The following is a 72,089-nucleotide window of genomic DNA, read 5'->3' as shown; positions in this document are numbered from 1 at the left end:
CTGCTGTTTGCTGGCTGAGTGACAATGAGCAAGTCTCTTGCCCTTTCCAAGTCACAAATCTCTCATCTATAAAATGGCAATAATAACAGCTCCTGGTAGAGGGCATTGATAGAGAAAGTTCTTTACTTGAAGTTTCCTACACTAATAAAATCAAAGGTAGGTTAAAAAAAATAGAACTATTTTACAGAGTTGTTTTGAAGATTAAAAGTAAATGAAGATTAATGTATGTAAGTTGCTTTGCAAAAATCTTTTCCACCCAATAACACATCACACACTGTCTCCTACTGCTAAATATAGAAAGAACTTCAAATTTAAAGTCAGAAAACCTAAGTTTGGATCTAATTTATTCTTTGCTACCTGTGTGAATGAATGAATGTATAGTGCAACTTTGAGTATGCATGATAGAATGGACTTATCTGCCAGGCAGAGGACTCATTACATTGTCTGCTGAGCAAGAACTCAGTGGATTATTATTATCATCATCATCATTATTATTATTTTAAAATACCCTCAGTTCTCTTTCCTATTGGTCACAAGGTGTAAGGACAACTCTTCAAGTTCAGGAAGGCCAGTGGAATAGGTTGCTCTTTTTCCAAGTAGGCCAATCTCTGAGCGAATGGCTTCCTAATCAAGGCTATATCTGATATGGAGATATATCCTCTTTGTCAGTCAGTCAGCCAACTAACATTTATTAAATGCCTACTATGGCAGGCACTGTGTTTGTGTCTTCTTTCCTTCAGTACAAAGCACTGTTAGATTTCAAAAGGCAGCTAGCATCTTCTGTCTTCCCAGGCACCTAAACAGTGGAATTTAGGCTATCAGAGTAGTTGTGACAGAAACAATGACAGTAGTAAAGGTTGTGGTTCAAGAGATTTAGCCAGAAAGAGAGAAATCAACAGTAAGAAGAGTCCATTTGACATTGTCCGCTCTGTACTCAGTGGAGGAAAAATATAAAATGGCCAGTTAGAATTATTGTGGTTAATATTCCAAGGAAAGTCATATGTTAGCCTCTCAACTCAATATAAATTAATTATTCTATGATTTTATTTCTTCATATTTTCTTTCTGTGTAGAAATAAAATAACCTGCACCTTATGTGATTCGTGTTTATATCCTTTGTACTTTTTATTTCCTCTCATGAGCTGGTTAAAAACTCTTTGCCAAGAGCCAAAAATCGAATGTGAGATATATACATGTATGTGTGTGTTGTGTGTGTATGGGGTCGGTTACTGAAGACCTGGAAGCCTGGTTCTCTTATTGAGGAGACAGGCAAGGACAGAACAATTAAGCTAGATGTTGTGATAGGAAAGAAAGAAAGAGAGAGAGAGAGAGAGAGAGAGAGAGAGAGAGAGAGAGAGAGAGAGAGAGAGAGAGAGGGAGAGAGGGGGGAGAGAGAGAGAGAGAGAGAGAGAGAGAGAGAGAGAGAGAGAGAGAGAGAGGGGAAGGAAGGAAGGAAGGAAGGAAGGAAAAAGGAAGGAAGGAAAAAGGAAGGAAAGGAAAAGGAAGGAAGGAAGGAAGAAAAAAGAAAGAGGAAGGAAGGAAGGAAGGAAGAAGGAAGGAAGGAAGGAAGGAAGGAAGGAAGGAAGGAAGGAAGGAAGGAAAGAAGGAAGGAAGGAGGGAAGGAGGGAAGGAAGGAATGAAGGAAGGAAGAAAGGAAGGAAGGGAGGAAGGTAGGGAGGGAGGGAGGGAGGGAGGAAGAAAGGAAAGGAGGAAGAGAGGAAGAAACATTTATTATTTTCTAGATATGTTGTGAAATGTCCAGGATATAACTACAAAAATTATGATCTTTCTCTTAAAGAACATACGTTGTAAAAGGAGAAAATAAGTGGAGCTGTTTAGGGGAGTTGTGGCTAGGAAAGGGATTGTTGATCTGGGAAATCATAGGGGTGGCGAGTGGAATTTTAGGGCCAAAGATGGTTGCATTCTTACCAGGAATGATGCTACTGATTAGATTACTGTTTGCAGAGCAAGAGGCAGAAGGCAGGGAGAACAGAGGAAGGTGCTGCTCAGCAGTATAAAAGATAGTTGGCCAGAATGCAACATTAATAATATTAACAATGATGATAATAGCTAACATATGTTGTGATTTAAGATTTGCAAAATGCTTTATAAATATCATTTCATTTTATCCTTACAACCACCCTGGGAAATTGGTATTTTTATTATTCACACTTTACAAGTGGGTAAACTGAAGTAGACAGAAGTTAAGTGATTTACAGAGTCACACTAGTAATAACTATCTAAGGCTGGAACTCAGTTCAAATCTCCCTGACTTTAGATCAAGCACTCTATTCACTGCAGCACTTGGTCCTGGTCGGATATAGTGAATTTTCACCAGGCAGATGTGCAGGAGTCTAGGATAAGGCAAAAGATGGAGTCCAGCAGGAAAGTTGTTAGAGAATTCAACCTTGTCCAAAATGATTCTCATTTCTGAGCCTCAGCCTCATTACCTATAAGGTCAGAAATAAGGAGGTCAGAAAAAATGATTTCTAAGATCACTTTTATTTCTAAATGCTTGAAGTCTATCTTGCTGGTATATTTCTTAAAAGATATGTCATACCTATTGCTTCTATATTATAAATAACTTCTAATTTAGTGTGCTGCAGATAGCATAAGGATAGGGACTGACCTGTGCTGTGGTTTCATTGGCACAGGGAATTGAAGACGAGGAGCCTCTCTTTAACAATGCAGGTCTGTAGAGTATAGTTTGAGAGGGGTGTGTGTGTGCCAGTATGTGTCTTTCGACAGGAGAAAAATCTGGGCTCATGTTCTACCTCTGACACATGGTTGGAGAATTGATTGACTCTATAACTTGACCCATTGGGGTAGGGAAGTACTTAGCATGGAGATTCAATCCAATCAAAATATGCAACATTTAAGACACTTTCTTTGTCTGTGATCAATCCTTGGGAGAGAAGCAGAACAAGTCAACATCTCTGATATGATTGAGATTACTCCCAAGGGCCAACTTGAAGTTGACAAAGAAATAAAAGACCCTAAGCCCAAGTTCATAGGTATTTGCCAGGCTATCCAGTTTAAGGGCTAGAACCTTCTTGCAAAGATGTTACGTTATCACTGGAAAGCCAATCTGTGACCTGGGTCTGGAGGTTTGCCCAAGAGCGATTCAGAGGATTCTACTAGCCATGGCACATTTTCTTTTTGTCTCTGTCTCTCTGTCTGTCCCCATCTCTCTGTCTCTTTCTATTTGTCTTTCTCTTTCTTTGTTTCTCTGTTTCTCCTTTACTGTCTCACTTTTGTCTCTGTCTATTTGTTTCTGTCTCTGTCTGTCTCGATCTCTCTGGTATCTCTCTCTGTCTCTGTCTGTGTCTCCCTGTCTCTCTCTCTCATTGTCTCTCCCTCCCTCCCTGTGTCACTGTCTCTGCCTCTGTCTCTCTATCTCCATCTCTACCTCTCTCTATCTCTGTCTTTTTGTCTCTGCCTTTCTATTTCTGTTGTTGTGTCTTTATCTCTATCTCTTTCTCAAATCTGGAGTGAGGGTAAGGGCAGGATTTGTTCCAGGTTCTCTAGGCCTTCTCTAAATGAGTTCTGAAGATAAGATATTATCAGTGGCTAAGACATTTAAAAAAAATAAAAAGCATCTACTTTGCAGCTACAGCCTTAGAACTGTGGGACTCTTTCATTTGAATTTCAACTAAAACCCATCCATATGTGTTATGTCTCCCAATAGAATGTGAGCTCCCTGAGAACAGGGAAAGTCTAACTTTTCTTATTTGTAGCTTCAGGATTCAGTACAGTGATTTGCACATAGTAAGTGCTTAATTCATTCAGAAGAAGTGGAGCTTTCACTGACTACTCACTAGTTTCTCAGTTTCTCGGATGTCCTACACAGAAGCACTGGTGTGGTTTGGGTTTATCCATTTCTGCAGTCTACAAGTATTTGGAATGGGAGCTGTGATGAGAAAGTGAATCTTAATGACTTGGAATCGCTGCCTGATTAGTCTCCATTGTCTCCTTCATTGATGTGTAATCATTTTAGACTCTTCTCTAAAGGGGCGATCAGACTGCTATTGCTTATAATTTAGTTGCTCCATATAAATTACTCTACTTTAATATTCCCTTTTAAGATGAATGCCCCCAAAATGTTAATGTTTTCTAATTATCATCATGTTCCTCTCTGCTCTATTTTGGTAATGAGGCTTGGAGTGGAAAAGAGGGGAGGGGAGGGGAAAGAAATACTAAAACAAATAAATAATGCAAGTAAACATCATTTTTAAAATTAATGGTTTTATAAAAGGAAATAGGTTTTATTAAAGGTAGTTGTTATTACTTGGGGCCTTCTTTCTGTCTGGTAATAGATTAACATAGAAACAATGACATTCTGGTCAACGGAAAATTTACTAGTTTGGCTTTAACATTAAACCAAATTAATACTGATTATTTTGCCTCTGGCTGCTAATTATCACTGTTCTTCTGAAATACTTAAACTTATAGTGTGTGCTGATCTACATCTATGTCAGATTAAACTGTCTTTTTTTTTTCATTCCTTTTGCTTTCTAGTATATATATGCCACTGAAATTCAATGGATAGTAGAAAGAGGAAAGAGATCAAGTTTGGGGGGCGGGTGCTATTCATTAGATGCTAATTTGGGGGGCATCAAGCATTTTAAGACCTTAGGGGTTTGCTGTAAACTCTGGGATGAAGTATCTTAGGATAGTAGCTTTGCAGAATCGTTTCAGATAAAGGGAGCATCTCACAATATCTCTGAATATTGTGTGTTTCTCTACTCTGTTGCTTTCTTTCTCCAGACCTGGAACAGCAACCTCTAAACTATTTCTCACCTCCTTGGAAGAGTTAATCTCTTCAGTTTTGGAACTCCACTCTGGGGCACAACTGTTCTGATTGGTAAGTAGTACAAAACACATCTAACCCACTACAATAATATACTCTGTCCCAGACTAAATTTTTTGTCTAGCTGCCAGATGGAGCCTTCTCTCTTATCTCCACTTTCTTCCTCTTCCTTTGGGAACAATAATTAAATCCAACTACCATCACTTCTGGAAAGGGTGATTGCTTTATATCTCTATTAATTATTCTTGTGGATCCCCAGGATAAAACACCCATTTGCAGCTACCATGTAATTGTGTGGGTTGCTTCCTATCACCAGCACCTAGCACAGTGTCTGGTACAAAATAGGCCCTTGATGCATTTTTTTTTTCATTCATTCATTTATTTAGTTTACATGAGCACTAAACTTGGAGTCAAATGACTCCAGTTCATGCTATAGCTCCTACACCAATTCAGTATGTTGCCTTCAGCATTTTACTTGCTTTTTTTGCGCCTCAGTTGCAAAATTGGAAGCTTCTTATTAGGTATTTCCTCTGCCAAAATACAGATGTCTAAACACTGAGAGATGAGGTGATTTAGCCCAAGGCTTTACAGGTTGTGGTTGTAGTTTGTCATTCCTTCTCGAGGAGGACCATGGCATGAGGAAGATGATGACTTGGCTTGCAATTGAATTGGATCTAAGCAAAGGAGGGCTGTGCAAAGTCATCAGCCTCACTTTTTGTCCTGTAGAGCCATCTGAGTCTAGTGGCCAGATACATTAGGTTTCAGAGGTGGACTTGAATCTGTGGTCTTCCAGTGTTCCATTCTAACCACTACAACAGGATGCCTTCCCCACCTTCCCCAATGGCCTCTTGCAAATCAAGCATTAGAGATTATCTCCATTATTTGAAACTCTGCATCTGAATACATTTCCTTTTTAAATGTAAATATATTTGGGCTCTTGCATAATGTAATCATCAGTCATTAACAGTTCTATTAGAATTCAAAAACTTTCATTATCTTTCTGCTTCAGGTAAATGCTGATAGGATAGAGAACAAGGAAGGAAAGGATTGGACTGTGACACTAATGGAGTAGAGGTTGATAGTGTCATAGAACTAAGAGTTAAATGAGACTTTGGAGAAACTTCTAACTGATAAAACTGTATAGATGGGAAGTGACTGAACCAAGGTCACACAGGACTGAGGAATTCAAACCTAGATATGCTGACTCCAAATGAACAATTTTCATTTTATCCTCTAGGAGGCAATCTTGTTTAGGAGAAGTTTGCACTATGGGGCCTCCCCAGTGTCTTCCATCTCTGATATTTTGTAATTCTGTGACTCCAAATCTAGAATCCTTTCTACCATTAAATGCTACCTCTTCTGTCAGGCATTGAAGCATGTGAAGGTAGAGGGTGATGTGAGAAGCCTGGATTTCTTGTACAGATGATACATAGAAAAGGGTGGTAGTGAGGGAATTAAAAGGATGCTCAAGACAAATTCTATTTCCTTAATGATCTTTCCTATTATTGGCCCTATAACCATCTTTCATGCAGTCAACCACAGGAATCTGTCTATCCACTGTTATCTCCCATTTGAAAATCATGTACATTAGCCCTTGATAGTCTCATATATTCTCTTCTCCTTCCTCTCCTTCACATTCAGAAGAGTTAGACTTCCTCCTTGCAACAATCAATGTGGTATAATGGGAAGAGATTTAGATTTCAAGTTAGAGGATATGAATTTAAATTTTTTTCTGCTACTTATTAATTGTGTGATTATAAGTATATCATTTCACCTCCCTGGGCCTCAGTTTCTTAATTTTTTAAATCAAGAATCCTAATCCTGAAGGCCTGTGAACCCCTAAGAGATTGTGAGTAGAATTCCAGGAGTCAAAGAAACAGGGAAAGGAAAAAAAGTGCATCTATATTTTCACTAACCTCTAAAATGAATTTACCATTCCTTTCACTTATATATTAAAATGAATATACATGCATACACACACAACATTAAGAACTCTAGCTTTAAATTTATGGAGTAGTCTCCTCTCTCCCATACCTACCCCCCACCTTATTATTAACTAGGTCTCCTCATACTTTCTCCTGTTACTGGGCAATTCTGACTTTATAATTACTATTCTGGACTTGACTCCAGCAAAAAGGTTTCTCTGAGATGGGAAGGGAGAGTGGGGATGGGGAGATTGAATGAGGAAAAGTGATTACTTTTTTCCTGACAGCAAAATAGTACTCTGACTTGCTATTAGTTTGTGGCAAAAGTAGCACAAATGATCCAGTTTAGTTCTACCTTTTGGAAAATTTATAAAAACTATTAATAATAAAAAATAATATTACCTCATAAGTTAGCTCAGCTCTAGCCAGTCACTTTTGGCCTATAGCTTGAAGCTTAGCACTTCCTTTGTCTGAGTGTACCAATACCCAATAGTGTTCTGTGTTGTTGCAGCCCTACTCTACCACTTCACAATTAAAGACATGTATGAGTTAAAAGTAGTTAAGATTGATCTTATTTTTATCTGGAAATAGCCAACTCGAAACACTATTTAAATCAGCAAATAAGCAGCATAAAAGAACAAATAAGCTTTGGACTTACCATATGATCTCCCAATGGAAAAACAAATATTGAAGAAGGCTGAAACAAAAAGATATAAAAAGATACCCCTTATCCCCCACCTCCCTTTGCAGAGGTCAGCTTCTGTGGATATGGAACATTGCATGTAACGTAGGTTTTGTTTCGTTTTCTTTTCTTTAATGCTTTGATTACTCTTTCTGATATTTTTCTCATCTTATTTTTCTTTCTTTAAAAATCATCTGTTATAAAGGATGGCTCTCTGGGATTAGGGAAGGGGAGAGATACAGAGTGAAATAAAGATGATTAAAAAAACAAAAAAAATGTAAAAAAAACTACTAAAAATTAAAGTGAACAAGGGGAAAGAAAATTACAACGTCTGTATCAATCTTTCAGGGTAGATTCAATAATGCCCAAAGAGGTCCCAATATCCAAGATGGGAAAAGGTAAAGTGGACTCATTTCAGATTCCCCTAATGCTTTGCTAGCTGGCTTTAGCCTCCAGCTCAGTCATCCATTCCATCTTCTCTTGTTATTTCTCATTTGCACTTACCTCACTTTCTCTTATATGATAATTACTGACATAAGTATTCTGAAAAATGTTTAACAGCCTTTTCTCAAAATACACAAGACATACATTAAAATTTGATCTGAATTATTAAGATTTTCTCCATCACTGTTTTGGGTCAAGTCAATTAACAAAACAAGGCATTTGCCGATTTCTGAGGTATAAAATGCTTACACTGAAAATTTAACAATCAAGTCTGAGGTGTGAGCTGACTTCAGCGCACCCCTGGTAGAATATATTTATTCTTTCCTCCCCACCTCCACAATGCAAGCTTCTAGAGAGTAAGGCTTTTGTCATATCTGTCTTGGTAGTGCACAACATTTAGTGGGTCACTTGACCTAAGTAGATGATTAAATAAATGTAGGTTTAATTTAACTGAATATCTAGTTCTTTAGCTAAGCAGATTAAAGAAGGGTGAGGAATACTTTGGAGACAAAGACTTCAGTACAGTACAATTTCAGAAATGTAATATGCTCTTCACCCACCCCTTCATTGCTCTGTTTTTATTTCTCTCCTTTTATCTTGATTCTGTTTGCAACAGATGCTGATGGAGTTTTTGACATTGAGAGTGCCAGATCTATCATTAATGTGTTGCCAAACTGGTGAAGATTTACTAACAATATGTTTTGCCTGTATCTGTTTGCTGCTTTTAATAGAGAGACTAATTTGAATAACATCTGAATAAGAGAGATAATAGTACCCTAGAAGGGAGAACCAGATTGGAGTAATGAGGGACTGACCTGAATCTTCACCCTGAATGAAAATTGAATGTATTAGAATAATTTGGGAAGCTTAAAAAGTCCTGTCAATCTCCCTGCCTCCCCTGTACCCCCTTAAAATTCCTCCCTTTAGATCTGACTTGCTTCTGTACCTCCTTGTTTTAGCTGGAATCATGGGATATAATCATAAACTGGCATTCAAAAAGTGTCAGAAATTGTGCAAATCAAACCATGTTTATGAGGGGTTTAATGTCCAGTGAACACACTAGGTAGTCTTTGAAAAGGAGGTAGTTGCTAAATTCTCATCTTTGTGTATGTATATTGAATCATCCTGAAGCAGGCAGGATAGATAGATAAAGTATTCATTAATTACTTACCATGAGCCAGGCGCTATGGTCAGTTGGGAGAGTCAGCTGCAAGTAAATGGACAGTCCATGACCTCAGGAAGCTTATATCATGATGAAAGAAGACAACACAGAAGGAGGAAATGGAAAGGGATAGGGTGCCTTCTTGGTGGTATAGCGTTAAGACAGACAGGAAATGAGGTGGAAGGTCTCCTATTAGGGCCCAGGATGGTTTCAGGGGCAGAAACTAAAGATCTGGAGAGGAAGAGATAACAGCTAGGATGGAGATATCATGACGTGGAGATGGAAGGAAAATGGGAAGGGACAAGGAGAACTAACCCCCTCAGTTTCTCCCAAATCTTCTCTCACAACTATTCTATTAAATTAGAGATCCTTTGGGGCTACTAAAAAAAATTCTCCTTGAAAGAATCAAATATCATTTTAAATGAAAGGAAGAACAATAGCAACAATGAAACTAAATGCTACAAAAGTAGGATGCAAATGTTTGGCCCAAAGAAGAGATACAAGAATGCAGCTCCTTCTCTTCCTTGCAGAGGTGAAGTACTAGGGCTGTGGAATGCTGCATATCATGTCAGAATGTCAGACATGTTTGATATGTTGATTAGTTTCACTGAACATTCTCTCTCTTCTCTCTCTCTCTCTCTCTCTCTCTCTCTCTCTCTCTCTCTCTCTCTCTCTCTCCTTCCCTCCCCCCTCTCTCTTTCTCTCTCTCTCCTTTGTTGTATAGGAGAGTTGACTGGGTGAGTGAGAGGTAAGAGCTAGATGATGGGATAGGTAGGTGGTATAATAGCAGAACAGAAGATATCAAAATAAATTTTAAAACAAAACACAAATACAGAAGCTGATTACAAAAAGAAAGAGCATACATTAGGTGGTATCTTCCCTTAGTGTCAGAGATCTAGCTTATCTTGTTCCTACTACCTTGTTAAGAAACAGAAGTCGAGTTTTCTTTTAGCTGGATAAGAGAGAAGGCTAAGCTAACTTTGGAGTATCCATCCAAAGATAACTGCAGGGAGGACAAATCTGTGGGAGGTGCCATAGTTGGAGGTCCTTGGACAATCAGAGGGATGAGTGGTGCAATAATGTGGGAGAAGACAGGTTGAAGGGAGGTTGCCAAAGGCAATCTTTACCTATTTGATGACTTTGCTATAGGCAATTGACCTGGATGAAAGTCACCTCCTGAGTCAAGGCTATTGCTCTCTGGTCTATATCCAAAGAGTTATGAACACATGGACCAATTTGAACATATTTGCCAATGTTTTCACTATTTAGTGTCACCATTAGAGGTAAAGATTGTGTTTCAAGTGGATAAAATTCAATTTATAATATATATCAGAAAAGCCCTCTATTTATTTCCATACATGTTTTTCTTCATAGTCATCTCCATTTTGAGAAGATAATTTTAAAAATGTCTCTGAAACAATTCTCCCTGAGACACAAAAATGCATGCGTGTATGTCTACATCAAGGATATATCAATAAAGCCAGAGGGGCAGCAAGGTGTAATGCAAAGCTGGCATGGGAGTCATAAAGACCTCTATTTAAGCCCTGCCTCCAATCCACTCTAGATGGATGAGCCTGGGCCAGTCACTTAACCTTTAATGCTCCAGACCAGTGACACAAAAGTCAAAAAGAAATAAAGGCCACTGATCCATTCATAAGGGCTACATGTTGAATTAATTTTAAAATGCAATAGTATCTATTTTTAATCATATTTATTTGTTTTGTAAAATATTTCAAATTATATTTTAATCTGCTTTGGAGGTATGTATGTGGAATGTTGGGGACCTCATGGCACTAGCAGGTCACCTGTTTGACACTTTTGCTCTAGGCAACTAACTCTCTAGGCAACTAAGATTATGTTTCTGAATAGTTGCTGAGCTGTATTAGAAGAGGGAGATTCTTCCCTGGGAAGTTCTTTACATTGATGAAATCATAGAGGTGTAGGGGTGATGGAGGATCCAGAGAGAGAGAGAGACAGAGAGATAGAGAAACATAGAGACAGAAAGAGGCACAGAGGGACAGACAAAGAAACAGACACAAAAAGAGACAAAAAGAAAGAAATGGAAAAACGGGCAAAGAGAAGCAGAAGGGAAGGCAATGAAGGGAGAGAAAGGGGGAAGAAGAAAGAGAAAAAGTGTCAGAGAGAGAGAAGAAGGAATTAGAAAGGAGAGAGAAACAGAGGGAAGGAGGTGAGTAGTGAGAGACAGAGAGAGGAAGAAAGGGAAAGAGAAAATTATAGAATCTAATCATAGATTTGGAGCTGGGAAAAACCTAGGAGATCCTTTAGTCCAGTGGTTTCATTTGCAGATGACAAAGCTGTGGACCAAGGAGTCTGAGTGACTTGCCCAAGATTATACAAGTATATATTGGTTGGCACGGCATTATAATATTGACCCAACCAGACAATGGATGGACATCATTAATATGGTAATAACAATTGTTCATAATTATATTCACAGCTTATGGCTTAAAACACACTTTTCCCATGACAACTTTTCAAAGTAGGTAGTATGAGTATTAGTATTGCTATTTTAAAGATGAGTAATTGACCCCAAAGTTTAAGCCAAAGGTCATACAACTGGTAATTTTGGGGTCAGGGGCTTGATTTTTCTGAGACTTAGTCCAGTCAAAAAGTACACAGCTTCTTCTGAATTGATCCCGCCTGTAAATGTCTGTATGATGGCGATCCCAGCTGCCTAATATCAGAGAATTTCTCCATTGTCAGACACTGGAGGCAGGGAATCTGACTCTTTAGAAAATGATTGAAGGCATGGAGGGTTCAAAGGCTGAGGTGGGAGTTAATCCTCAATGTCTCTCTAGACTCCTTCTACCTCTGATTGTACTCCTTACCTTGGCCTGACAATCTGACTTACACAACCCACGTTTTGGACTTTATTTCCCGTTTGACACTTGTGGTTCATTTTTAGATCTGATCTCTATATTTTTTACCCTAATTTAGTAATCTGACCCTATTTCCTCATTGCTCACTCGATTTATTACAATAATCTTGACCCTGAACTTCATTCTAAAAGTAATTAAGCCAGGTATAGAGATCTGTAAGAAGGACCTTGATCTTGGATATCCAAAGTGCTAATATCATTCACTATAATTCCAACTATAATCTTTTTTTGCCCTAATCTTAGGACAAAAGAAAAACAAAAGAGTGTTGGGAAATCTAGACTCTAATTAACTTTGGCAGCTATTGTCAGAAAGGACTATGTAACTTCTGAAGAATAACCAATGTTTAGTAAGTAAGAGAAAAAATACTAAAACACAATGGCAGCAACAATTAAATATCAGAACAAATGGAATGCAAAATTTCAAGCAAAAATATTAGTAAAAAAGAGAGGAAAAGAAGACAATAGTATGATAGTTTTATGTCCTCCAAATGGACCTTTTGGAAAAGATGTGAGATGGTGGTAGTGGTGGTTGTTTTTTACCGACTTGTCAGTTTATCTGCCATTGAAATTTGATGAAGTATTCATTTTATTCCATCATCCCTTGTTCTCTCAAAGATATAGTATAAATAATAGAACCAATATTGGACCTGGGTTTACAATCCTGGCTCTGAAATTTACCAGATTTATTGCCATCAAGTAAAACTGCCTCATTTCTGAGTCTCAGGGTTCATATCTATTAAAATGTGGATAAAGTATTAAAATGTGGATAAAGTAAATGGAGTACCATCTGACAAAGTCATTAGAAGGCAAGTACTTAAATAAACCTTAAAGTCTTATATAGAAATGAATTTTATCTCCATACAGGGAATGCTGGAGAAAAAAAAAGACATAGGATTTTAGAGTCCTATTGTATACATGTTGGAAACTTGAATTTCCTAGTATTAAAGATGGCTACAAGATACTTCAGAGATGATTCTAACTCTCCCATTTTACTAATAAGAAAAGGAATAGACAAGAGATTAAATGACTTACCCAAGGTAATGCTGATATTTGCTCATAGGATTGTAGATCTAAAACTTGAAGGGACCTCAGAGACCACTGAGTCCAATCCCTTAATTTTTTGCTGATGAAAACTGAAGCCCAAGGGAAGTAAACGATTTGCTGAGATCACACAGTGCATATCAGAGGCAGAATCTGAATCCATGTCCTTCGAATCCAGAGCCAGGGTGTTTTAATTATATTACACTGTCTCTGTGGTTTGAACCTAGATCCTCTAACTCCTGATCCAAAACTCCTGCTACTGTACCAAATCCTTAATATACTGTGAATGGAACCAAAGCTTTAATTAGAGGCATTTGGTGTCATAATAGATAGCACACTGAGCCTGGAGTCAGGAAGACTTGAATTCAAATTTGACCACGGACACTAACTAGCTATGTGAATATGGGCAAGTCACTTAAGCTGTTTTGCTCAACTTCCTCATCTGTAAAATGTGGATAATAATAGTCCCTATATTGCATGCTTGTTGTGAAGAGTCAATGGAATAAAACCTGTACTCGTAAGAAGCTTTGCATAGTGCCAGACACCTAGTAGGCAATATCTAAATGCTAATTCTCTTCATCTTCCCTACAGGTGGACTTCAGTACAATCAAAGCACTGATTTCCGTAAAAATAGCTAACCCAACGCATAATTCTGAAGTAATAACCTCCCTTTCTTTTTACATGCTATTCCCACCCCCCATTACCCTTTCCAGTACAACGGGTTGCCCATGGTCTCATAAATACTCAGTATCATGTTTTACCCACTGTAGGTTCTTAACATCACACACAATAAACTTTGGGGCAGTGGGACTTTAAATCATCTAATATAGACAGCTATCAATTTTGCCTAATTAATCAACAAACATTTATTCAGTGACAATAATGTAACAGACACTGTGCTAGGTATTAAGGATAAAGTCAAAACAAAAATCATTATGTTCACGCAGCTTGACTTCTATAGGAGGAAACAACATATATACTTGTAGGCATATATAAAACATCCTTAGTATTCCCTCTGAGGTACTTCCCCAACTTTCACTGGAAAAGTGAGTGATTCCAAAGGGGTGTAGTGTCTCTTACTAGTGAACAGCTCTCCTTCAAAGCACAAATGACTTATGGGAAGGAGAAATTCCCTCTCCTTAATTCAGCCCTCTCTCTCACCTGGATCTCCCCCACTGGCCCCTCATGGCTTACAATTTCTGTAACTCTTGAACTCTCTTGGGCTTAGATTTTTAAAGCCCCAGGAAAGTGGCTAATTTCCTCAATCAATGGTGTCGTCCCCTTTAATTATATAAAAGAAAGGTGTTTAGAGATCATAAAGAGATCAGTACACTAATTTTGTTTAAATATATTCTACTATTATATTAACTGAAATGAGGGGCAAAGCCCTTTTTTACAATCCTCCAGTATAATTAAACATATATTGTTACCAGCAAACCAGTGAAGGTGTTTTTATTATTGTTCTAGCCAAGTTCGTGAGGCATAGTTCACAAGCAATCCAGAAATTAACATTACACAACTTAATAAACACGTACATTACAAAGTTCTCATAGGAAATTGCTTGTCATTGGTCTTTGTAGTCTTTAACCAACTCAAAAACAATAAAGCAAAGGGAAAAGAAAATTGAACTTCCTCCCTGAAAATGAAAAACCGATATTTACAAAGATGTCAGAACTACTAGGACTTTGTTCATAGTAATTAGAGACCTGGGGTCAAAATCAGTCAATCCATCAATCAATAAACATTTATTAAGTGCCTATTAAGTGTGCTAAGTGCAGAGGATACAATAAGAAGCAAAAGATAGTTTCTGCCCTCAAGGAGCTTACAATCAATAAGTAAGTCACACTGTCACCATCCAGTATGAAACTAAACTACTTGTCTTGGTGCTTTTGTAAAAAAACATAGAATAGCCAGTCCATGGGCTAGGCCAGGAGGCTATGGTACTTACCCTCTCCCTGGCTCACTAAGTAGTTCTTCTCTTTTGGACCTCCGCACTCAAACCAGGTTTCATCCTGAATTGGGGTATGGGTGGATTTCTTCAAAGATCCCTTCCACACACCAGGGATCCAACTAGAAGTCTGAACTCACTCCTCAATCAGACAAATGGCTAAGTTTAAAAGGAAAAACAAGCTAAAAAATGCTCCTAAGAAGAATAGAACTGCTAAAAGAGGGTTAAGTAATACGAACTAATTACTAGACCATGTACCAAACTTTACCCTTATTCAACCCCATGAATGCAAGTGCAACTATGGGTAGTTCCTCAGTTTACGTATGCAAAATACATATAAAGTGTTTGGGGAGGGAGATGACATCTTAGAGAATCAGGAAAAGTCTTCTTATATAAAGTAGATTTGAAGGGAATTATGCAAACTAAGAGGAATAAGTGAGGAATAAATGCATTTCAGGTATAGGGACATCCAGTGGAAATCTATGGAGAAGGGACATAGTATATGACATAAGAAAGTCAGTTTGGCTGAATTGTAGAATAAATGAAGGGGAGCAATTTATAATAGGAATAGAAACATAGAATGCAGATAATTTACATTTGATCCTAATGGTAATAGGGAATCAATGGAGTTTATTGAGCAAAAGAGTAATGAGAATTAGGAATTTCACTTTGGCAGCCATGTGGCAAATGAACTGGAGAGAGGAGAGAATCAAAGATGGGAGACCCATAGGAGAAAATTACAACAGTCCAGGCCAGAAGTGTTGAGGGAATAAATTAAGGCATTGAAAATGTGGTGGGGGGGGAAGGTGTACTAACATAAGAGATTGTGTGGAGGTAGAATTGACAAAACTTAGCAACTAATTGGGTATGTGTGATAAGGGAGAGATAAGCATCAATGATGACTTTAGCCTGAATGACTGTAAGAAAGATGGTACCTTAAAAGGAATAGGAAACTTTGGAAGAAGAATGAGTTTGGGGGGAAAGTAATGAATTTTGTTTTGTATATGTTTGCTTTTTTGCAAAACTGATTCCGGTTACAAATCTCCCTTTTTGAGTCTTAACGTGAAATAAAACAAAGAGAAGATAGGCATTAAAGGTCCTTCTATGCAAACCAATCTCCAAATAAGTTGAAATAAGAAAATAAGAAATACTTCCCAAACTTTGGGCTACACCAATATGCGAGAGAACTTTTTTTAAAAAAAGGATCGTCATTATTTTTAGTCAGAACTTTGACTAATGGAGCTACTAAAGCTGAACCTCCATAAAGGGAAGAGCAGCAGAAGAGAGTAAAAGATGCCTAGAGCAATAAACAGATTTCAATTTAAAAAAAAAATAAAACAACAACTATCCTTCTCTCCAGTGTCTATTTGTGATGGATGGTCTGACAGGAGAATCTTCACAAAATTCAAAGTAATAAACAAAGCAGAGAGCTCTTAATATTGCCCGGTGACTTGACTGACTTTGGCTTTCTCCCAATTCGAGAAGTTTTAAGCATTGTGCAAGAACAAGACGATGGAGAAGTCTTTCTGCCACCATTTCTTTGATTTCTTGTATTGATCATTTCTTTCAAAACAATGTTTTAATGACTCCTCAGCTTGTATTGGAATTGTTGATGGTACTGCTTGATTTCCAGAATCTGAGTATTTTTATTACCCTAATAATTATGTGATCAAAGATTTAGATTTAATCTCTACAATTAGCAATCATGACAATGACAGGTTTATATCTGGAAGTTACCCTAGTCCCTTAGGTCATGTGCTACAACCCTTTCAGTACGCTGACAACGAAACTGAGATTCAGAGAGGTAAAATCTTGATCAGGCCCAGGCTGTGGCAGAGCTAAGACTGAAACCAAAGTCCTGTGACTCTAAGACCATGGCTGTTTCTACTACACCACGTAGGCTCCTAACATAAGCACGAGTTCATGTTTGTTCTCATTCTATCCTTCAGGGCAGATTCTATACCCCAAGTGAGTCTTCTCAAAATTTCAGACACATTCCTCCACGGTCAGCTCAGCCTTCCTGTCTTTGTGCCTTTGCTCACGAAACTCTTCTCAGGATGTGTGCTGTCCTTTCTTAACTTCTCATTCATCTGTGCTTCATGAAATTCTACCTGTCCTTTAAGATCCAGTGCACTAACCACGTCATCTTTCAACTAATGCTTAAACCCCCAGACGAAAGTGATCCCTCCTTTCACAGAGGTCCCACAATCTTCTGTTTGTAACTCTCTCATGAAATTATCATGCGCTATTTCATATTCTCTACTATTAAATTAGTTTGTCTTTAAGTGAAAGGGCTATGTCTCATTTTTTTCCCTTTTCATTCTACCTGAAATACCCAGCATAAAGTTTTGAACGCAGCAGGTACTCAATCAATGTTTGCTGAATTTTAATCTCTTTTCAATCAAATTTTCTTTTTTTCATTGTGAGCTTAGCATTCATCAACAAACAACATTTCAAAGTACAAAAAACCCAGTCTTATATAAGAAATTCAATTTATATTGTATAATTTGCTATTGAAGTTTATTTGTATTGTATATGGCAAGGTAATGAAAAAAAAAGTGTTCAATTTGTGTTCCTGCCCATTTTGTTTTTGTCTATGTATTTTTAAATACAATTCTACATGAATTTTATTTTTCTGTGCAATCATTTATTATGTTTACTATATGACTAACCTTGTGGAATAAGCAGGTCATACCTCTCCCAGATAATGATTGCAGAGAAACAAAAGAGTTCAAAGTGTGAGAAGAAATTAGGAATTGCATTGCTAGTTTCAAATTCCCACTAGCAGAAAGTGAAAATTTACCAGGTTTTAGTCGCATCCCTGTGAGGGGCTTACTCAGTTCATTGTCTATTATTTAATATGCTATATTTTTGCTTACTTCTCTCTTCAAATCCCTCACACTCCACCCCCCCCATTAAAACAGACAATGAAATTATCAAATAGTATGTTTCTTTTTGTTCTCACGTGTTCAAAATGTCTAACCATTCCCTTCCCACCTCCTCTATCCTTGGATTCTTCCAATTTGATACCTCATTGAGTAGCAAAACTAACAGAATAAGTCCATTCTATGCACAAAGTTTCTTATTTCAGAAATTGCTTCCTGACCTACTGTGTTCCTTTATGAATTCAGAATCCTGGTAATAATAAGGTTCCTGTTATTCTCTTGGGTTTTTCAGGCAGCTGAATGTCAACCTGGGTATCTGTCACAAGGTATGAAAAGGAGCCATACTCCTGATACAACCAGCACTTAAAATGCTATATAATGCAGATGAGTTCACAGTAAATTTTGGTACCCGAATCAGTCTGTCAACAACATGAATTGAGTGCCCACTTCCTGTGGAATACCAGGCTCTATGGGGGTGCTGCAATGAAAATAGGATTATTACCCCTGATGAATTTATTCTATATAGCCATTGCATTTTATGTGGTTCTTATTATTTGCTTTTTGTACTTTGTTTGACTACTGTTCTCTTAATGCTATTGACTTACAAATCATTTTCTCAGTTCCCTAGTACTCAGGAATTACAATTAATCTATCTCCCAAAAGGAATAAATTATTTCACACTCAACAAAAAGATAAGGCCTCTCTAAGCAATAAATATTTGTGGAAGGGAGGAAAGGAGGAGAGTATGAAGGAAAGAAGGAAGGAGGGAAGGAGAGAGTGAGGGAATGAAGGAGGAAGAGAGGGAGGGAGTGAGGGAAGGAAGAAAAGGGGAGAGTAAAGGGAGGGAGGAAAACTCCATTGATTTCCTAGAGTTGTCAAGATAACTCAAGGAAAGCACAAGGGGAGGAAGGACCCCTTGTAGCAAATTTATGGAAGGACGTGGATAAAGGTGTTACAGGATGGGCAGGATTTCTTTCTACCTTTGCCTTCCTTCCCTTCCTTCCTTCCTTCCTTCCTTCCTTCCTTCCTTCCCCCTTCCTTCCTTCCTTCCTTCCTTCCTTCCCCCTTCCTTCCTTCCTTCCTTCCTTCCTTCCTTCCTTCCTTCCTTCCTTCCTTCCTTCCTTCCTTCCTTCCTTCCTTCCTTCCTTCCCTCCTTCTTTCCTTCATCTTCTTTCTTACTCTTTTATGTAACCACATCAATAAAAACACAGACCTATTGGAGTAGGAGGAATCTCAAAGTCACATGACTAGTTCTATAAATTACATATACCAATCAATCTTACAACTTCTGAATTATATTAGGACATGAAATTATGTGGGTTCCTCTCTAACCCAGAATTATTTAAATAAAAATTGCAATTAAATTGTTTTAAATTTTCTGGTATTAATTCTGATGATCAAATAATTTCATTGTGCTTATAAGTAGAATAGCAGCAACAGCAGCAGCAGCAGCAGTAGTTTTATATTATCTGGATGTTTTTCTTTTGATGTCAAACTTAAATTGCACTGACCTTGGAATCATAACTATTTTCAAGTCCTGATTGTAACACTTACTGATACCCATCTTTAAACTGTTGATACTAATATCTTCCCTACTTATAGGGTGGATTTGATATTATACTGGGAGGTAAAGAGAAAACCCAAATAAGTGATGATTAAATGAATTGTTCATTCTGGTCCTATGTATGCAATATTATATAAAAGCAATATTCATACATGAGATTACAAGCAAAGAAAGAAATGCTTGCATTAAATGGCACACATAGATACTCCCCAATGTATTATGACATGTTTGATTGCTTATTTTACTCCTTAAGTAGGCTTTCTTTCCAGCTAGCCGCAAGCCCAATCTCATTCCACATAGAATTTATATGAAATATAAATAGTAGTCTTAAAGACCATATAAATGTCCACTCACTATGTTTCGTGTATATTATACCATTCAAGATCTGCCCACCAAACATTTGCAGAGATAGCACCTTGTCTTTCACCAACTAATATTCAGGAAAGTCCAAAGTAGGGACTGGGAAGCGGAAGACCAGAGATAACAGCTCAAAGCCAGGAACATTAAGACATGAAGGCACAAAGACTCGGCCACTAAATATAATATCTTTCCCCATAGACGCTTTTTGTTTTATGCCACCATAAAACCAAAAACAATCCATAGAAGTGGTGCCAACTGAGGAAAATAGAAAGATATTTGCTAGGTACAGTAAAAGGAAGATCACCAAAGGAACAAAGATATTTTCTTAATTTCAGACTAGTGAACCACATCACACATACTCTTGATATATTAATAAATTAAAACCACAGCAAGACTAAGTACATGTGCCTTCCATTTCAGTGTTAAAAAAGAACATAGTTTATTTGTTTATATTATATGTTTGCTTTAAATAAGGCATATGCCCTTCAGTGGTGGGACTGACCTTGGCATAGGATAAGCACAGTGTTCCCTGCTCACTGCTACATGATAATACAGAACTCAGAACACAAGTCCAGTTGCACAATATATTTAAAGTTCTCTGCAAACTTTAAAGTGTTGTTTAAATTAATTGGTGATGGCAGCAGCAACAGTAGCTGTAGGAGCAGCATTACCTTAATTTCCATCTTTACTGTTTTTTTTTTTTAATATTCTGATTATTGGTAAACACCATCAAGTTCTGTAACTGCAAAGTTCTCTGTGTTCCTAGGAATCAAGATCCTTAAACATGCCATTGTCATTTCAGGCTACCTATATAACATAGAATGTTACATTATTTGTTTGACAGAATTGGGGGGTTGGAAGAGTCACAGTCCAATCCACAAATAAAAAAAGAATCACCACAATAGCACACCGGAACAGCTGTCATCCAATCTTTGCTTGAAGATCTCCACGGAGTAGGAATCCATAATCTCTCTAGGTATTCCATTCCACTTTGGGGAAATTCTAATTGTTAGGAAGTTTTCCATCTTTGCACTTCCCACTCATTTTTCCCAGTTGAAATTGAAAAGTTGCACAATCTGAATTTGCTGCTGCCCCAAGTGGATGGGGCTAACTTCCTTTGATTGATTACCCGAATCTTTAAAACTGATGACACTGAACTGTTTGTTCCTTTACAAGTCCTGATCTTTTGTTCCTTTTTTTTGTCCTTTGAACTTTTTACTACTGTGAAGACAACATGAATTGAACCAGTAAAAAAGGAAAGATTCTCTTTCCCCAACTCCTTTTTTATCCAAATTCTGAGAAATGGGCCTGCTGGTGTTTTGTGTGAGTGTGTGTGTGTGTGTGTGTGTTATTTATCCACCTTAGTTTCAGGTGCTGGAGGTGATCCCCACTGGCCTGGGGAATTTGAGTCTGGAGACAGGGTTGCAAGTCTGGTGGTATAGCCAGCTAGCTCAACAAAGAAACCCTGAGAAGCCAGGGTGACTTAGACTCTAGCTCAAAAATGAGTTTTGGTCTTGAAACTGGATTGTGCTCTATAGAAACAAAGCTATTAACCTGATCTCCTTTACCTTGGAGGTAGCTGGGTGCTGTAGTGGAGAGAAGTTAGTGCTGGAATCAGGAAGACCCACTTTCAAATTGAGCCTCAGACACTTACTAGTTATGTGACCCTGGGCAAGTCATTTAATCACCATTTGCCTTAGTTTCCTCAACTGTAAAGTGAGGATAATAGCACCTACCTCACAGAGTTGTAAGGATCAAAAGACATAATATTTGTAAAGCACTGTCTAAATATTTGTTCTTTTCTCTTCCCTTCTCCTCTTCTCTTCTCCAGAGATTGAGGTAGGAATGGAGGAGAATCATGCCTCCCATGTGTTGGAGAGGTAAGTTTGTATATTTGTGACTATGCCTTCTGAAGTAAATATTTCTGTGTAAAAAGCCAACAGGACTTTTAGTGGGTAAATTCAACTGGGGGGGCAGGGGAATACCCCCTATGATTAAAAGAACATAAGCCATTTGCAGAAAGCTTAGATAGTGCCCAATTTCCTTAAAAGCACCAAAGAACCCTTGGGTAGAGGTGAAATATAACCTATCTGGCCTATAGGTGGTAGGTCTAGGGTAGACTGTGTTACACATGCACAACACACACACACACATTTACATATATACACATAAATTGGAGATGTGTATATACATCCAAAATTGAAGAAATGTGTTTGTATATATAAATTATATATATATATATATAAATTATATATATATATATATATATATATACAATATATACATATATATGCAAAATTGGGGGTGTGTATCTATCTATCTATAACTAAGAGATACTTAGATATATATTACATATATACACAAATTAGAGACATATCATATGCACACATATATGTGTAAATTAATATAAATTAAAGGTATGCATATATATGCATATATATATATATACATATATGTGAGGAGAGAGAGAAAGAGAGAGAGAGAGAGAGAGAGAGAGAGAGAGAGAGAGAGAGAGAGAGAGAGAGAGAGATTGTACATATTTTTGGGAACCCTTATCTCTTGTTTACTTCCTTATTTCTGTTGAGGGTGAGGGGATTAGAACAGTAAATGGTAGTGGGAATTGAGTGAACCACATTGGCCCCAACCACATTGACTCAATTCTAGAGCTAGCTCAGTTCCCTTTCTATTCAGTTATGGATCTAGTCCAATTTCTGTCTTGTGAGAAAACTTTATCCAGTTGTGCGAATTGTGAAAAAAAAAACCAACTTTATTGCATTCTTTGAACCTAGCCCTGTGTGTCTGGGAAGCTGGACTGCCTCGATCTGCTGCTTAGAGACCCTTAACTAAGGACCTAGGTTATGCTGACCAGAAATTTGGTCAGATACAAGGGTTAGAAATCAGATTGCTCAATTGGGTATAGAAATCTATCTTACCCTACAAGGCAGTAGTTAGGGTAGGGGATAAGAGAACGTGGGTGATAGAAGGAAGGGCAGATTAGGGGAGGAGGTAGTCAGAAGCAAAACACTTTTGAGGAGGAATACAGTGAAAGGAGAGAGAGAATACAATAAATGGGGGCAGAGAAATGGGATGGAGGGAAATACAGTAGCAACAGTAACTGTAAAAGAAATGTACAAAGTTTCTCTGATAAAAATCTCATTACCAAGCATATAGAGAACTGAGTCATTTATAAGAATAAGAGCCATTCCCCAATTGATAAACGATCAAAAGATATGAACAGTTTTCAGAAGAAATAATCAAAGTAATCAAACCTTTCTATAGCCATATGAAAAAATGTTCTAACTCACTGTTGATTGGAGAACTGCAAATTAAAACAATTCTGAGGTACTACCTCACACCTATTAGACCGGCTAATAGGACAGAAAAGGTAAATGATGGATGGTGGAGGGGTTGTGGGAAAAATGAGACACTAATGCATTGTTGATGGAGTTGTGAACTAATTAAACCATTCTGGAGAGGAATTTGGAGCTATGCCCACCATCATACCCTTTGACTTAGCAATACCACTACTAGGTCTATATCCCAAAAGACATCAAAAAAAATAAAGGAAGAGGATCCATATGTACAAAAATATTTATAGTAGCTCTCTTCTGGTAACAAATAATTGAAAATTGAGGTGATGTTGGGAAATGGCTGGACAAATTGTGGCATTTGATTATAATGGAATACTATAATGTGCCATAAGTGCTATAGGAAATGATGAACAGTATGCTCTCAGAAAAACCAGGAAAGACTTACATGAGCTGACACGAAGTGAATTGTACTGTGTACAAAGTAACAGCAATATTGTGCAATGATCAGCTGTGCATGACTTAGCTGTTCTCGGCAATTCAATGATGCAAAAAAGCTCAGAAGAACTTATGATGAAAAATACTATCCATCCTCAAAGAAAGAACTGATGGTATCTGAACATAGATTGAAAAATGCTTTTTTGTTTTACTTTCTTTATTTTTCTTGATTTTTTTGTTTATTTTTTTGTCCATGTTTTCTTTCACAACATGAATATTATGGAAATGTTTCGCATGTCTACATATGTATAACATATCAAACTCCTTGCCTTCTCAATGGAGGGATGGGAAGGGAGGAAGGAAAAGAATTTGGAACTCAAAGTTACAAAAATGAATGTAAATTTTATATATATATATAGCTGGGTAAAAAATAAAACACTAAATAAAACAAAACAGAAACCAGATTACCTAAATTTGCATCCTGGTTAATTGCTTACTTTTAATTTATTGGTCTCATTTGATTAATTGTTTTTAACATATAAAAATCTGTTTCCCCCAGTATTTGAGGTCCAGTACTAAACTGAGGAGGTCTGGTCCTGATTTGTTAGCAATTGGCATGTGTTGCTTAATAAATTTATATGTTCAGAAGCTAGAACCTTTATTTCCTCAGTCACAGGGTAACACCATCTTCTTAGACAATACCACCCAGGAGTTGCCATCTACTTCTCATACTCATTCCCTCTATCCAATCAGTTGTTAAGTTGCATTTCTTTTAACTTCATAAAATCTCATGTATTTTCTCATTCACCCATTTTCATCTGTGCACAGTCACCATCTTGGTGGCAGACCTAATTACCTCACATCTAGAATATTACAGTAGCCTTCTCTTGGTCTTTCTGCCTTAAATGTCTCCCTAATCCAATCCATCTTCCATTCTTCTGTAAAACTGGTCTTCCTAAAACGCAGGCATGACCATGTCACTGCCCTATTCAATAAATTAAAGCGGCTCAGGAATGTCTATGACAACCCCAACTATCAGGGTTCCCATAATCTGCCCTTCCCAAAGTAGGTCTGTAAACCACACCCTAGGACCGTAGTTGGCTATGAGGCTACAGGGAATCCCTAAAGAAGGGAAATCACCCAGAAGAAAAGATGGGCCTCGCGTGTACTCATATATGTATCCATTCCATACCTGCTTGGTCTCCTAGACTTCCTCTCCCCCCACTCCATCCTCCAATCTAAGAAAAAGACCTTCAAAGAAGCTATATTTTGGTCCCATGGAAATGTCTGATGCCTTGAGGTTTATACTAACCATCATATCCTCCTTTTTCCATATACATAAAGGTATACCTAGCCTCACGTGCTTTTTGGTATAGGCTCCATTTTGTCTGTACCTAAATCCTCAGTCCTTTCATAATTTTAGGATGAAATTCATGCAATAAAAAAGAAAGGATTTTTTCTCCCTTCCATTTGCAAAAAAAAAAAGTGAAGTCCTATGACTTATCATGGGTGTGGGGGTGGGGAATGACCTTAACAAGTCAGGTATCTTCTATAGTCCATTCCCATCCCCAAGAAAGCAGTGTCCATCATTTTTCTGGGATCTGCCAAATAATCATCTCCAAAGTCTTTTTTGTCTTATTATAAGAGAATCTAACCTGTGTCCAGGCTTTAACACTGACAAGTGACCTGCCTTTCTGTGAGCAGAGTTTTATTCTTGGAATCATAAGAGATAGGAAGAGAGAGAACTCCAGGGCTAGTAAGCTTTCCAAGTGGAAGCTAGAATTCTGGTTACTGATAGCCTTCAGTCTCCATCCCTGCAGTTCTCATTCTAAATTGATGGAAGAACCACAACAGAACTTTGGGATCTCGCCATAACCATTCTCCCAGTCAGGTCTTCCCAAGAACAAAAGAGAATAGTGTCCTTTAGACTCTGGAAGCTTCACAGGTCATAAGCCCTGCACATGGCAAAGCCTTCTCTTGCCAAATGCTAACCATCTGACTAGGTACCATGCGCTGTGCTAAGAATTCTGGGTATTCAGCAAAACTACAGTATAATCTAAGTTAGTGGCAAATGATTGAAAAATTTCAGATGTTTTTGTTTGTTTCCACAAATACCTCCTTCTTAGTCCTCCAGGGGAAAAAAGGAGTTCCACAAAGCATTTTAGAGACTGGCATTAGGGTTTTTTTTTTTTTGTAATTATTTGTGAGAGTTGTACCTCACACACCTTTTCCACAGCACTTTCAATGAAAGATGGGTTCATATTCATGAATTTGCTGAAAGGGTATGATTTAAAATTTTAAATTGTGTTTGAATCCTTAGACAGAAGCAAGTCTCAAAATATTTCCACCTTGACCTTGGGCAAGTCTCTAGGCTCTAGTTTTCTCATTTATAAAATAAGGGGGTTGAAATAGATGATCTCTAATGTCCCTCCCAGCTCTTACTCTTTGTGAGCCTATGATTTTGTAGGAACAGAAAATGTCATTGAAATTGTCTCCAAAGCATTCCTTTCTGTGATTTGGATTTTGGAATTTCAGGTCTTGGAGCCATAAAGAAACTGAGGAGGAGGATTTGTTGATCTCCATACATTTTTTTGAGTTTTCTCCTTTTGACTCTTCCTAAAGCTGCAGAAGGATGGTGAAGGAAGAATTATGATAAACAATAAAATATTGAATTGGGCTGAATGAGTCATTAGTGATCTCTTGTTATCAGAGCTTTCCAGGATTTGAGCGCAAAGTGACTGATATTCATTTAAATACTGATCACAACTAGGGTCAATTATGCAAGCCATATGGGGAGGGGGTGGGGCTAAATATACCCTTTTTTCCTCCCTGAACACACACACACACACACACACACACACACACACACACACACACACAAGCTGCAGGCATCCTTCACTTGTACATGTGTTTGCTAGCTGTCTCCAATATATATTCAGATGTTATGCTATTTTAGATTTGGTTTAACATGTCAGAGTTTATGTGACGAGACAGGAAGTGTCACTCACATGCAACTTTGGTAATCACTTTCAGCACCCCAAACACACATCTTGTAGCATACCAGGCTATTTGGGAAATGATCAGGTTGCTTCTTGATCTCAGCATCTGACTTTTCTTTGGATCCCTCTTTAAGAAGCCCATGTACTCCTTAATCTCTGAGTTGTGCAGTCCATGTCGAGCTAATCATAACATTCATCTTCCAAAGCCTAGAGTCATTTGCCAATTACCATCTGCTGCACATTTTAAAGTCATTCCTGTAATGGAGTGGCCAGACTGGGATACATTACTCTAAAAGTGTCATGACTATGTGTGGGTGCTAGTTTTAATAAGTTGAATCTGAAGAGATTCATTTAAAGGGATTCTGTACGTAAGCATTTCAACTAGGACAGCTGTATTCCATTCTTTTGTCTACCTTTAGATTTTCTTTAGACTCTTATACTCATTCATGAAATTTCTGGACAGATTAAAACTCAAAATGAACTACAAGACAAGGTTAACAGTACCTTATATCGATCTAGAAGTCCATAAAATTTGGAAATACTTGATAAAATTCATGAATTAGAAATGATCTCAGACATCATCTAGTCCAAAGGATGATGTTATCATCTAACATTACTGACAAGTGGTGATGTAATGCAAGCTTGAACACTTCTGGTGATGGAAAATCACTGCTTCCAAAGGCAACCCACCCCACTATTGGACTACTTTATCAATTAAGAGTAATAAACAATTGCTAATTATTAATTAATATTATTAGCATATTACTAATAAATAAATCACTCTACGTATTTTTTAAAAAACAACTAGGTGGTGTATTAGATAGAGTGTTGGGACTGAAGTCATCTTCCTGAGTTCAGATCTGACCTCAGACACTTACTAGCTGTGTGACCCTGTACAAGTGCCAACTCTGCTTGCCTCAGTTTCCTCATCTGTAAAATGAGCTAAAGCAGGAAATGGCAAACCACTTCAGTACCTTTGCCAAGAAAACCCCAAATGGGGTCACAAACAGTTGGACATTAATGAAGCAACTGAAAGACAACAATAAATTTATTAAGAAGTTCTTCCTAGTATTGAGTCAAAATTGATTTCCCTTTAACTTATACTCATTGGTGTTAGTTCATTTCTTTGGAATCACATGGATTAAATGTAATCCTTCACATAAAAAAGGGATATTTTGACAAATGTTGCATAGTTTCACAAAAATCAAGTTCCAGCAACATTTTTTTTTTACTATAAAATCATATGAAAAAGAAAAACCAGGGGAAAAAAACCTCACATCATTGTTTTAAGACATGCTGAACAGAAAGTCACAGTCTGGGGAAAATTAAGTTCTAATTGGGAGAGAGATGTCACTGACCTTATGAGAAAGGTGTATTTGTGGAGGAAAGTGGGAAAGCTTTCCAGAATTCCCTTTCCCCTTCTGTGAATGTGATCAGAATATTATTTGTCTAGTTACTATAGTTAACATCTTTGCAGAAACAAAATTTATTTTAGTCTATCACAGTCTCACAAGGATCTTATTCCTTTGCCCACCACCATACTCCATGCACACACAGCTTGAATGTATTGTGTTGGCCGGTGATGCCTGATTGTCTTGCCTTCATTCATTCACACAGGCCCCCACGACTAGAAAGCACCCCTTCACCATCTCTGCTATTGAAAATTTTCTCTTCCTCCAAACCCTAGTTTCTCTTATCTTGGGATCTGAATGTAATGGCTCTCGCCCCATGCCAAAATTTTCTTATGGTTCTCTGTCTGCACCAGCCCTTTCCCTCATTGTATTCTCCCTTATATCATGTTTATCTATACACGTCATATCTACCCTGTTCAATTTCAGATCCTTGAAAGCTGGGACCATCTGGTTTTTCATTTTTTATAGTTTTCGGCACTTCAAACAAAGCCCAGTCAGAGGCTTTGAGTACTTAATAAATATGTTGTACAGGGAACATTGGCACAGCTAGGTGACACAGTGGATAGAGTGCTGGGTCTGGAGTCAGGAAAACATCTTTCTGATTTAAAATCCAGCCTCAGACACTTACTAGTTGTATCCTGGGCAAGTCACTTAACCCTGTTTGCCTCAGTTTCCTCATCTGTAAGACCTAGAGGAGGAAATGACAAATCACTCCAGTATCTTTGCTAAGAAAAACTCATATGGGATCATGAGGAGTTGTACATGACTGAAAAAAAAATACATGCAAATACAGTACTTTGTGGACCTTAAACAAAGAATTATAGTTAGAATTGGATAGGATCTTATAGGTTACCTAGTAGAATGCCTTCATTTAGAATTAAGAAACTGAGAGCCTGAGTTTTTGGTCCAGCTCAGGAAAGTTAAATGTTCAATGTGAGTGTATGCTAATAATAATAATGATAATAATAATAATAGCAAACATTTATATAGCACTTACATATCATGCACTATACTAAGCACTTAACAATTATTATCTCATTGGGACTTCTAAACAACCCTGGGAGATAGATGTTATTATAATCTCCATTTTATAGATGAGGAAATTGAGGCAAGCAGGTTAAATGACTTGCCCAGGATCATAGAGCTAGCAAATGTGTGAGGCTAAATTTGAACTCAGGTCTTCCTGACTCCAGGCCAGGTGTTCTATTCACTGTGCCTCAGAAATTGGAAAACTCTACAAATCAGAGCCTTTCAAAAACATTTTCTTGATTTCTAGGCTTAAGAAAGTGTTGGAGACAATTTTAATACTTCATAGTGGAGAACTAACTGGTTGTTAAACATTTGTCAGCACAGCACTGCCAAAGTTATTCAGGTAGTGAGAGGCAACATTTGAACCAAGGTTTTCTGACTCCAAATTCAATACTCTTTCCAGGGTTCTATACCTAAGAACACTCTCTAAGGATCTTTGTTAAATAAATGTAAGTTGTCAGCATCACCACTGTGATTTCCAAGCAGATTTCATGGGCCTCTTTCATTCTCTGGAACAAGCCCCTTCCAAAATTTGTGTCCACATTGATGACTAGGAACCAGCCTCTGGTGGTCAGAATGGTGAGGTAAAGTTGCCTTTAGCTTATCAATTCACTGTGGATCTCATTTTATCATCCCATTAAGAAGTGATGCATACCACCAAAATTATTTTTTCTTTTTTCCATATATAAAATTAACACCCAGCAGGAGCAGCAGCAACATCAACAACAGCAAACAACAAAAATCCAAAATGCTCAAACACATAAAATACAGGTCAAGATCTAGCCCCAGATTTTAACCTTTATCATGGCACAAAGAATTTTAGAAATTAGCCAAGAATCTGCTTTTCACGACAAAAGGAGTGAATCACAAACTTTTTAATTCTATCTTATCACTGCTCTCCCAGTGAGTTCTGACATGGCTGATGAGCTGGGGGTGGGAGAAGGAGAGGAAAGACAGAGGTCTAACTCCCTGGGGAATTTAGGTAAGTCTGGTTGCTGGGAGGAATACTGAGAGGAAAGTTAAGTGATCTTGTCTGTGTATAAGAAGGTTTTGCTTCTTTCTGTGGGGAGGGAAGATGTCTGGAGTGTGAAACATCATTATGTATGTGAATCTATGGGGGGCTGGGGAAGAATTACAAGCATTTGTTTTAGAATAAATGTTTTTGTTTTTATTTTTCCTTCCTGTACTTGTATTAAAAAGTGTGGGACTTATTCATGGTAATATCTACAAGGAACATCTACAGAAATAATAAAACAGGCACTTCCTTCAGAGAAAGTCAGTGATGCTGCCAAGGTGGGTTTTTAAAAATTTTTCCCTTCCTGAACCCCAGTATGATAGGTTCATTTAAAAGAGGCCCTAGTGAATTCAGTTGACTTTAAAAGTGGTTTATGCTTTACATTAATTATAATTACACTTCCTTGGCATTTACACAGCACCTTTTCTCTAAGGAGATTAAGGTATTTTATAAAACTGAACTAATCTCAGAATCACATAATAATTGATGTTCAATTCATCATTCAATCATTCATTCCCCATTTAGCCACTCTATTAGTTCATCTTTCTTCCTTTTCAATCTCCCCCATTCCCTCTCACTCCTAAATGGTGTCAATTATACACAAACCTCATAGGGCCTCTGCCATCTGAATAATAATTCATTAACCTTTACTTTCTAGCTTATTAACTCAGTTCTCCCCTTCCCTTGCTCCCCACTTCCCTACCATGTATTATCAGTACTATTATTTAAAATTCAGTTAAAATAAAACTTTATAATTATGAAAATATTATATTCCATTAAGATAATTAGCACAATGACTAGCCTATAGTTGTGTCTCAGTCCCATTGTGGAATCTATAGACCTTTTCAACTTTAGTTTTGCTTTTTTTCTTCTTTATTCTCTTCTTCTTAGGGAGCAGGTTCTGCCTTCTTTTCAGTTCTGTGCCAAAGTTGAATTAGTTCATAAGGCTGGCTGGCCCTGTCTGATGGGCAGGAGAGACCTGGGGCTCTCACTTTTCAATTCAGGGTCCCTGCTTTTTAGGGTGGAGCTCCTTCTGATCATATTTCTACCAGGATCTTTTTTCCCTTGCAGTCTAATGTTGGTCTACATAATAACAATGTTTTATATTCAGATAGCGTCTCTATTCTAAGGAGTTCATAGTGTTTCATGAATAATGAGTCCAAATCCCTCTTTCCACATAGGGAAGGGTGGCCAAATAAATGTTTCTGATATTGGCAATATATGTTTCCTCTGGGAATAGGTGAATCACACTGCTACCAAAGACACAGTCATCACGGTGAAAATAAAATGACACATTGCTGAGAATATTCAAGCCCCCTGAGATGGAATAGCTTAGCCAAATCTGGGGAAGACCAGTGGAATTGGTCTTCCAGCACTACTTACTGTGTATTCATTTCCACTATTCAAGCAACTCTTTGCTGTATGCACAAGGTGCTATTTTCATGGAAGTGGTGGTGGTGGCAGTAGTCATTGGTCTGAATAAGTATTAGTAGATCTGGAACACCACTGCCTCTGAAGAATTAAATATGAGCATCACAAAGAAGGCCCCGAAAAGGCACCTGAAGGACGTGAACAAGCTACACTACGTAACTGACAAGGAATTCCAAAAAAAGAATAAGAGTAACAAATCATATGACTGAAAGCAATGTGTTGGTCCAGTGATGGGAGCAAAAGATGGCAGATAGATAGCCAGAGTACTCCTTTGGGACCCTTAGAATGCATATGTCCAACAAAATCCTCCAGCACATTGGGTAGAGTTATGGCAGCCTTTTGAAAAAAACATGGAAAGAGTCACACAGATTGGGCAGAAGTAGATTGGTTGCTATCTTCATTGCTTGTGACAATTCCTGAATGGATGAGATCACAGATCCACTAGAGTACTATTTCATAAGATCATAGATTCAGAGCAGGATGGGGTTTAGAAGAAACCTACACCAACCCCCTCACTTTGCAGGTGGAGAAATGAAGACCTAGAAAGACTGTGTGGCTTGTGTAGTGACGGAGGCAGGATTTGAAACTAAATGCTCCAACTTAAATTTCTTCTTTACTCCATTGGATGTGTTATCAATTACTTTCATGCCTAAATACCCCCGGAAAAGTTTTTTGAGGCTATAGAGGTTAAGTGACTTGCCCAGGGTCACACAGCTAGTAAGTGTCTGAGGCTGGCTTTGAACTCAGCTCCTCTTGATTTCAGGGCCAGTGCTCTGTCCACTGCTCCATCTAACTATGGCTGAGAGACTATTGAAAGAAATGGAACAAAGTTGGATTCTCTACTAGTTATCCGTGGATGTATTAGGAAGCATCAAGCTAATTTCCAGAGCTTAGAATACTTCCTGGTTTTAATTTAAGAAAATTAGTAAGTTATCCTCCAACTCTTTTCAAAGCTAAAGAAACAGAAATCGAAGAAACTAAAAAGAGCAGACAGATGTCATTCTTCCTGGGGTTTTATCTTCTTCCCGACATGATTAATTGTTTTCTTTAAAAAAAAAAAACTTATTACTGATGCTTCTTGCTTTGATACCATAGTCATTCCCAGCATCATTCTCCCCTTTCTGTCCACCATGATCTTGAATTTCTTATAACAAACAAAAGCAGTTAAATAACATTCAACTCAGGGACCATATTTTACAATGTATTCAACATTCTGCTCAAGTAGTCCTCATCATCCCTCACTTCAATGTTGAGAGAAGGGAAGTGTTTTTCCTTACCCATAGTCAGCAATCATTTTTTTTTAATCTACTCAGAGTTCATCTTTTCTTAGTGACTTTTTTCACTTATATTTTCATTGGGTACATAGTTCATATGGCTATGATTATTCTATCTCCCATCAGTTCATATAAATATGTATGTATTTTTCTGAAATATGCATATTAATTTCTTACTATACAATAATATTTCACTACACTCATATATTACAGTTCTTTTAGTTATTTCCCAGCCAATGGGGACTCAACCAGTTTCTCATTGTTTGCTGCCACAAACGTGGTGCTATACAGCATTTTGGGTGTGCATCATCATTGTGTGTTAACACCAAAAGGCTTTTGGATATCTAGATATGCCCTTCTTTCTTGAAAAGTCACACTCAAAAACAAATGTATTCTTTTAGAAAGATGATTACTTAAATTGATTACAAAATTGTCCAAAAGGATACAAAGCATGGAAATCTTCATCTGAGATCCCCAGTCTAGGTAGTTATAAACTGGGCTAAGTATCCCCTTGCCCACCTGACTGGTATCTTAGTTTGTCTTCTATGTATTTTGGGGGGAAGGGGTTAGGCAATGGGGTTAAGTGACTTGCCCACGGTGACCCATTTGGTAAATGTGATGTGTCTGAGGCTGGATTTGAACTCAGTTCCCCCTGAGTCCAGGACCTGTGTTCTATCTACTGCACCACCTAGCTACCCCGTGTCTTCTATGCATTAAAATAGCTAGGTGGCCTAGTGAAAAATGTGCTGGTCCTGGATTCTGGAAGACCTGAGTTTGATCCTGAGCAAGTCATTTAACCTTTGCCTGCCTCATTTTCCTCATCTGTAAAATAAAAATATTAATAATACCTACCTCTCAGGTTTGTTATAAGGATCAAATGAGATAATAATTATAAAGTGCTTTGTAAAACCTGAAGCACTATATAAATGCTAGCTATTATTACCAGCTGTTATTATTCATGGGCCACCTATGTACTTCTTCTAGCACTGTCTACACCCACTGATTAGTCCAAAGCCAACATCCTCCCTTTTCCCTCCTATTAGTATGTCATAACTCCATTCCCAAGGAGAACAAAATATTCATACAGTAATCAGTGCATTCATTGTCATGCTGACATATATTTTCCCTATTGTCATGAGTCTGATCTTTTCTGACAATGATCCCCTCCACATTAACTCTAGGTTACAACAAATCTGCACCACTTTTTCTGCTCCATTCTTGTTCTGCTCTCTTCCATCTCCATAATTTTGGTCACTCCATCCCACTTGCCTGAATAAAATCTCTTCCCATATCTCTTTCTACTGAAGTATCTTTCTTCCTTCCTTCACAGTCCAATTAGTCATCTTTCCCATAGCACTCTGTCTAGAATTCTTCTTTGCACTTATCACCTATGTCATAATTATATGTGTCCATGTCTTTTCTAACCCTCCCTTTCCCCCATTGGATTATAAGTTTCTCAAGGGCAGGGTTTATGTTGGAACAATGTTAAAATCTTTAGCACTTGGTACAGAGTTCACAGAGTAGGCACTTGATGTTTGTTGAATTAAATTGAATCACCTGTCCTTGGAGTCACACATACTGAGTTATATCCCAATGTTGCAACCTTGTACCTAGTAAAGGGCCAGTGCTAAATATCTTCACATTCCCCACAAGGCCAGAGAAATATGACAAGAGTTCAGCTGAAGCTTCCTCCCTTACTTACTAGTTCCTGCACAGTTACGAGGCAACATAGCCTATGGCTTCCTTAATTACAAAGGACATACAAAGATGCTATCTGCACTTGCTTTCCTTCCTTCCTACTTCTCTCCTTCCCTCCTCTCCCTTGCTCCACATATGGAATCATACCCTTACCTGCAGATGCTCTGCCAATGGAATATAAATTTTGATTGCTGAAACTTCCGTTATCTTGGGGTTTATGTGCTATATTTATCTTCTAAGAATCATGCCTCAAACCCAAACCACTTATTCTCATAGATTGGCCAAAAATAGGTCCCAGACCAAGCCTCATTTGGTCATTGTTTGGGCTCTGGATGACTCAGAGTGAGTATAAATAACAATTGTTTCTGTTTTGGCGAGAAACTCTGAGGGTCTTCTCCTCCCAGGTTGATTTTGGGGGGGGGGTAGGTAAAAGAGGGCATTTTTTGCCTCATTTCTTACCTAGCCTTAATCACTGAAAGGGTGTTGCCTCAGACAAAATGAGACCTGGGAAAGACCTTAGCTTCATGCATCTGGGGACACTTCCAGTTATCCTGATCTATATCTTGCCACTGGATCCAGATTGCTGTGGAAGAGAGAATGAGGCTGGTGACTTTTCACAGCCCTGCCTCACTTAAATCCAATCCAATTGCAAATCATGATGTCACCTTCCTGATGTCATGGTCCTTTTCCAGAAGAAAGGACAAACAACAACAATCTGCATCCAGAGAAAGAACTGATAAATAAAAGTATCTATTGAATGATTTTACACATGTGCATAATTTTATCTAAGGGTAGCCATCACTAGGGTATGGGGGAGGGGAAGAGGGAAAAAAGTAATTTACATGATAAGCTTATTATACATTTAAAAGGAATAGCAAGTTGTAAATAACAGATTTGCAATTTCATGTACAAACATCTTTTTTTATTAAATTATATGATGTTATGGAAATGCTTGTTTTATTCCATAAATTAAAAATAAAATATTAAAAAAGGAATAGGAAAATAATGTGCCCTTTTCTGACAGAATAACACCTTCAAAACATGTTAATGACTCTAAAGCATGCTATAATGGTGCTTTTCTTTCCCTCCAAATTCCCTCCTCTCCTCCAGCTCTCCAAGTTAATATTAAAGGGTGGTGATCAAGGTCATTGGTAAAAGGTCTGAGTACCACTGCCATCTTGCTGCCTCTAGACCTTCTAACCTCCTAGATCTTCTTAACTCATTAAAAACAAAAGAAACAAAATAGAAAACTGACTACTAAGTATTCGTTATGACTGTGCTTGAGACGAGTTGAAAAAATGTACCTCTTTTTTTTTTTTAAAGGCAACTGGGGTTAAGTGACTTGCCCAGGGTCACACAGCTAGTAAGTGTTAAGCATTTGGTCTGAGGCTGGATTTGAACTCAAGTCCTCCTGACTTCAGGGCCAGTGCTCTATCCACTGTGCCACCTAGCTACCCCTGTACCTCTTCTTCTTAGAGGCCACTTATTTCCACAGTAGGTAGAGTGCTAAGCTGAGAATTAGAAAGTCCTGAGTTCAAATGTGGTCTCAGATAGTTACTAGCTGTTTGCCCTTGGACAAGTCACTTCTGTCTCCTTAACTGTAACTTAACTTTTAGTCTCCTTAACTTTAAAATGGGGATAATAATATCACCTGCCTTTTAGTTGTTCAGCTGTGAGGTTCAAATGAGATAATACTTGTAACGTAATTAGCACAGTTCCTGGTTCATAGTAGGTACTTAATAAATGCCTGTTTTCTCCCCTGTCTCTGCTGAGAGTACCACCTTGTTCGTGTCCTTATCATCTGTAATATCTTTCTAATTGTCCTTTCTTCCTCTCGAATATGTTCTCTACAAAGCTACCAAAATAATTCTTCCCAGTGCACAATTAGAGCCATGTCCCTTCCCTGCTCAAAAACTGCCACTTGCTCCCTTCTACCTCTGGGATAAAATGAAAACTATTTAGCTTTATTACACATTATTGAAATTACTTTCCTTTATGTACATTTTGGTCCAGCTAAGCTTGACTTCTTACTATTCCTCTCACACAACATTCCAACAAGCTTCAGAATAGTTAGTTTCTAAGCTTTTATGCCTACTATCCTCCACGCTGGAATTCAATCCCCCTTTCCCTCTGCTTCTTAGAGCACCCAGCTTCCTTCAAGGTTCAGGGTAAGTGCCTCCTTCTCCATGAAGCCTGTCCTATCCCCTCCCCCCAGCTGTAAGTGTTTCCCCCCCAAAGTAAATATTATATTGTCTATCTATTTTGTATGTATACATGTGTGTGCATGTAGGCATATATGCATGTAAATGTCTCTCCATGGTAGACTGTAAGCTCTTGGAGGGCAGGTTCTGTTTTATTTTTGTCCTTGTATCTTCAGAACTTAGTACAGTTCCTGGAACACAGGATATAGGGCTTGGACCTGTGATTTCATTGATATGAGTAAACATCTTTAGCCAAGGCAGGCCAGAACCTTCTCTGAACCTTATGGTCTTAGAGCAGGGGTGGGGAACCTGCAGCCTCAAAGCCACATGTGGCCCTCTAGGTCCTCATGTGCAGCCTTTGACTGAAACCAGACTTCACAGAACAAATATCTGTTCCCCATTCTTAGAGAGTTGCCTAGAGCAGTGAGAGGTTAAGGCCTCTGCAGGATCAACCAGCCAGTATGAGACTGAGGAGAAATTTAAATTTAGATCTTCCAGGTTTTCAGGTCATCTCTCTTCCATTAGCCCCACTGTCTGGCACATATTAGGTACTGTATACACACACACACACACACACACACACACACACACACACACATATATATATGTGTAAATATATATATGTGTGTGTATGCATATATATGTATACACACACACACACACACACACACATATATATGTATACACACATGCATATATTTCAGTTCTGGAATCAGAAGTGATGGGTTCAAATTCTGATTCTGATACTTACTACCTGTATGACCATGGGCAAATCACTTAATGTCCCTAGTCTCAGTTCTCTCATCTGTAAAATAAGGTTGTCTGTTCAGATGGCCTCTTGGATCCCTTTCAGCTCTGAAACTATGATTCTATGTAAACCCCAGCTAATTTCCAAGGGGATAGTCACTAGTTTCTCCACAGGAGGAAGAAAGTTTCAGAAATGACTCAGGAAGACTATCTGTTAAATAATAAAGAATGATTTCAATCAATGTTGGCATAAGGAGTACCCTGGTCAACAGAATCAAAGGTCTTTGAAATACTAAATTTCCTATGTACTTTTGGAATACATGAAAGATTTAGGTGGGTATGTACAGTGTAGAGATGGTACAATGTCTATATCTGATGGAATGTCTAAGACATGGAAGTGATGTTGATATAATTGTATAATTACATATAATTTGAATCCAAGATTTTTATGTAGTGATGGTCTGAAAAAAAACAGTGAAGGATATATTCATAATATTAGTATAAGAAAAAAGAGGGAGCAGGTAAATTTGGAATGAGGAAGGAGAATCTGGAAAAAATGACGAAGGATGTGAGAAATGGTTGTTCATCAGGAATAGAACAAATGGTCCCCAGATCCAGATCCATAATTTTCACTCTGGGAGTTGCTCTGCTTGCAAGCTATTTTAATTATGTATGGCAAATGCCTGGAATGCACTGCCTCCTTCCATGTCATGGAATAATTAGCTTCCTTCAAAGAACAGCTCAGATCCCAGCTGCTATAGGATTTCTCTTCTTATTCTTTTTTGTTAGTACTCATACTTCCCACTAAAATTACTTTGTATGTATTTTGTATATAGCTATCATCTCCATGCCAATTTATACATAAACATTGAATGCAATATACTTCACTTTTTTTGTTGTTCTTGTTTCCTCTCAGGGAATATAAGCTCCTTGAGAAGAGAGCCTGTTTTTGTTTTTTTCTTTGAATCCACAATGCCCAGCACATAACCAATCAATAAACTCTTGTTGAATTGTGGGGGTTCTGGGTGGGTAGTGTAGGTTGAAGTAGGCCATTTCTTTTCTTTTTTAATCATGTCTTTTGTTTTTACCATCACAGGTATTTCTGGAAATGCTACAAACTCCAACCTCTTCCTCTCTCAGGTCCATTGCCACACACGTTGCTATTGGCACCCAACACAGAGACATTGCCTGACAACATATATACAATATTCTGCACTAGTAATCCCCCATCTCACTGCCAAAAGGAGAAAGATGTATTTCATTATGTGTTCTCCAGGACACATTATTTCATTTTATTTTTCTTTTCAATAGAAAAGTCAGACAAATTCGTTTCTGTCTCATTTCTTTAGTGTTCTGCTTTGTGACAAGTTCACAATTGCATTCAAAGCCTAACCCAAGAAAAAGGGAGGGGTAAAATGGGCTCTACCCTCCACGTTATCTGCCATGTACAGAATATATATCCAATATACAAGATAGTAGAATCATAAAATGAAAGAGTTGGAAGAGACTCTTAGAGATTAACCAACTGTTCCATTTTCGGGACCATGAAACTCAAAGGGGAAATCATTTCCCAAAGGTCACACAGTAATGAGACTGGAAGACAAATGAAAGTTTCTTCATTACTAAGCCAATACTTTTTCCTAGTATGTGCGTGCTTATATTTTTATTAATTGTTTATTATAATAATAATAATAATTATTATTATTATCATTGTATTTGTATGAATAAGAATAGCAATACTGATAGAAAAAGCCTTGCTGAAAAATGAATTTGCAAATCTGGCAGAGGAATTAAACCAAATGCAGACACTGAGAAAGAGAAAAAAAGTTGATTATCATCACAGCAACTGGAGTGATAACACATTATTATTAGTTAGATATATTGCAACTGGAAATTAGATTTGGTAACAGTTCAGCAGGTGGTACTTCTGGACTCCTGCCATATTGTGGGGAGATTTCTATTCCAATAATAAATCACTGAAATGTGCTTGGCCAAAGAACCCCATCTTGTTGTGAGTTTATACCATATTTGGCTGAATTATTACACAATAACTACTAATAATTATTTCTTCTCCTTTTCAGGGTTGGGGTGTTCTCTTCAGGACAGCTGAATGTTTTATTTGGCTAACCAATCAGCCTGCCCTATACAGTTTCTGGGATGCTTATTATCCCTTCAATGATTTTGGCTGTTTCTAGTACCACTGAAAACTATTCAACAACCTTCTAGTAATCTCAACATCATGTTTTGCTAATTTTATTTCCAAAAATCAGCCACCCTGTGGATTTCCAATAACATGGTTTTTTTTTTCTTTCTCTCTCTTTTTTTTTTTAAATCTGATCTGAGACTTATCACATAAACATTTCACAACAGACATTGCCAGAATTAGGAATCTAGGACTATGCATGTGGTTGAGATTTGGCAAAATGTTTTTCAACACAAGACACTTGGGCTAAGCTATTGCAAAACTTTTATGTTTTAACCATTCAAATTAGCTTTCAAAACCAAAGTTGGAAAAGCAGTTAATGTATGTCTACAAACTTAAACTGATATTCATATGTGTTAAACTATGTTTAATTGATTTTCCACTTTGGACACTGAGAAATAGGATTTTTGATGCTCTTGAATAATTCAGAAGTTTTATTCCTAAGGCCAGTAAAAGAGGGAGAACATGGAATGAAAAAAAAACAACAACAAATTATTCTTGTAGTAAAGGTCAAAAGGACAAGCTGGCCACAAGTTGGTAATAGGGCTATAAATCTGGAGTCAGTGTGGTCTTAACTAACTGTGTTACATTACCTTGTTGAAATTTTCTTGCTTAAAAAAAATGCATTGCTAGGCAGTTAGCTGAAAAAAAAAAGAAATGGGGGAAGTGTTAATTTTTAAGCAAGTTTGACAAAGATTGAGTTTCATATGACAAATATTGTCAGCAAGACAGGATTCTGTCAGGGGAAGAAGTTTAAACATTAACAATTTCTGTCAGGCTGTTGACACAATCATGGCAGACGTTTCCCAAGATGCCGAGATGACTGCTGGCATTTGTCAACAATCCTGTCATAGTGACAGCAATAAGACCATGTCTGGAAATGTGACAGTTTTGGCTTTGTGCTCCCCTGAGCAATAGCCCAGGTGTTCAGAGAAAGTGTGGGAAAACCCATATTTCTGCATTGTCATTCGAACACAGAAAACACAGGAGGAAAATGAGCTGTCACTCCAATTCCCATGATGCCTTGCTGCTTAGCATAACTCCACAGTGCGGCCCCAGGTCCACTGGTCCATACTCTGACAGATAATTAAGAAAGCAGCAGCTTTTTCTAGACGGCTCTTCCTCATGATTTGCATTTTAGCCAGAGGCGACCAGTTATAAAAAAAACATGATGGAAAGATGGTAAGAAGCCAATTAGATGGATGGATGGCTGACTGACAGCTCTCTGGTAATACTACTCCAGATTTCAGACTACATAGCCTGGCAGTTTTCTACAAGAACCAACTTTTTTGCAGGTTGGTAAAGCTGTTAAATGTGGGGCTATATATAGAGCTAAATAATTTTTGCAAAGTTGTACATTTTCCTTAAATAAGCATGTATTCTTTTCAATCAGAGTTTGCATTAAACAAGTTTTCACAATTTAATCACAAGTTGCGTCACTGAATTTTAGCAATATTAAAATTCTAGACAACTTGTAGGCACATTAGCTGCGCCAGTGGAGAAGTGATTAAAAAACTGAGAACCACATTGGGCCAGCAAAGATAAAGTAAGTTGATGATTAGTGTCTGTGCAAATATGTCTTTTTAAACTTTGAAATGTGCATTATCTTGTTTTGAGAAATAAGAACTTAAACCCTAAACTTACCTCCTCCCAAGCCCCCAGACTCCACATACATACATTTTCTTGTTTTGGCTTTTACTTTTAAGGTATAAAATATGCTTGTTTTTTTTTTAAGTTATTCTAGCTAATTTAGGAATATACAATAAACTGTTAGTCACTGCCTTCCAGTTTGGCCATGATATTTCAATAGCTCTTAGCCAATAGGAGTCTTCTTCTCTCCTAGTGTTGTCCAAGGGCTCTGTATACCGCCATAGAATTGGAGCACGAACCATGTTTTCTGTTTGCTTTGGGTTCATATTTCATTTCATTTTTAAGCAGACTATTTGGTATAGCAATGACACTTCTCCATCTGTAGTTTGCAATGGGAGGATTCTCTTTCAAAGTCGAAAGATCCCCCAGCTTTACTTGGGATTCAGAGCTGCGGAGGGCAGGCAATTATTTCTTGATAAATGGATGTTTCAGCAAGGAACATTAACCCAAACTAGGGTTGTGATGCGTATTTTCTTCCTGTCAATAGGGAATCATCTACAAACTGAGATTGAACATTAAACCTGTGGGGGGTAGGGGAGGAGGAGGCTGATGAATAGATTTAAAAGCACATATTTCATGTTCATTTTCTGATATATAGTTAATGTCAAAATGTGCAAAATATATAAATCATGCCCCAAAATGACTTAATGCTTAATGTATATTTCAACCTGTTTGTGTTTTTTTCTTCCTTTCTTTCTTTTTTTCCTTCCTTCCTTCTTTTCTTCCTTCTTCCTTCTTCCTTCCTTCCTTCCTTCCTTCCTTCCTTCCTTCCTTCCTTCCTTCCTTCCTTCCTTCCTTCCTTCCTTCCTTCCTCCCTCCCTCCCTCCCTCCCTCTCTTTCTTTCTTTCTTTCTTTCTTTCTTTCTTTCTTTCTTTCTTTCTTTCTTTCTTTCTTTCTTTCTTTCTTTCTTTCTTTCTATGTTTTCTCATGATATTTTTTCTTCAGCTGCTTTATTCTTTTATTTTTATAATTATTTCAACCCTTTTCTTTCTTTTTTCCATTCTTTTTTTTTATAATCCACTGGATTAGGTTTGGGAGTAATTGTTTTGTAGGGTCTTTTAGCCCTAAAAATTATTTTCATTTCCCCAACCGGTTTGAGAGCAATGCTAAAATATACATATCACGCTCACCGTTACTACTGTGGGTACATCTTATATAAATGGACCTGGAACTTTCAATAGCCGTTTAGAAGATATTTTTAACTCTAAAGATTGGACTTTAAATCAGGTTGAACTAAACATATATAGTTTGTCATTAGAAACTGCAAGATTTGCCTGTTATGTGCAACAAAATCCAAAAAGAACAGCATTATATCTTGAAGAGATTTTTGCTAGGTTGAGGTTTTCTAAAAGAATACACTGCACATCTATATCCTTATAAAACCTTATAAAATCACTTTAATTTATCAACATATGCATTATGTCACAGCTGATTTCTAATAAGGGAGATAAATTCTAGCAAAAGGGATATTTTGACCAATCAATCTACCATCACCACCCAATCATTATTAAAATCATGTCTTCAAAACTTCTGGTTTTGTGGCTATTTCTTCTCACTTTATATTTCATTCCTGCTGAATGGTCTTCACTGTTTTTCTTAAAATTTAGTTCACTTTTGAATTCTTGGGATAAAGCTTTTTTATGTTTCATTTTTAAAAGCAGTAGAGGAAGTTTTGTATCTTCTTAAAAACTGTCTTTTATGTAAGTTTAAGGGAAATTATAAAAAGTTATTCCTGTTGAATTTTTTAAATATAAACTTGCCTTCCTTTATAAAAATCATCCTTTTGTTTTGAATTTAATTGAATTTTTCTTAAAAAAAAGTACTCCCTTGTAACCAGTAGATTTTTAGAAAGAAGAGCATGCTGGCATTATTATTTATGAAAATATGTCCATTGCTTTGTGGCCAGGCATACTTGCCTGAAAAAAATATGAGAATATCAGACTCAAAATTCAAAGACAGTCAGATTATAAATGGTAGTCATCTCAACATTGAAATTCTGGGTATCAGTCTAAGGTTTCAAGGAGGTCCAATGCTGATAGAAATACCAATAAATTCCTCAAAGGAAAATATCGAGTCTGCAGCCCTGAGTTTAGAACTATGTTCAGAACTATGACTTTTCAGATGTTTGAGCAGAAAAAAGTGAGAAAGGGAGAGACAGAGAGAGAGAGAGAGAAAGAGAGAGAGAGAGAGAGAGAGAGAGAGAGAGAGAGAGAGAGAGAGAAGAGAGAGAGAGAGAGAGTTTTATATAGTAAGCAGAAATAAAATTATTCTGGATTTGTCTCAAGTATAGATGAGAGGAAAATGACAAGTGAGATGATAAAATAAATTAAAAAGTTATATATTCTGTGCACTAATAAGAGACAGCAAAACTTATCATGTAAGTATATTTATATAAAATCCATTACTAAGAAGGTTCAGAATAAAAAGCTATCCCCATGTCCCAACAGATGGCCCATAGAAACAAAGCAGTGTGGATCCAGTATGCAAATGTTATATAACAAATATAAATGCTTTTTTTTTTTCCTGGTCCCTAATGTTCTCTTTAAAGAAAATAAATCATAAATTTATACTTCTTTTGCCATCATATTATGCTTTAATTACTGTTCAGATTTTCTTAACACCATCACAACAATCTGAACCCTCAAATAACAATATACCACATAGTGATTCAGTAGATAAGACCACATGAGAAACACCTCTCCCAGTCTACAGCTATGTTCAAAATAATTGTGAATTGATTATTCCTTACAAATCCTGAGTACCCATTCTGTTTTACCTATAGGTGTGATGCATCAGGAATGGAATTTTACCAATTCATATCTTTTTCAACAAAATTCATAAGAAAAACAAAACAAGTTGACTCAATTTTATGGTTCATTAGTTAGTTAGAAATCCATAAAACTATTAGTTCTGAATTACATATAAAAGTTTTCCAGCTCTCAAGCATAAGAAAAACTCTTGGAGTCCAAGAAAACATGTATAAGTACCACATTTTTTTAAAAAAACTTTTCTTATGTCTGCAACTGATCATTCAATATAATCCAACAACCACTTATTAAACAATAACCATATACAACACATTGTGCTCAGACAAGGCTGAAATAAGGTATACCCCTACCACCACCACCTTGAAGGAGCTTACAGGTTAATGGAGAAAGGATGGAATGTGAATAACTAACTATAATGCAAGATAAGATATGTCACATGCAAAGCAGGTTTGGACAAAGTTCAGTGAAATATTTTAGGAGGGAAAGATAAGTTACAGTTTGGATGATTAGGAAGTAATTTATAGAGGAAGTAGCACCTAAATTTGTTCTTTAAGGAAGGGAGAACTTCAACAGGCAGAGATGGGGGCCAAGATAGGGGTGAGTAGGGGCAAATGAAATGAATTTGATTATAGGATCAAAGATTTAGTTGAGAAAAATCTCAGAGTTTATTTCATCAAATCTTCTCATTTTACATATGAGTAAACTGAACCCCAGAGAGGTTAAGTTATTTGTCCACGGTCACAGAGCTCTTACATAGCAGAATCAGGTTCTTCTGACTCTATCTAATTCTCTTTCCATTGTACCATTTTCATTCCAGGTAGAAGAAGGTGATATGAACAAAGGGGAAAAAATAAAACAGGAGACAGGCAAGAATGTAAGATAATGAAAAATCCAGTTTGGCCAGACCAAAATTAATTCGCTTGGTTGGAGCAGGGGTAAATGCTCAAGTCAGGAATTTGGCCAATGGCTGCACCAGTCTTTGGCTCTGTTCCATTGCCGCAGACTGTCCCCTCCTTCCCACCAACTCTAAAAAGTTATCTTGGAAATACATTCCATATGTCACAAAGGAGACTAGATGAGAGAGCGTGGGTGGTTCAACAGCATTTTAAAGCTCACAAACTGGTTTCCTCTCTTAACCCTTTGAGTTAGGTAGTTATCATGATTTTAGAAATAATCACAACAATCATAGTGATGGCTGGCAATTATTTTTAAATCTATAAGGCTTTAAGGCTTGTAAATACTTCGTACTTATTTGAGATTCACCACAGTCTTGTAAGGTAGGTGCTATTATTATTTCTATACTTCAGAAGAGAAATTAGAGGCTTCAGAAAGGTTAAATAACTTACCCTGAGCTACACAGCTGATCCGTGACAGAGGTAGGATTTGAACCAAGGTCTTCCATCATATAACCATACTGCTTAAGTGAAGACATTGATAATCTAAAAAATAGGTGAGTTACCTTTGGTCAGAAAGCACATAAGTGGCAGAGCTAAGATTAAAACCATAACTCTAAGTCCAATCTTATTTGAAAATCCATTTTTGAAATATATAAAAAAAATCTGTTTATATTCATACGTGAAATGCAAAATTTTTATTGACATGTTTTTGTCTCAGTACTCTACTGCTACTCTACTGCTAAATAAATCAGTCCAACACTTATGTCTTCAACTTCTCCTTCAGAGTGAGTTTAGCTTGGTAACTTGTAAAGATCTCATACTCAAGGGGCAGCTAGGTGGCACAGTAGATAGAGCACCGGCCCTGGATTCAGGAGGACCTAAGTTCAAATCCAGCCTCAAACACATTAGCTGTGTGACCCTGGGCAAGTCACTTAATCCCACTGCCTAGCAAAAAAAAAAAAAAAGCCCCCAAAAAGAAGATCTCATACTCGAAGGAAAAGAGACTGCTAGGTTAGGTCACTGTGCAAATCAGCAGAACCTTTAAGGATACAAACTAGCCACTACTAGCTTGCAGCAGTTCTGGGCATATAATAGAATGGAACCAGCCTATTAACATAAGCCTTGTGTTCACTCTTCTCATCTAATTTTTAAACAGTGAATAAAAAATCTGTTATCTCTACTGATTTACACCTTCAATTCAATGAAAGGCAACTGTTCATTTATGGTATGGGTAAATCCTTTGCTTAGTATATTGGGAGACACAGCAGTAGAATGGGCCAGACTTGGAGACAGGAAGACATAGGTTTCCTGCCTCTGACACCTACTAGCTGTGTGACCCTTGGCAAGTCAAGTAATTTCTAAAGGCCCAGATAACTCTAAGACTTTAAGTGATAGAGGAGTTGTTGGTAAAGAATGTTACCCTGCCTGCCTTAAAAATGGTAATCAGTAGAGGTATATTTTATGCAGAAAATGAGAGATTAGCAAAGCAAAATAATAATAATAATGACTTATTATTATTATTTCTTTCTCTGTGGGAATTTAAAAAAAATAATCTTCTTAGCTCTATTTTGATTTATTTTGCATAAGGTGTTATATATATATATATATATACACACACACATTGTGTATGTATATATATATACATATATACACACATACATACATACATACATATATACACACATACATACATACATATACACACACACACACACATATACACACATATTTATGTTGCTATGGCACTCACAGCCATTCTCAGACTATCCAGATGCCAAGTGGACATGAAGAAGCCCTTGCCTTGCTTTGTGAAACAAGTATGTTGCTCCTCCTTATTCACAGGGAGTAATTGGGGACAGTTCATAATAAATGCAGGTTGAAAGCTGCTGAAGAGACTGAGGAGAGGTAGGCTATTTACTGAGGGTAGGAATTACATGCAATCATTATTCAAATTGGAATATTCTAATGAATAACATAGCCCTTGGAGAAGAGGGCAAAGGACAGTAGAACACCAGTACTGCCTCCTTTACCATTTTTCTCCCCAGTGTCAAAGACTTGCAGTATTGAATCACTTTCTATTCTGTTTCTAGTCCTTGGAATGCCAAAGAACCTGTAATGTATATTTTGACTAGCTAGAGTGGTTTGGGGGATTTGTACTCAATCTCTATTGTACGCCAGCAGAGAAGCTGAAACATAAATTCTCTTAATGCTAGGATTAACTGCCAGTAGTATAAGTCAAAGCCTGTTACAACAAACCCCCATTATAATAAAACTCTATGTAACAACAACAAAAACAAAAATTTTTCAAGACCCAGCTGATTACCCAAATCAAATCTTATACATTCATTAAATGACCAGTATAACTGCTGAAATTTAGATAGCCATCTTGGAGTTCATAGAATGGGATTTGGCCACAATGAAAACATAACTTCCTTGGAAAGTTTAGAAAAATAATCCCATTTTGATTCCATGGGGCAGCTAAGGTGGCACAGCGGATACAGCCCCAGCCTTGGAGTCAGGGGGCCCTGAGTTCAAATCCAGCCTTAGACACATAACATACACTAACTGTGTTAACTCTGGGCAAGTCACTTAATCCCATTGCCTAGCCAAAAAAGAAAAATAAACAAAAAAATTGATTTCATGTAGAAATATGTACCCAACTTATTTTTGTTTGTTTTTGCTGGGCAATGGAAGTTAAGTGACTTGCCTAGGGTCACACAGCTAGTAAATGTTATATGTCTGAGGTCAAATTTGAACTAAGGTCCTCCTGACTCCAGGGCCAGTGCCATATCCACTGTGCCACCTACCTGCCCCCTCCCATATGTGCCTAATTTGATCTGTCATCAAATCAAGAGGGTAAAGCCTGGGTTTTATTGCTGTTTCTGCCATGTCCCAACCCCATTTTTGTCTTTCCTTCCTCTAACCTGATCTATACTATGTAGTCTCTTAATTGATTGTCTTACCACAAGTCCTAGTCTATTACAGTCCATCCTTCACAAAGCTACCAAAACAATTCTCCTAAAGTTCAGTCTGACCATGTTATTCTTCTATTTAATATTTTCCAGGAGCTCCCTGTTACTTCTAGAAATGAATCTAATCTATACCATTTGGCATTTAAGGCCCTTTACAACCTGGCCTCCCCCTCTGATTCTAGGCTTGTTACACATTTTCTCCCCTCCCATTCTCTGTGGTCCAGTAAAATTAGCCTTATTGTGGTACCTCACACATAACACTCTATTTCCCATATTTATGCTTCTGTACTGGCTGTCTCCATTACAAGAATTCACTCTCCTCTTATTTCCATATCATAAAATTCTTACTTTCCTTCAAAACTCACTTTAAGCACTGCCACCTATAGGAGGCCTTTCCTAATTCCCAAGCCACTAATTCACCTTGTACCTATTGTGTACTTTTTTGGTATTTGTCTTTATACATACATATCTTCTGAGTTAATATTAGCTTTTTGAGAGTAAAGACATATCTTTGTCTTCATATCCCCCAAATCTAGCACAGTGGCCTGGCACATAGGAGGTGGTTAATAAAACCTTGTTGATTGATTGGTTGATAATGACCTTTAAGATCCATTCTTGTTCTTATATGGTGTCTCCTTTCTCCTTCCTTTACTGACGTTAATCAAATGTATGAAACATCTGGGAAAGGGAGTTAGAGTTTACTAGCAAATTTTAATGTCAAAAGGTTTATTTTGTTTTAAAAGGACAGGGTATTTAAAATAATACTTATATCTTACTATTGTATAATATTTAAATCTTTGCAAAGAGCTTTACATATCTTATCTCATTTGATCCAAATTAACATCAATTTCTTACAACTTCTAATTTGTGTCTATAAGCCCTATTAAACAATAGCAGAAGGCATGATGACGATGATGATGATGATGATAGATTAACTTACATTCTAATAATTTTATTAGCTACTAGAAAATAACATTTATTTTACCCACCTGTGCAATGGTCCATACAACATTAATTATAAATGAAATATATCAAGATAGTCACTAGTCACAGGACATTGCCATCTAAACCACTTCAAATTAAGATAAGAACATGATGATGATGATAAATTTCTTTTTATAATTCATTTCACTTAACACCCAAAACAATCCAAAGAGGTAGATAATACAAGTATTATACCCATTTTACAGATGTAATAACCAAAAATTTAATGAAGGTCTTCTGCTTTAAGTTTTGGCTCTGATATTAGTCAGAGGTGACACAGTAGTCTTTGCACCATATACAAATTTGGGCTCAAGAAGTCACAATATATACTTGAACCATCAAAGAAATATTCCCATTTTTTAAGTATATGCAATATGCTGAATCAAGTAAATGAACTAGTTTCTTTTAGAAAGGTTTTCCAGGAGATTAGCCTTTGGTTTACCAGAAGTTTTAGTTAATTATAATACCCTATTCCCCAGAATTTCCTGGTTGACCAAAGTTTTGTTGTTTGTTTGTTTATTTTCATTTATAGGCATAAGAGATGGAAGAAGAACTTGCCTGAAGTGCTTTTCAAATATTTGCCATGGGGATAAATACCTTCCTCACAGAGTTGTTGTGAAGAAAGAACTTGGATAACCATAAAGAGCCAGAGAGATAGTATAAACTTTTGGATAGTCTGATGGATTTTGGTATGAGGAAATATGGGCTTAAATTTCACTAAGGTATTCATTAGTTATGTGACCTCAGATAGTTCTTTTAACCTCTCTTGGCCCCCAATTCCTCCTCTATAAAATGAGAGGGTAGGTCCTATTTAACTGTGATCCTTTTATGTAATGTGAGTTATTACTATATTAAAGAAAATATCATTGCAGATACATCCTGACCCCTTGTTAAATGACAGTATTTTTTTCCTGCGAATACTTGTTCTATCCAATCATCCCCTTTATCGTCTACCTCATTACATCACCTTTCCCACTTCAGTGAGCCACTCACTGAAATTTTAGCCATGTTTATTACTACTTGGTAATTTCTACCTCCTTCCCTTTACTTATACCATTTCCTAAGCACTGCCTGCTTGCTCCATGTCCTCCATCTCTACTCAAACTTCTATCTCCCCTGCATAGGTTATGCTAGATTTTAGCCATGAGTAAGATCTGATGGTGAGATTTTGTCTTATCATTCCATGCTTTACCCCATGTACCCACATCCTTCCTCAGTCAGAAATTATCCTCTCTTTCTTAAACATTGTATTGCATTATGTATAGTTCCTATTTATTTATTCTACTTTGTATTATTGGAATTGGGATCATTTGTGTATATATACACATATATAATATCACTAGATTATAAGTTCAATGAGGTAAGCTAACATATACCATTTTTGAAAACCATAAGGTGCCCCTAGTGTGTTCAAGTCTCACCTCTGACCCCTACTGGCTAGATTACACTGGACAAGTCATTTAGCCTTTCAGTGCCCCCAGGCAACTCTTGAAGGATATAACTTGGGGAACCAGTTGCTGATCTACATGGGTAGAAGAAATTTCTTCACCAAGGAACTCCCTATGCCTATGCAATTGTAGGTCCAGACCCTCCAAAATCTCCACCAGCTACAGCCCAGTGCTCAAAACATACTAGCTAATCAATAAAAGTTTACTGAATTGAATTGAATTATGTAAATATATGTGAGTTATAGATCTACAGTTGCCCCCATTGAATGTGCACTCAAGGCAGGGAGATGACACATATTCAAAAAATAAATAACAATATACACATATATTAGGAAAAATAGAACATATTCAATGTGTGATGCTTACATAGTGCTATGAGAATTCTATATGGGGAAATTAATGAATCAATCGATAAACGTTTGTCAGGAACTTACTAGGAGGCAGGCATTGTGCTAAGTTCTAAGTTTTCACACAGAAAAAATCTCTGGCTTCAGAAGACTTCATGGAAAAGACATTTTAGACTCCTCAGAAAGGTTTAATCTTCCAATTAAAATGCATTCATCTATGTGCAGGGAGGATATTAACAAGTAGTAAAAAGAGTAAAGAATTCCAGACGAAGGGAACTACATGTGTCATGAGAGGATCAAAGGTGGGAAAACATGGTAAATATCCTTGGATGGTAGATAGTCTAGTACTGTTGTTTCATAGAGTTTATGAAGGGGGTAAGCATGATAACATAAGATTGTGCAAGTAATTTGGAAATTTGTAATAGGACAGAAGGGAAGAAAGTTTTATGCAGCCGGAACCTTTCTCCAAAACCCCTCAAATCTCACTAGGTCTATCATTGGTAAGAAGATCTGACATTTTCTGATTCTCCAACTTAAGCTGAACTTAAGCCTTTGAGATAAAAAAAAAAATCTTCCCTAGAAGTATGTCCAGAATTAGGAAGGCATGTCTACACTAGCCTTGATCACAAGGAATTTTCAGGGTGGCAACTGAGGATCACAGGCAAACCCTAATTGGCTGACCTGTCTGAACAAGAAAAATTCAGAGTTCTAAGAGCAGAAAAAATAAGAGAGAACAAGACCAAGGAGGCACTGAAATATGAAGATAAAATCAATACAGAATTGCCTGGGAAATCAATAGAAGGATAAAGGACTTGCAGAGTAGAAAAAAAATATATGTCCTGTCTGCAGTACAAGTGAAAACTCTGGCAGGCCTGTTTTGAACATGTTGCAATCCTGTAATTAAAGCTCAAGGGAGGCATGCATAGAGGGAATCCTAATAATCAAGTATAAGAGATGCCATAGAAATAAGTGCCTTCTTGTCAGTGAAACAATTCCACAGGCACACGCTAATTTTTAAATGTATGTGCTCTGTAAATTCTTTGTTGAGTATGAAACTGCATTCTTGAAGCACAAAATAGTTGCAGCTGCCCACCATTCAACAGGTCAGTATTTCCTTGAACAATGACTGAATCTGGGGGCCCCAGTACTACCTTGGGGTGCCCATCAAGGTGGAAGATGATATTCTCCTAAATATCCAATTTGCTACTCAAAGGTACAGAAGTTATGAGGAGAAAATCTTTCACTTTTATAGACATTTAAGGGAAGTGGAACAGGTAGCACAGTATAGTGGGACCTTTTTTGTATTGTGGAAATCTTTGGCAGTCTGGTGAACCAATGGACTCCTACAAATAAGATTTTATAACTCGTAAAATATTGAAATACAGAAAAAATAAAAAGTTCATGGAACCCCTGATTAAGAATCCCTGGGTCAGAGAATCATTTTCATGGTGATTGAGGGGAAAAATGACTTTCTGTTCAAGTAGCTTACCTGAAGCCAAGGAGACAGGTGGGTAATATAAGTGCAATGATTGGGGACCATTTCCTTGTGAACAAAATCAATTTGCTACCAAAAGATACCTCTAGGAGCCACAAAGGTCTCTTCTCTTAACCTTCTAAAGAACTTTTTATCCACTTTTTCCATTACTTCGGAAGAGCTGAACTTAAAATTTACCAGCTAGATGTATATGTGACTATAATGTGACTGACTTAATAAAAACAAGACAAATATACCGAAGCGTCCCTTTCATAATATGTTCAGACTTCAAGCTACACTGCTAGAAATGCACCCCATGCTGCCTACTTTGAATAGCCTAAAAGATGCAAAACCTCACTATTTAATGAATGGGAAGTTGATTTTGACAAACAGCCAAATATCTTCCAGAGCGAAGTCTGGTGAACCACTTGGATAATATCATTTTGGGGTAATCCTCCCCAAAACATAAACAAACCAAAAGAATGAGATGTATCATCAATGTAATAAGATGGGTTCGTTTTCACCCAGCTCAAAAAAAAATCCCCCAAATCCAGAAGTTAAGATAAAAAAAAATACAACCTTTTAGGGCTACTGCTTTGGAAGGGACAACCTTCATTTGCATCTATCAATTCTAGTATGTCAGCTTAAAATATCCTTATTATTTTGTAGCTGTCGTTTGTTTATTTTCATAGAATCACTGGATCAAATGAACTACAGCCAATCAACTCCTCAATTTGCTTGCCTCAGGCAGAGTAGCATCTGAACTATCCCAGAGATATATAGCCTTCTGGTCTTTTCATTATAATTGCAGTAGCTGAAATTTATATAAGACTTTCTAGATAATCATGTTAATGCTTAGAGCAGCCCCGCAATATTGGTACTACAGGTTTTATCATTGCCTTTTTCAGACGAATGAAATGAGGGTCAGAGAGTTAAAATGACTTCTCTCTGGTCCTGCCACTAGTGTGAACCCAAACAAAATTTGAATCCTAGTCTTTCTGACACCAGCTCCAGTATTATATCCTCTATGCCATAGAGGATATAATGCTCCTCTATGTTCCTCGTATGCTCCTCAGTTTTATTTAATGGAAGAAATTCATACTTATTTATTATCTTCTCCTCTAATAGAACGTATCTTTGAGGATAGGGACTACCTCATTCTGGACCATGTACTCCCCAGAACATAGCAAAATCCCTGGTATATATAGGGATAGGATCAGGAACTGGGAATTTATTGGTATTAGGAACCACTGGATAAGGAAATGCCCTTTACCAATGTAGGTTGACATTTTCTCTGCAACTTATAGTCTTGGAGAGCTGCCTAGAGTACAGACAATATAAAAGCTTGTTCAGGGTCACACAGATAGTATATGTCAAAGATGGGACTGAAACCCAGATCTTCCTGGTTCCAAGGCCAATTCTCCAGCCAATCCTCTATTCTGCCTGACACACAGTAGGTGCTTAATAAATGTGTTGATTAATTAATTGCTTAAGATTATAGTACTAGAGATCTTTATTTTATCCATTTCTGTGCAGGAAAGGAGATAAGGTTGATGGCTTATTTATCTCTAAAATATTGGGGCTACTTAATTTTGCTTCATCTCCAGAATTATAAAAAGGCCCATGTTAAAGTCAAATTTTGAAAAAAAGTCAGATTATGGCCCTGAATATGTTGTATGGTTATGGCCAATAGTGTTACCTGCCTATATCCAAAGCCCCTGGTTATTTAGCTTTGCCTAGTTAATTCACTGGGCTAGTTCCCTGATAAAGAGATTGACATTTCAGAACCACAGTAAAATCTCTAGATTTAAAGAAAGACTCTTTCCCCATTTCCTAAGGTCTGAAGTTAATATCTATTGAAACAGAAGGTAGTGTGGTATATTAAAAACACTAGTATGGTCATCTCCCACATGATTATCTCTAATTAATTTTCTATATATCATGCTTGTACATAGTTGTTTGCTTGTTTTCTCCTCTGTTAGTCTGCAAGCTCACTGAGAGAAGGGACTCTTGTTTCCCTTTCATGAACGGAAAGACAATGCACCTAAGTTCTGTTTCTACTTCTTCAGCTAATTAAATATGTGACCTTGGGAAAGTTAGTTTCACTTTCTAAGCCTCACTTTCTTCCTCTATAAAAATAAGATGGTTAGAATAGTCCATCCTAATATGTTTCTTAGCTCTAGTATTTTGTGATTCCATGACATCAGGGCAAAAAAAAAATCCATAGCCTTATGTATTTAACTCATTTCAGAGTCACATCAACTGAAGTTGGGAAATTTAGTAAATCTTTACATCTAACTGAAGTTTGATCATAATTTATTTTTGGTTTGTCTTTTGTGGAGATAGAAAAGAGTCAGTTGGCCACAGTCCTTTATATTAAGGTTATTTTTACAATGAAGAAGGTGGGGGTGACATTGGGAAGGCAGGAAACGTGCAAGCTACTGAAAGGCTTGAGTCAATCAAAAAGAGATTAGTCCTAGAATTTTAGATGTCATCCACAGAGGAATGCAAACAAATCTGTAAGATTAAAAGACATTCTTCAAGTGGTCAAAGCACATGGTCAAATAGTTTTCAAAAGAAGAAAGGAAAACTATCCACAAGCATCTAGAAAATTGTTTAAAGGTACTAATAATCAGAGAAATGAAGATTAAAACAACCTTTAAATCTCAACCTATACATATTGAATTACGAACTATAGTAAAAGATGGAGAATTACAATGTTGGAAGCCATCTGCATTGATTCCTTGTATAATTTGGTATTAAAGAATAAAAAAGTAATAAATTGTTCACAAACTTTGAAAAGTATTTTTATCTCAAGATTGATTTCAAAAGTATTAATTTTTCAATATATTTTCCAAATATATTTGTTTTGCCACAGCAATTCCACCAATCTCCACAATGTAGAAGTTTCCCAAAACAGTTAAGCAAAACTACCGAAACGTGTGAGTATGACAGTGCACATAAACTTCTATTTATGTAGTCCAGTGATTGATGACAGATGAAGAATTTCTGCTTTGGCTTTGATATTGTGGTACTAGTATTACATTTTTTTTCTGAGTTTTATTGTCATTTGCTATCATCTTTTGGTTCTGTTTTATTCTACATCACTTTATATGTCTCTGCATGTCTCTGAATTCTACATCTTCGTCATTCCTTACATGAGTAATGTTTTATCGTGTCATAATTTGTAGTTATTCCCTAATCATTGAGCACAAGTTGTGTTTTCATTGTTATATCAAAATGTTATCATTTAATGCTACGTATTTTTTATACATATATGGGGCATTGTGTTCTATTAGTGGATATTCAGGAATATAACCTCAGTGGTGGGAACTCTGAGTCAAAGTGCATGAGCAATTTTGTTATTTTTAATAACAACAACAATAAAACAACAACAACAACAACAACAACAACAATAATGTATTCTCAGTGAGACTGATTAGATCAATTCACAGCTCCACCAGTAGTGAATTAGCATGGATGTTGCTAACACTGTACTTTCCCATCTTTTAATGGTTGCTAATTTGATCAGTACAAATTGACAGCTTTAGGCTGTTGTAAGTTTCATTTCTCTAAATGCAAGTAATTTTGAGCAATTTTTTCAGATGGCTGCCGGAAGTTTTCATCTCTTGGAAACTGTTCATGTGCTTTGACCATTTGGTGACTGACTTTTTAATCTTACAGATTTTAGTCAATTCTCTGGAGATTTTGAATGTCAGATACTTTAAAAATGAAGTTTAGTGCTGAGACTGCCTCTTCCAATCTAATTTCCTTCTAAGTCTGGTTGTATTGATTTTAATAGTGCAATTTTTTTATTTTATCTACTTGACAGTTTGGTTTTTTTTAAGTTTTATACTAATTGATTGCCTCATTACAAATTCTTTCACTATGAAGTAACAAACATTTATTAAGAAATTATGTCTCAGTTATGAGGATAATTATATGAGAATACAAACACAAAAATGAAATACTTTCTGCCCCCAAGGAGTTTACATTCTGAAAAAAAAGTTCAGATAACACATATAACTACTAAATATATACAAAATAAATACAATTTAGGAAAATTTGTTAGCATCTGAGAAACAAGGAAAGGCCTCCACACTTTCCCCTACAATACATACCAGTCAAGATTTATGCTACAAGGTCTTAATTCACCTCTGTTATTGTTTTGACTATGTCTATTTCTTTCTCTATCTCTATTGCCACAACATATCATATAGCTTTCTATTTCTAGAGTCTTGGTTAAATATTGACCCTTTTAACATATCCACATTAGGAAGCTGCAGCTTAATGCTGCCTCCCCAAACAGAGATGGGCTCTCCCATTTCCTTTTCTGTGGCAGAGACTGAACACCTTATCTCTATAGCATTTGGAAAATCAGATCCATGATTGGATGTGCCCCAAGATCCAGTTATGAAAAAAAAAACCTCTTAAGAAACTTTCTTGAGAGCAAAATGGATGGCTTTTCTGATCCTGTGGCCACCCCCCAAAGCTGAGTCTTATATATGAACCACAAACAAGGGGCACTTTAGAGAAGGAAAGGTCCTTGAAAGTCTCCCAAAAGTCAATAGCTGCAAAGCTGTAAAAACACCAAAAAATTCCACTTAGAACACGATAGCCAAAACCATACAAACAATGACAAAGCATACGAATAAACTGGCTTAAAGGTAGGTGAAGGAGAACTCAAGTTTCCATATTGCAAATTGAAGAGGTTAAACTGAAGAGATTGAGAATGCAATAACTCTTGTGGATATACTGCTCTAGCGTTTGCAAAGTGCTTTCCTAGCCATAACCCCCTAAGGCAAGTAATGGGAGGAAGATTATTATTATCTACCTTTTAAAGGTGAGGAAACTGAGGTTCTGGAAAATTAAGTGACTTCTCCATGATCACACAACTTATATGTGTTTGAATCAGAATTTGAACTCAGGTCTCCTGATTACCCTGTGGTGGAGATCTCACAACAGTCCCCATTCCTGCTTTTATGGGGAGAAAATCTAGGCTTCTTACTCTAAAGTCTAGTTACCCATGGCTCTAGTGAGCCCTATTTCTCCCAGAGTCCTATTCGGTCCTATAAATTCATAGAGGTAAACCAAGATGGAAGCCCTAAACGAGAAGAAAGCACTAGGAATAGTTAATCCCTTTACCAGATCTTTCTAGTTGTTAAACTTTGTACCTTTGAAAGACAAGTTCTGGATTGCTACTTCTTATCACGTTCACTTCCCTCTTGATCCAAGGTTCTTGGTGTGGCTGGGGACTTTGTCCAGAAATTCTTCTACTGAGTCCAGAAATATTCCCACCAATTCAACACTAATATTCCATTACTGCTGCCTAACATTCTGGAAACATCAAGCTCTTCATAGGAACTCCTCCTTTCTCTATATACTGCAGTTTTTGGCGGCATCAGGTTCCTTGGAGAGATCATATGGAATATACAAATTTCCTTCTGGAGAACCAAGTGTTTTGTCTAATGTATAGTCTGTCTCCCGTCACTTTTCAGATTTGGTACTTCATTTATCTGTCCTTACCTACTCTCATTTTAAAGTTCAAGCTGAAGTTACAGCCCAAACATATGAAATGGCTATAAATCAATTGATTATTTTCCTAAAAGTGATGCTTAAAAAAACAAGTTCCAGGTAAATTCACATCTTAAAAAAAAACCTAACCTTTCAACATCCATTAAGTTGACAGAAGGGGGGAATCATGAAGGACTTACAGAAAACTTCCAGAATACTCTGTCTTCTAACTCTCTTCTCCCTCTTCATTTTTTCTCCTTTTCTCTTTCATTGTATATGTGTACATTCATACATATGTTGTCTATATTTCCTCACGTTTATGTTAAACATATAAAATATGATTTATATCCATGAAAAATGATGGGTAGTATGGTTTACCTGTTAATAAGATGACCTTAGAACCAGGAAGATCTGGGTTCAAGTTCTTCCCTTGACAAATGTAATGCTAACAAATCACGTGATCCTTCAGTGCTCAAAGTAACTCTCTAAAACCATAAATTGAAGAGAAGGTACTGAGTATGCTATAGGCAGGGGACAGCCCCTGAGTACATGTGGGTCCTACTATGCTTATTATCATTATCATCAGTATTAATGAACAAAACCTGAACATCCCATAACTCCATAGTATAGCAATAGAAACGACAGGAGCTTGTAACAGAATTACCAAATCTCAGGTTCAAAAAGGACATCAGAGACCACCTAGCCCAACCTGTACCTGACAGAAAATTCTGTCTATGACATCTTTAACATAAATCAGCCTCCACTTGAGCACCATTAACCATGTTGTATACTAAATGCATTCTAATTTCATATTGCTTTTTTTTGACTGCCACATTACACTGATAACTCATGTTAAGTTTGTAGTCCACTAAAACCTCCAGATATTTTTTGCATGGAAAGTGTGTCAACTACTTTTGCTTCTATTTAGGAAGCCAAAATCTATTTTTTACAAGTTAAACATAGGCCCTTTAACTTATTGCCATGAAATAGAAACATCCCAGGTTTATCCCAGAATTCTAGGCTGTTGAGAATTTTTAGGTATTGATTCTGCATTATAGTATATTAGCTATCTATGATAGATTCACAGAAGCTAAAAATGATATAATAATATCATCTATGCTTTCATCTAAGCACTAATGAAACAAAATTGTACCAAAGGCAGAGCTCTATGGCAGTCCACTTGAAACTTCCATGTTGATATTGATCAGCACCACTTTTTGTTGTTTTTGTTTTTGAGTCACACAGTCAGTTCCAAATCCATGTAACTTCACCATCATTCAAGCCAATCACTCTGTTTTGTGGAAAAGGATTTTATTTTTTAAAAGATAGCTTGTGTTCATATAGTCCTTTAATGATTAAAAAGCATTTTGTCTAATTTGATCCTTCAAGCCAGTACCTATATTGATTATTATCTCTCTTTTAAAAGTAGGCAAATTGCAGATTAGGGATGACAAGTGATTTTTATAAGTCCACACAGTTTGTGAGCATCCAAGGCAGGACTGCAACTGACATCTTCCTGTCTCCAATTTCTACACACATTGTACCAGACTTCTGGGACCTTGTAATATAATAACTTTGTCAAATACCTTGATGAAAACCTAAGACTACTTTATATTAATCCCCTGTTTCACCAGTTTAGTAACCCTAATTTCAAAAAAAATTAGATTAGTTTAACAGGGATCCACTATTAGTTCCTGTCCTTACGGAGTTCACAGTAAGAGAAATTCAAGTAGAATCAGAATGTTCCCAGAAAAGTATTGGGAACATATCAAATGATCTATAAGGAATCCACTCTTTTCCTTCCTTTTCTTCTTTTTTATTTCAAGTTCAGATAGCTAAGAGGGTATAGAAATAACTAGATGAGTTCTGAAAACTCAACCTAGTGGTCTGACCTCATGTAAATCTGCTCTATGGCTATCATCCACATGCAAATTTCAGGGGACTAGTTGTTTGATTAAAACCCTTCTGACTTTTCTTCAACCTGAACTAAAATTTTACTTCATATGGCTAGTGATGAAATGTCAATAGGGATGTGGGGAGAGGCAGTAAGCAAAGTGTTTCTCTTTAAATGTTAAGGTGGGGGTGTCTTTAAAATGCCTACTGTTTTAACTAATTCCCTCTTGTCAAGCCTCAACTTTCAGAAGAGCACTAATGAATCAGAAGACCCACAGAGTGACACGAAGACTCAAAATTAATTGGCACTGAAGGATCCAAGGCTTTTTCAAATAATGTGATATATTGATTAACAAATCCTTTCAGAAAAGAACCTCTTTTAGTGAAATTTCCCTGAGTGAAGAAGGGACTGGCTGGTTGTGGTGGCTGAAGAAGAAGATGAAATAGTGATGCTGCCTCAAGTAAATTTTTGCTTAGGGCAAGCTGTGGCTCATACAAGTGTCTGGATCTATCTGGAAAACCCACATAGTGCTGTCACTAGAGAATGGGAGAAATCATACTTGTCACAAGGTGAGGAAGGCAGAAATATCTTCCAAGGAGGGCTAAAAGGAAGAAAAAGCCAATGGTTTTCCTTTTGGGTAGGAACAGAGGGAGAATGTCAGCTCAGTGTCCCTGTGCTATTTAACATTTTTATTAATAACTTGTATAAAGGTATAGATGGCATGCTTATTACATTTTTAGATGACAAAAAGCTCAAAAAAAAGATAACACACTGGCTGACAGAATGCAGATTTAGAAAAGAAAATGTCAGGCTAGAAAATGGGACTGAATGAAATAAAATAAAATTTATTAATAATAAATATAACATCTTACATTAAGATTCAACAAACCTACTTCAATGACACAAGATAGTAGAGGTATGGCCAAAAATCAGTTCATCTGAAAAAGACCTAGAGCTCTTAGTAGATGGCAAGCTCAACAGTAGTCAATAGCATGTTATGATCGTCATGAAAGCTGAGACTCTCTCAGACTGCCTGAAGAGAATCACAGTACGCCAAACCAGAGAGATGAGAGTCTGCTATATATTTCATTCAGGTTGCATCACAGCTAGAAGACTGTATTCTGTCCTAGGTATGGTATTTTAGGAAGCATCTTTATAACATGGAGTACATGGAGTAGGATAATCAGTATAATGAAGGATCTTAATTTCATTACCAATGAGGATTGATAGAAGGAACTATGGATGTTTCACTTACCAATAAAAGATTTTTTTGGAGGGAACCATCTCTGATTAGATCAATTATTATCATTTTCAAAAGGAATTAGACTTCTTTTGTTTGACCTTAGAGAAAGCAAACTTAAGAGCAACAGGTTGAAGTTGAAAAATATGCTTAGTATAAATATGAAGATGTGCCCTTGTGAGATGCTTTGTTCTGTGAAGGGCAGATGAATAATGGAGCAAGTTGGAACAATCACTGTCACGGACAGTGATAATCTCTACCCTATATTGAACTTCATGAAGTTTCTGGAAGAAAACAAAACAAAAAAAAAGAACATCAAGGTCTGCATTTCCTGAGTTGTGAGTTGTCTTCGGACATATGTATTCCTTACACATGTACTTCACTAACAATGTACTTTAAGTTTGTGTTGATTTTTTCCCCTTGGACTCTATATCATTGAGGGAGAGAGCACCTCAGGTTTTTGAAAGACTGTTTTTTTTTTTAAGCTAAGCCATTCAAGTGAATGCCTTTCTTCAAGAGTGATTTGAGTATATAAGCTCATTATTAATGGGAAACAACAGTGGAGGTTAATGAGATACAATGTTAGCAGTAAAAAATCTGTTAATTTATCTCTAGGACCTGAAGTGGCAACAAATTGGGTTAGTGGGCTCAGCGGAATAACATTTCTTGGACATTTCCAAACCAGGCTGCCTGCCCTCTGGCCACTATCCTCATCCCCTTCTCCTCCACCACTGGAAGCTTTGATTCTGCCCTGGGACATCTTGGTTCTGATAGGTAAGCTTTTGATTTTTCTTGCCCAGAACCAAGTCTCCACGTCTCTTTCTTGTCATCTACACACAATGCTGATGCAGTTTGCATTCCTTCCCTTTCCCAACTCCCAAAACAGCTTCCATATTTTATCTTCTTGTTCTCCTTTGTAAGTTCCTTGAGGGCAGGGACTCTCTTGCATCCTTTTATTGGTATCACTAATACTTAGCACAGTTTTGTTGGTAAACCACTTCAGTATATTTGCCAAGAAAACCTCAAATGGGTTCATGAAGAGCACAGTACGTGCTTTATCTCTATATCCGTCAATCTATCTATTATCTATTTTTCTACCTATCAATATATCTATTTGTGTAAGGAAATGTATATATAAATATACCTATACGCATGTGTATACACACAAATATATTTTGTGCATATATAAATTCATGTATATTTATATATGTATATGTGTGTGTATTGTGCCAAAGAATGGCAGTGACAAGTGAGATGATATTGTTGGAAATCACAGCTCGTGCTTTCATTGGTATAGAAAATTCTCTGATGCAAAAACTCCCTCTAGCAATACAGTTTGGAAAGCCATCAGTAAACTCTTACCTTAAAGAAGTGACTGGGACACTGAGAGATTAAGTGACTTGCCCAGGGTCACTGAACCATAACTAGTATGAACCATATTTACTACGTATCAGAGGCAAGAATGAAAGTTAGTTTTTCTTGACTTCATTTTTGATCATCTATATAATCTCTATATTGATTCCCCAATACAGCCATTCAAATGTGGAATTAACCTCCTTAAGAGAGAGTAGGTCCCACCTCACAGAAAGTCCTCAGACTGGACGATCACTTGTTGGGCAGATCCTAGAAGAGATCTTTGTACAGGTTTTGAGGAGGATGGGATCTAGACCCCAAAAAGGAAAACCCTGGACTTTCCCATAAGGCCAAGGCCAAGTCTCTGGAGTTCCCCTGAGGCTATAATCCCATCAAGTGGCTTTTCGCTATGGCTGTGCCCAATCTCTGTTACTTTCAGCCTAGCCTGGCCCTCCATTGTTTTACCTCCCTATGGCCCCTGGCCATTTCCCACCCTTAATCCTAGCTCAGCTCCATTCTCCCTTGGCCATATGGTCCATGTCCAAGGAGTTCTGTTCACCCTAATTTACAGGCCACTCCCATCCAGATCTCCTTAGACCCCTCCTCTAATCACCCCAAACTACTTGGCCACTCCTAGATCCCTCCCATAGCCCTTATTTATATAAGGTCCATCCTATCTCCATTAAGATGCTTAGATTCTTAAAATCTAGCCACTGCTCAGATTCTTATAATCTAGCCAATAGCTCCCAGATGCTAAGATTCCTTAAGAGTCTGGCTAATATGGTGGATCTTTAACAAACCTTGTCTTTGGCTAAAAGAAGGTTTGGGTCGAATTTTTCGGGTAGATCCCACATGTGATTTTGGGGTCCCAGCACCCCTACACTTCAACAGTTTGGCTTGGACTGATTGACTCTTTTAACTCAGGAATTCAAATCAAGTTTGGATGAGTAGGATTTATTGGTGGGGGTGTGATTATGTTAGGTGGAACTTATGATTTGAAAGGGATTGGGCAAGGCCTTTGGAGCTTTGTTAAATCAAATAGTTGACCCTTGCTATCAGTAATGAAGTATGGAGAGAAACTGGAAGAGCTACTCAAGGGTTACTTGAGAGAAAGCCTGTTGGATTACAAGGAAACCCAGACAAAGCCCTGATTCTGGAGACCTGAGAGCTAAGCCCATAATTGCTACTAAGTACCTGTTTAATCTTGGAAAGGCTCCTCATTCCAGAGTCTAGAAAACCTAGGTTCTAGTAATACCCCCACTGAGAAATACCTGTGTGAGTGACCATGCTCAAATCTATTCACCTCTCTGGGCCTCAGGTTCCTCAACTACAAAATGAAGGGGTTGTACTGGACAGTCTCCTAGTTCTCTTCCAGTTTGAGATCTATGATCCTTTCACTACACCCTTATAATTCTATGACTTCTTCACTGGGTCAATACATTATTTTTACATCCCTCCACTCTACCAAAAAAAGAAAAAAGGAAAGGAAGAAAGAAAAAAGAGAAAAGAAAAGAAAAGAACAGGCCTTTTACCTTTGATCTATTTTTCTATACCCATGCTTATATCAAATCATTCTAAGCTTCATAGGTGTTTTTATATCTTGCCTTCAGTGAGCAGTACTTAAAATTCAGTCTCACCAAATACTCAGCAATCTAGATAAACTCAAAAGCTCTGCTACTGTTTGTAATGACCAAATGGAAAACTTCATTGTCAACCCTGAAAGTCCCATATTGTCTTATTTAAAATGCGGTGTTTCCCTATGCTGTACCTAATCTACCAAGTGCTATATTCTTATATCTCTGACTTTAAAAAGATAGAACACCACACATCTACAAATGCATTACATAGTTTTCAGCAGAAGGAAGTCTGTCTACCTATCTTTATATGTGTCTCCAGTGAGCTTCAGCACTGTATCACCTAGTATATGTATATATAATTACATTTGTGTGTATGTATGTGTATATATGTATATATACACACACATATAAACCTATATGCATATATATTACATACATATACATGCATGTGTATACATACAAAATGAAAGCAGATGCTTGTGAGTATAATCTATGTGAGATGAAACTTTTGGAGAGTTTGTGTGTGTGTATGTGTGTGTGTGTGTGTGTGTGTGTGTATGTGTGTGTGTGTGTGTGTGTGTGTTTTCCTCCTATTGATTCCAATCTCAGCATCCTTAAAGGAATTTTGATTTCAAACCTGACCTAAGAAATATGCTTTGTGTGAACCCTTACATAAGGAGTTCAAACTGATAGTTTTGGACAGCACAACACTAAGCCAGTAGTTGTTGTGACAATCCTGTTGAAGGCAACGATTTCCTCATTGTAGACATGGGATCATGGGTGGTTTTACTATCCTCTTTTCTATATAGTTGATTTTTCATCATTTTATTTAATGGTCATTCATTCATACCTTTCAACTAACAGTGGTCGGCACCCAGGTCTCCATTGCAAGTCTCAGGTTTTTTTTTTCCTTTTTGCATTTTCTATTACATATATTTCCCTGTTTAATATTTCCCCTTTGAAAAACAGAATTGGCCAGTTCCGCAGTGGATGCTACAATTGATGAATACTAAGATGGATTGTTCCAGAATCATGAGAAACCATCATTGTATGCATGTCTATGTATGTAGGATGGCTGTAGGAAACATATGGTCTATATATCAACTTACCAGAAAGAGGTTCATGTTCATGCAACTAGTTAGAAGGAACTTGGATATGAACCATGTCTCCTGACTCTAGAGTTAGTGTACTTTTTCCTTTATGGCCCATGCTTTCCTTAGGCTAATGCATGTAATTATGAAATATGGATACCCATGAAGAAGCAGCTGCCATTCAATCAATGGGTATTTCTTTCCCAGTTCAATATATGAGATTGAGTTTTACAGATTTAGGAGACTTTCCTCAGATTCTTACTGGCAATGTGGTCATGGGTAAGTTTCTGTGTTTTTACAACACTACTCTTTCCTGGTTCTCATAGCTATCTAACTGCTCCTTCTTGGTCTCCTATGTCAACTCATCACATGTATCATTCCACTTCAGTGGACATGTGCCCTAAATCTGAGTCCTCTGCTCTTCTTCCTCTATAATCTCTCATATGGTAAACTCATCAGTTACCATGTGTCTATCAATTATCAGCTCTATGCAAATGACTCATAAATCTATATATCTACTCTATTCTCCCCTGACCTTCAGTCCTTTAGTACCATACCATCAACTGCTACTGAACATTTTCAAACTAGATATCCTAAAGATAAATATGTATATATGTATGTAGGTGTGTGTATATGTCACAAAACAAACAAACAAAAACTCTCTACATGTATAAAACAGAATTGTATTTTATTTTTATTACATTATCATATTATTATTGTATTACATTATGTATTAATATTATAATTGACTACTCCCTTGAAAAACAAAGAAAACCTTCCTCCTCTTCCAAACTTCCCTAAGCTTTAAAAAGACACCATCATTTTCCCAATCTCCCAGTTTCTTAAATTAATATTCTTTTGACTCTTTATTCTCCCTCACCCTGTATATCAAATCACTTGTCAAATCTTGCGTTTCTGCAACCATAATCTTGCCTATCTGATCCCTTCTCTGATTTCACATAACCATCAGTTTAGTTCAACGGTTCATAACCTCTTTTCTGGATTATTACAATAGCCTTTTAATTGGTGTCCCTGTTTCAAGTCTTTCTCATTCTGAATTCATCATTTAAGCTAAACTCAAAAAGATTATCTGCAATAGGTGTCTTGACTATCTTTTCTGTCACTCTTTTCTTAACCTCTTATAATCTGACTGCCAACTTTATAATCCCATTGAAGCTGCTCTTTCCAAAGTTACTGATGATCTAGTTGCCAAATCCAATGGCCTTTTTTCAATCCTCATTCTCCTTGACCTTTTTGTATCCTTTGACACTGTTGATAACTTTCTCCTCTTTGGAGGTTTTCCAGGACACACTCTCTCCTGGTTTCCTCCAAACTATCTGACCACTCTTTCACTGTCTCCTTTGAGGGATCTTCATCCAGATCAAACTTTCTAACTATAAGTATCCCCAAGTGTTCTGTCCTGGGTCCTCTTTTCTTCTTCTATACTACTTCACTTGCCGATCTTATCAGCTTCCATGAATTTAATTACCATCTTTCTGCTGATGATTTTCAAATCTGCCTTTCCTGTCCCAGTCTCTCTCCTGACCTCCAATCTTTCATCCCCAACTATCTTTCAGAAATCTCAAATTAGATGTCCAATAGGCATGTTAAACTCAATGTGTCCAAAACAGAACTCATTATCTTTCCCCCTTCTACTTTCCCTATTACTGTTAAGAGCAATACCATCCTCCCACTCCCTCAAGCTTCCAGCCTGGAAGTCATTCTAGATTCCTCACTATTTCTCATCCCCCATATCCAAGCTGATGAAAATGTCCATTGATTTTACCTTGCAATGCCTCTTGGATAAACTCCAGGCATGCCCTAATTCTTCTAATATCTACTATGAACTTTTCTAATTAGCTTTTAAAACCATTTATAACCTTGACTAAATCTTTTTTTGTTTTTCCAGTCTTAGTGTACATTACTCTCATTCCTACTTTTCCAGCCAAACCAGCATCCTCTCTGTTCTTCATACACAACACTCAATCTCCTTCTCTGTGTCTGCATTGGCTGGAGCTCTTCCCTGGAATGCACTACCTTTACCTTCTACTCACAAAACTTCTCTCTTCCTTCAAGGTCAAGCTTTCTCAGCACCACCTTCTTCATAAAGCTTTTCTTGTTCTCAACTCCTAGTGCCCTCCATTCCAAACTGCCTTAAATTTAAATACTTTGTGTTAATTTGTTATCATTTTATGTACAGCTAATCTACATATAACTAAATTAGTCAACTAGTATATATTAAGCACTTACTATGTGCCAGGAAGTGTATCAAGTTCTGGGCATATAATATGTACTTGTCCTTTCCATTAGAATGGATGCCCTTAGAGGTTAAAGATTATTTCTTCCTTTAGATCTGTTTTCATACAACTTGCACAGTGCCTGGAATATATTAGACATGATTTCTCAGTAGTAGATATCACTTAAGTACTCACTTAATTTCTGAGAGTTTCAGATTCTTCCTTTGTAAAATAAGAATAATAATATTCAAATTAACTAACTTATTGGGAGTATTAGGAAAACAAATTTTATAACTTTTTAGTGCTGTATACATGTTACCATTATTTCTTCTTCTTCTTCTTCTTCTTCTTCTTCTTCTTCTTCTTCTTCTTCTTCTTCTTCTTCTTCTTCTTCTTCTTCTTCTCTCCTCCTCCTCCTCTTACTCTTCCTCCTCCTTCTCCTCCTTCTTCCTTCCTTGCTTCCTGCCTTCCTTCCTCCTTCCTCTGCCTCTCTTCCTCATCTTGACACTGATCTCAATTGTATTTTGCAAACTGTTTCCCCACACACACACTTGGTCCTTCAATTAATAAATGTTGCTCCTAATTTTCCCTTCCTAGAGACAAGCAAAAGAGTCAAATTCCTTTTGAATATATATTCACACACTCAGAGATGGTTGTCCCATATCCCACCACTTCCTTCCCAAGCCTTTTATTCTCTAGGCTAAACATGCGCTGTTTAATCAGTCTTCATTGAGAATGGAATCAAGATCCTCCAAAAAGCTATTGTCTGTATAGATTCAATCATAATCATTATTCACTCCCTCAGTTGTCCATTAATTCCACTCAGTTTCTTTGATTTCTTGCACATTCAAAATGTGATGAAGTTGAAGGATGTTCTAGATAACACTTTGTCATGACAAAAAAAATGGAGAATTATTTCTGAACTCTTGAGGAAAAACAGAAGTAGTTATGCAAAAAAAAAATTAAACCAAAACTATTCTGATTAGAGGGGAAAATGAGGGCATTTACAGTATATTCCCACATCAGTGTTGTGAGAATGGGGGCACTATCCTCATGGATCCTACTCACTTCATAATAACTCCAACCGCAGTGGCCCCTTATCTTTTTTATCCACAGCCTCCATTTAAAAGGCAAAAAAACTCATTTTATGTATTCTTATTAACAGAATTCATGGTAAATTTATTTCATTTTTGTGTCTGTTTAAAATAGACTGAAATCTTCCTACAGGAAAAAAAAAAGATTTCCCCAAAGTCATTGAATATGAACAGAAAATTAGGTCAGATGTTCATAATCACTGCCTCAGTTTTTCTAGCTATTGAAGTGAGGATCAATGTTTATGAACAGCTGGTATTTTTCGGCTACTGAGGTTTGTTTTCAAACAACTCCAGCTATTTCCCCCAACAATCAACAGGTCTTGCTCCCCCTCTAAAATAAAATCCTCACTCTTTCCCATGGTAGCCAGAAGACACATTCATGCAGTGCCAGCCTGAGTTACAGATTTATTAGATCTTTGTATCATTAGAGTTATAAGGTACCTTAGATACCATCTAAGCCAACCTCCTCATTTCAGTGAGGCTACATGTATACTTGTTAGCTATGTGATGCTGGAAGAGTCACTTTATCTTTCTGAACTCAGTTTCCTCATACATAAAATGGGCATGAGAGCCATAGCACCAATCTAATGGGGATTTCATGAGAATCAAAGTAGAAAAATTATATTAAATAGTTTGCAAAACCTATATTGAAGAAACAAGACCCGAAAAGTAAAATGATCTATCCAGGGTTACAAAGCTAATTAGCTACAACTGAGACTACTTCTGACACATCAACTTTCTTCCCTCTTTTTTTTTTTGATTGATGAGGCATTTGGAGTTAAGTGACTTGCCCAGGGTCACACAGCTAGTAAATGTTATGTGTCTGAGGCTGGATTTGAACTCAGGTCCTCCTGAATCCAGGGCCAGTGCGCTATCCACTGTGCCACCTAGCTGCCCCCACATCAACTTTCTGAAGTTGACTTAATGGGACTAGCAAATTACTTATCCCCAATTTTTGCTGTCTATATCTTGTTTTTACATAGTTGTTGGTACATTGCCTCTCCGCTATTAGACTGTGAGGTCCTTGAGAACAGGGACATTGTTTTGTTGTTTGTTTCTTTTCATTTCTTCATATTCCCAGTATTTAACAGAGTGACTGGCATATAGTAGGAGCTCAAAAAATACTAGTTAACTATCAGTCAAACAACAGACATTTATTAAGTGCCTTCTGTTTATTGATTGATTGAAGTCACTTAAATGTTTTAATTATCAAATGTGCTATACAGGAATCCAGAGCCCCTGATTCTTCATTAAATACTACTTCTACTATGCTACTCAGAAACATTGGTTTTCCCTTAAGGAAAAGAGTCTGCTAGGGGAAATAATTGTATCATTTAACCTTCCCAAAACTGGTACCAATCAGGAGAGAATGGCATTCATTGAGTCATTCATTCAAGTACTAATTTACTAAATACCAATTATATTCAAAAATCTATGACGGAAAGTGACAGGTACAGAAAGAAGTAGAAGATACAAGACAGGATTACACAGGAGAAGCATTTGCATGATCATCATCCCTACTTCACAAAGTTGTTCTGAGTATCAGGAGAATCAAACAATAAAATATATTTAAAGTGCTTTTACAGCCTAAAGAGTTATACATTTTTCAAATAAGGGGGAGTAAGAATGCAGAGTAACCTCCCTAGTGAATGGTACAAAAGTATATTACGGTGGAGAAAAAGAAAATATACTGTTGGCCTACAGAGATTTTTTTTTTAAAAAGACATCATGGAGCAGATGGGACTGAGGTATGGAATAATGAAAAGTATGCAGAAAGGGCAAGTTATAGTGGCAGGACCAACCATGGCATGTTTAAGAAAAAAAAAAGGAGAGAGGTTCAGTTAGAATAGACAATTGGCACTTAATATTGTTATAGAAGGCTGAAAAAGCAAGCTAGATCCTGATTATGGATACCTTTTGTTAGCTGATGATATTGTAATTATTCCTTCTTTATTCATTAAATCACAAGTACTTATTAAGGACAAAACCCTGTGCCAGGCACAGAAAGCATGCTGCCTCTAGTTCCCCTTTGTGTACAGGAATATATGAGCAATATATCATCCTAGGTAAACAGAGTAACTCAAAAGGAAGCTCTAGAAGACACATGATCTCAATTTTATTTCCTATTTTGCTTCCATTTGACCAAAAGATCCTAGATCGAGAGTCTGAAGGGGCCATCTAGTCCAACTATTCCACTCTACATAAGGATATTGGATTTCAGATTTACCCATGGTAAGACAAGTATTGACAGAGTGGAGATTCAACCTTAGGTCCAATGGCTCCAAGTTCATCATATTTTTCCACTCTACCATTGCTTCCTCCCACTTGGCAAGGTCCTTAACTCTCTTGTTTCTTAGCTGTCTTATTTATAAAAATGAGAGACTTGGATTAGATGTTCATTAAGATCCTTTTTGGATGAGCCTGAGGATTGGAGAGAAAATGGAAAAGAGATCTCTAGTCCTTGGAAATAAGAGTTTAATAATCATTGGCTACAGTGGAACATCCAAAATACTTTTTAAAGAAATCATTCCATTAGCTTTATGATCATTCTGTCAGTTAGCAAGCTTCCAGCTGTTTGGAAACATCCAGATATTTGATGAATATTTCAGTAACCCTAAAGGGTTTGTTGTGTGGGAGCCTGTGCATAGCCACAGATTCATCTCTTAGGAATGAAAATATAGCTGATATGGGTTATTATTATCACTGGATCACAAATCTAGAGGTGGAAGGGTCCTCAGGAACTCTCTGGTCCAATTTCCTCATTTTACAAATGCCTTAGGGACATTAAATGACTTGCCTAAATAAACGAAAGTAATAAACTTTAGAGGTTGGATTTAAAGTCAGTTCCTCTCTTTTTCAGTCATTGCTATTTCTACTTACTATACTTTTTGATTGGTTTATTTCATTTGTTTGCTTTTTTACAGATAAGAAAACTGAGGCCCAGTATGGCTAAAGGATTTGTCCAAATCCACACAGCTAGTAAGTATTAAAGCTAGGATTTGAACCTAGGTCCTCTCCTGCAAGAACCAGCATTATTTCTAGTATGTTATATCTTTGAATGGTTTACTTAATTTGATTGTATTGAATGTTGCTATTTTTTTGGTCAGAAAACAACTGCATAATTGTATTAGTTACTTGCTAAGTAAAACAAAGGCAGATGACCTGATAATTTGCTGAAGGGTAATTGTTTTTTCTTATCACAGCATTAGGCTGCCACTTAGCTAGTTAGTGGCAGAGCCAGGCCTAGAACACTGGTCTCCTGATCCCCTAGTCCATTGCCTCACTGATTGGTCTTTTTCTTTAGTGGTCAAAGTCTTCAGAACTCTTAACAGGCATTTTTCACTGCTGTCATTTCACTGAGGTTCTCATGTACAAATTTAGGCTGGGGATTCCCATTTCGTGAATCATGTTCTTTTGTCTTCTCATCCCAGGAAAGTCTCTCCTTATGCTTGCACCCTACCCCATGTCTCTCTAGTTTCCAAAATGAGATATCGGTAGGTGAATGTAATCTTTCATAAGGAAACCCTCCTTTATTGGACAGAGATCTTACCACCTTCCTGCTCTGTGACATGACAGCGCTCTATCTGCATCCCCAAATAGCATTAGCCTTTTCTGATTCAATATCACATCTCTACTTGGTTGCAATATCATGCTGTAAACCATCCACCCTCCTCCTATAAAACTCTTTGACACTGCCAATTTCCTGGTTCTCTTTTTTACTAATAGAAACCAAACATTCAAGTATGTTGTCCTTTTTTTTTTATCCAAATGAAATCTCATCTTGTCATTTCCAACTCCTACTCAAAATTACATTGGATGGGAACATAATAAGGGTCTCTTAATCTTTTGCTGCATATTTCTTTGCATCTGTCTAAGCTGGAGAGAGCTCAGAGGAAATACTTTTGTGGTAAGGGATATTTTTCTGAGAGAAAGAGAGAGAGAGAGAGAGAGAGAGAGAGAGAGAGAGAGAGAGAGAGAGTGAACCAGAAAAAAAAAATCTGGTGCCATGTTTTATAAATTGACCTGACTTTTTAAAAAATACATGCAGCAAATCCAGCCCAATTACAGAAATAGGA

General features: G+C 37.1%; 1 long non-coding RNA gene across 1 annotated transcript; it reads left to right on the top strand.

Annotated features, from left to right (window-relative positions):
* The first annotated feature begins 40,346 nt into the window (after nt 1–40,346).
* On the top strand, nt 40,347–49,627 carry LOC110213578 (uncharacterized). Its single transcript, XR_002326038.2, has 2 exons — nt 40,347–40,769; nt 49,277–49,627. It is a non-coding gene; the product is annotated as an uncharacterized LOC110213578 (long non-coding RNA).
* Nucleotides 49,628–72,089: the final 22,462 nt, after the last annotated feature.

The sequence above is a fragment of the Phascolarctos cinereus genome, unplaced genomic scaffold, assembly GCF_003287225.1.
Source record: "Phascolarctos cinereus isolate Bilbo 61053 unplaced genomic scaffold, phaCin_HiC Scaffold_5;HRSCAF=322, whole genome shotgun sequence".
NCBI classification, from domain to species: domain Eukaryota; kingdom Metazoa; phylum Chordata; class Mammalia; order Diprotodontia; family Phascolarctidae; genus Phascolarctos; species Phascolarctos cinereus.
This window is presented reverse-complemented; position numbering and strand designations above follow the sequence as displayed.